The following is a 72,089-nucleotide window of genomic DNA, read 5'->3' as shown; positions in this document are numbered from 1 at the left end:
GTCTACCTTTGTGATCCATAACTTTTGTTTCTCCATTCTTTTCAGCTTCATTATTTTCATTATTTCCCATAATTATATCTTTTATGTCACTAATTCATTCCTCTGCTTTGTGCATCCTTGCTGTCACAGCATCCATTCAGGTTTGCATCTTAGTTATAGCCTTTTTAATTTTGGTCTGGCTATATTTTATCTCTTTTATCTCTGCAGTAAGGGGTTATTTAGAATCTTTTATGCTTTTTTCAAGTCCAGCTAGAATCCTTATAATTGTTGTTTTAAATTCTAGTTCAGATATCTCACTTATATCTGTATTGATTAAATCCCTGGCCATCATTTCTTCCTGTTCTTTGTTTTGTGGTAAATTTCTCTGTCTTGTCATTTTGGAGGAAAAAAATAATAAAATTAAATTCAAAGTATAAAAAATTTTAAAATAATGAAGGAAGCTAGATCGTAGGTGTGTTTTGTTCTGCCTGTCAAGAGAAACTTGATAGAAAAAAGAAAATACAAAAAATTAAAAATTAAAAATTAAAAAAATAAAATTAAAAAATAAATGAAATAAAAAATGTTGATCTTTTTGTATCCAAGCAAAGCAAAACAAAACAAACAAACAAACAAACAAACCCAAAGGAAACTAGATCCTGTGTCTCTTAGAGCTAGAGCTTTGCAGAAATCTATGATCAGTAGACTTAGTGTGTGGAAAGGGTTTGTGCTGGTCTTCTGGGGGAGGGGCCTGCTGCTCTGATTCTCAGGCTGACTTGCCCTAGTGGAGATGGAGGGTGCAGGGGGCAGGGCTTGGTGTAACAGGCTCTGTTCTCCATTTGGTGGTGCAACTTACTGAGGTCAAGTCCACCAACTACATTTTAAATGCATTAATTACATTTGTGGTTACACGACTGCATATATTTGGCAAAAGTCTTTGAATTGTATATTTAAATATTATTGAAGTTTATTCTGTGTAAATTATACAATAATAAAAATGATTTTGAAACTTAAATAAGGGTTTATTCCATATATGCATTTGTATGTGTATGTATATGTGTACTTAAGTTGAAGGCAACTGATTAGAAGCAGGGTAGAGAATGGGGAGACTGGAGTGAGGAGGTGATGGTAGGAAGGAGGATGATACCTGTCTCCTGGCCATGTCTGAGGTACAGAGTTAGACATGTGAAGGTAACCAAAGGGGGAAGGAGCAATGTTCACAATTAATGCTGCTTCAGGGCCTTGATTAAAAGGGAAAGAAAAGAATCAGTGGAGATTACAAATGTATAAAGTATGAAAAAATTTCCCTTCTGACCCTTGACCCTGTCCTCTGTCCACTAAAGCCCCTGCAGCCACCAACAGAGGCAGAGGAGAAGAGAACAGTTGTAACAAAAATGGGATATGATATCAGCCTACACCAAGGTAGTGATCAGATTCAATTTTATTGTTCTAATTCTGGCAACAGAATGCAATAATACAAGTTGTGGAGAAACAAGGAGTTTGCACTTTGAGATTCCCAGGACAGTCACAGATAGGGGGAAGAAAGGCAGAAAATGAATTTTAGAGAGATGTTTTGGGCTTCTGGACACCAGGGTAGAGGGATCCTCTGGCTAGAGCCTAAGCTTTTGCTCAGATCTCTCCACCATTCAGGAAGGTCAGGGGAAGAGGGTATCAAGGTCCACTTCAACAGCAGCCTCCAGATGACTGATTGTTGCCCCCTCCGCAACACCCAGAGCTCCCAGATGGCTGGCCACAGCATCCGGAGCCCCCTGAGGGCTGGCTGCAGCAGTCACAGCTCTGTCTGTGGCGATGGGACCTTCGTCGCCTGTGGTGGCTCAGACAGCAGCCACCACCCCCAGAGCTACAGCAGCCCCCGCCCCCAGAGCTGGAGCCACAGCAGCCCCCAGAGCTGACACTGCAGCAGGAAGAGACTGGGGGGCATTTTGGGGGACACTTGGGAGGACATTTGGGAGGTGGCTGGCACTGCTGCTGGTTCTGCTGGCAGGACATCTTAGCAGGGAGGGTCAGGAGCTGAAGAAGAGTCACACAGTGAGTCAGACTGGGACACAGAACCCCCTGCCCGTCTCACCCTCTTAACATATCATAGAATCATAGAAATATCACTTAGAAACATCTCATATAATCCAGAAGCTGCACAACATTCCTGTACTCTGGCATCATCTCTTTGGAACCTCAGGTGAGCCTTATAAGTCAGGCACACACTTTCCTCTAGTATACAAGGTAGTAAACTAAAACCAAACCATATTACCAAACACATCCAAGAGTCTAAAGTCTTGTAGGTGAAGATGGTACTGGTTTCAACCACACCTTTCAAATCTGAAGTTGTTCAATTAATAGGCCATTTGAGGGGATACTATTTCTTAAAGGAAACCTACAGTAATTGTTGCCTCTTGTCATAACTTCCAAGATGATTTTATTCTGTGAGGTCAGCATTGCAAAGGACCTTGGAGATGCCCCACTTCAGTAAGATCACATTATTAAAGAGACTGATAAACCTCTCAGCCAGTCCAAGCTAAGACTTGAAACCGGACCCCTGATCTCAGTCCAGAACGCAGGTCTCCTCTCTTTACCACTTCAAGCTGGCAGGTTGGCAAGGTGATTCTCAGGCTTGTGTTATCCTCATCAACACAGGAAGTGTACAAGAACATTCCAAGACCCACGAGTAGGCAGGTTTAACAAGTCCAAAAGAGCCTAAGGTCCCTGCCTACCACCCTCCTTTGCAAGGAGGAACAGGGTTGTATTTTCAAAAGTGAACTGTCTCCTGAAACTTGTCAGAGCGGAGCCCAGTGTCTGTGCTTCAGTGTCCCCATCCTGAGGGGCACACCGAAATGCAGATCCATTTGCTTTCTCCAGATCTCAAGGCATAGACATCTGGTTTTCCACATGTTCTCAGCTGGTGCTAGAACACTTCCTGCACTCCTTCCTCAAACCCTCCTCCTATGCCACAAAGGGGCCTTTTCTCCCAAATCCCTATTCTATCTGCCTCCTTGCTCTGGTCTGAGCTCCTTCTGTGAAAGGCACTGGTCCTGGTCCCAGGGGACACTTACCGGTGCACAGGCAATACTGGGTCTGTCAGCACCTCAGGAGAGGAATGCATGACGGGGCTCTGTCCCCAAAGCCCTTTTATCCTGGCCTTGGGCTCTGCCCCCAGCCTGTGAGACAGGACCTGGGCATGAGGGGACTGCCTCCTGCCACCCACATGCTACTGTGACAGGTGGTGACTGGCAGCTCCTTCCTGCCTCCTTCCATGGGGCCCAAAATGCAAGGGCTAGGGCTTCTTAGAAACAAGGAGTGACATGGTTGTGGACAATTTAATTTGATCTTTTGACTCATTCTCCTTGGCAAGTGCCACCTGGAAGGTCACACAGCTCTTGTTTTGGACCTTGGGCCAGAGTCCCTTTCTTTCCTTCTTCCTGACACATAAAATCAGTGGCTCTTGGAAGCCTGTTCTGGATTATAATTTAGAGATACCTTCACATTTCTCTACTTATGCCCAAGTCTAAGCCACCCTGCCAGGCTCCCAGAGGTCAGCAAACTGGTCTAGAGTCCAAATCTGCCCCTCTGCCTATTTTGTGTAGCTGCAAGCTAAGAATGGTTTTACGTGTTTAATGTTTGGAAATAAAAATCAAAGAAGTGTACTTCATGACACATGGGGATTCTATTAAATTCAAATTTCAGTGTTTTTAACGTTTTACTTGGAACCCATTCATTAACAATGGCTATTTTCACAGCACAATGACAGAGTTGAGTAGCTGAGTCAAAGACCCTATGGCTTCCATAGCCTAAAATATTTAGTCTTTAGGCCTTTATCAAAAAATTAGCTGATCTCTAGTGTATCCCACTGCTTTAAAATTTTTTTTTACTGTTTTTATTTATTTTTGAGGCAGAGAGAGACAGAGCATGAGCGGGGGAGGGGCAGAGACAGAGGGAGACACAGAATCTGAAGCAGGCTCCAGGCTCTGAGCTGTCAGCACAGAGCCCGACGTGGGGCTCGAACTCACGGAGTGTGAGATCATGACCTGAGCTGAAGTCAGACGCTCAACCGAGTAAGCCACCCAGGCACCCCATCCCACTGCTTTTAAGAGCCTGGAGTCAGACCCTAGAATGCAATTCTGGTTCTGTCACGTGGTATCTGTGCATCCTGTGGAAGTTACATACAGTGACTCCTTTTTAGTTTTGTTTCCTCTACTATAAAGTATGAATAATGATAAAAATATCTCACAGGGATATTGCTTTAGACAGACCATGTAAAGAACGAGCCTAACAGAGGGAATGTAACATAGTGTGCCCTCAAATAATAAGATACCCATGTATTCATAAATAAGGGAAAAATATGTATCCTTTGTTGGTCATATTTTACTTCAATGGAAGAAAAGTCAGGACTTTTGAGGATTTTTTCCAAATTATTTACTTTTTTTTCTCTTAAGTCTCCTTTGTTTTGCTAAATATGTTTGACTATGAAACACCTCCAGGAAAAGAATTCATGGTGAGGAGTAGGGAGCTCCTCACTGCCATAATTAGAGCGACCAATCAGGGCCGGGTGGCAGGAAAGCACAGTCTAAGCGTGGGAAATCCGGAGGCCAAGGCCTGGGCAACGCCCAGTAGGCAATGGGAGCAGCGACTTGTAGGGGCTTTTGAAGTCCCTTGCTGCTCCTTGGCCCTAGGTTTTTATTATTGTTTTCTCTACTCAGAAAGTTTTTCTACTTTAAATACATGAAGGGCAAGGACAGGAGTTCACATCTGTTTCAAGTTGGTGCACAACACCATGGTGAGATTATCCAAGTTAATTAATTAATTAATTAATTAGAAGAAGCCACACTAAAGCCATAAGAAGCCAGTAAAGGAAAACTCTCTTTCTGGCTAGTGGCAGAAACACTGGGGGAGAATCTGAAATTCTCCAGAACCTGAAGCAACATAATGAATAAGTCATAAGGAAAGGGTGAAGCCAGTTAACATGTAGTTGCAAGATATAAATATGTGTTTATGTCTATGCATATGGGTATACAAATAATATACAGAAGCTAAATGTGTGATTGTTTGTATAAACATATATATGTGTATATATATATATATATATTTTATAGTAATGCTGTGTGTATTTTGTTGGCCGTTTTTGCCTCTCACTTCCTGGTTTTTTCCCTCTGTCTCTTCTTCATTAGAGATCTTTTAAGAAATAATTGTCTATGACCACTTAATAGGGTTACCATACACCCTTGTTTTCCAGGGACAGTTTTGGGATATGCCTTCTGTCACAGCATAAATTATGAACTTTTTTTCAATCTCAAGTGTGCCCCAGTTTAGATGATGAATTATATAGTCACACTACCAGTAAATGAAGTCTTCTCAAGGGACTTCACTGATTCAGGATAAAACCTAAACTCCTTTTCTTGAATTCAAATATCTTGGCTGTCTGAAGTTATTCTGTTTCTATGGTTTTCTTTTTTGCTCCCTTAATAGAAGAAATCTTTATCTGAAGTTGAATTGGACTATGAACTCTCCTTTGGACAAGATACTTTGTGTTTTATCTTCATTTTATTTGATGCCACATATCTCTGATATGAGATTGAACTCTTCTTGAGAGCAGGGTCTGGATCTGATGTTTGCATCCCTCAACAGCATCTACAGAGAAGCATGCATGTATAATCATTTTACCAGCATTCACAGCACCTAAGAATTTGCAAACAGCTTTTCCCTGTTATGTAAGACAATCGGATATGACATGCACAGTGATGAGTGCTGGCTGTGTCATCCTACAGAGATCTGCCTTTATGTTACTCATGGATGATTTTGGCCCCAGGTTGTCCCAAAATGCTCAGTTATGGAAGGAGAGGTCAGGATACTGATTCCTTGGCTCACACAGGTAGTACTACTCAGAAGCCCAGCTCATGGATTCCTAGAATGATGGGCCTCAGATGCCACTGGATCATGCCCCTACTTCCAGGCAGGGAGGGCAGCACCCAACTATCAATTAATCCGACTTGGGCACAGGTGATAAACCAGCAACATGCTTGTAATATGCAGACTCATTTCCAAGCTGTGACTATTCTATTTCAATAGACTTATATTGATTTGTTACCCTTTCTATAGGAAAAATGTTTAGTGACAAGGGATTGGTTTTCTGAAGTCATCTACTCATCTGTCTCCTATGTCCTTATAACCATAAGGGATAGGAGGAAACACTGCTGAGATCCGTGGGAAGTAATTAAAAGTGTGAATTTTGCTCTGTTCCCTATACCTTGCAGCCCTTTGCAGAGACAGAAACGTGTACATTATCTTATTGACTTCTAGTGTGTTTTCCCTTTCAAAAATTGATGAATGTGTCTAATTTCAAAGTTAAAATTCTATATAAAAAAATAGCACCATAAGTAAGACAGAAAGAAAAGTGATCCATCGGGGAAAATTACAACAAGTTTGCTAGGAATATAGAAAAATAGTTCTTAAAAATCAATAAAATATATGCAAGCACATATAGAAAAATAGTTCTTAAAAATCAATAAAATATATGCAAGCACACCAGTAAAAGAAAAGGGACAAGAACAGACCATACACACACCAAAAAAGAAACACAAATGGCCAAAAAGTGACTGGAAATATGTTCAATGTTTCTAATCATCAAAGAATTTTTAAAAATCCTATCTTTTTATTGTATAGAGTATCTGTTAAGTTTATTAATTCATATCAGATTGGCAAAGATTGAGTGCCTAACAATTACTCAGTATTGGAGAGGATGCATGGAATTGGACACTCACGCTTCACTGATGTGAAATAAATGAGTATAGTGGTTATGCATGACAATATGATGATTCATTGATTCAATACATACTTTATGGTATGTAAATGAATTAGAATGTAAAATGAGCACACTCTTTTACAATGTTTGAATATCTAAGAATTTAGCCTTAGGAGATAATGTAACTAAACTCAAAGGGTTTGCAGCTTGAAGTACATTAAACTGAACACAACCCAAGGAAGTGTTGAAAGCAAAAAACCTTTTTATTACTTGATACAAGTAAGGAGACAAGGAGATAGCTCTCAAAGCACTCTCTCCCCACCAAGTTAGTGCAAGAAGTTTTTATTCAGATTAGGAGTGGGGGCAGGGAGTTTGCACATACATTAAGGAACTTATGCATATTCTATTACTTAAGCACTTTGGTTCAACTGTGCATTGTCTAGCATGCCAACATGCTAATGCATAAATCTTATGTTCCAAAAAATGGTGGAACTCCCACCCCCTTAGGAGGAGACCTTAATACTATAATGAGCTAAAGGTAACTTCAGGACAACCCAGAGGGACTTCTGTGCAGGTACTCAATTCCCTTCTGGCTCTAAGTGGTTCATAAGGGGCTGTCAGGGGAAACACCTAGTTGAGCTTCCTGCTGGCTTTTTCCCTTGCCCCTCCTCCCTTCTGCTGATGGCTTTCAGCCATCTGGTCAGAGTAACTCCCTGTTGCATCCTAGCTAACAACAAAGGAATGATAAGAAAAGAATATATGCATAAGAATATTCCTTGTAGAGAATTACAAAAAACAAGAGTATAGCAAGCTGTCAAATCAACATTCTTATGCTTCTTTAAAAATAACAGAAGATAAAAAGATTTAAAGATGCTGTTTTAAAAAAAACAGCAAAATACACAAGCTATATAATAATGAATATTTTTAAATGACTAAGATATTTATGTGTAAAATGTTAAAATTTTATTGAAAGAAAAAAATAATAAAACTTTATTGAAAGACACTAAAGAAGATCTAAGTAAATAAGAAAGCTATACATATGTTCATGGTGTAATGGAAAGAAAAAATAAATATAATTAAAATAAAAATTGCCCTAGTGGTATTATATGTATTTAATACAATACCAGTCAAAATTCCAACATCACATTTTGCTTTGCTTTGTTTTGTCTCAGCTTTGTGGAATTGACAAACCCATTCTAAAAATTGTATGGAGAAGCAAACAATGGTAGATATCATGATTGATCCATTTCCAGACGTCTCCCTTCTCTGGAGGATGCAGGGTGGGGGTGAAAATTCCAATCTACTAATCATGGCTTGGTCTTTCTGGGAACCAAAACCTATCCAGAAGCCATCCAGGAGCCCACCTAGAATTGTCTCAGTGAAAAAAGGAAATTACAAGGGCTTCAGGAGCTCCATGACAGGAACTAGGGGCAGAGAACAATATATATATTTTCTATTTTCTCACAGGCATAAAAAAAATTATAAAGCAAAAATTTCACAAACATGACTATATTAAAATTATATAATTTTATTCATGAAAAGAAAACATTAAACATGTAAAAAACCAATATTGGGGAAAATATTTGCAAAATCTTTCTACAGAACAAAAGATGGAACATGTAAAAAACACCTTCAAACCAGTAACAAAACAAGCAAGTGAATAAAAATATTCCTAAGGTAAAAAAGAGCAATTTACAAAAGAAGAAAACATTGTTGAACAAATATATGAATAGATCCTCAAGACCACTTGCAATCAGGGAAATGGATAACACATAATGATATATACACAATGAAATACAGGATGAGTTATTTCACACTAACTGAACAATTATATGAACATCTGGTATCACAAAGTGTTGCCAGAATGTAAAGCAACAGGAACTCTTTTACACTAACAGAGGGATTATAACCTGGAAACACATGTGACAATATATCAAAAATGAGCATATCTAGGGGTGCCTGGGTGGCTCAGTTGGTTGAGCGTCCGACTTCAGCTCAGGTCATGATCTCACAGCTAGTGAGTTCCAGCCCCGCCATCAGGCTCTGTGCTGACAGCTCAGAGCCTGGAACCTACTTCAGATTCTGTACCTCCCTCTCTCTTTGCCCCAACCCACTCGCATTCTGTCTCTGTCTCTCTCAAAAATAAATAAACATTAAAAATGAGCATATCGGGGTGCCTGGGTGGCTCAGTCGGTTGAGCGTCAGACTTCGCTCAGGTCACGATCTCACGGTCCGTGAGTTCGAGCTCTGCATCAGGCTCTGTGCTGACAGCTCAGAGCCTGGAGCCTGCTTCACATCCTGTTTGTCCCTCTCTCTCTGGCCCTCCCCCTGTTCATGCTCTGTCTCTCTCTGTCTCAAAAAATAAATAAATGTTAAAAAAAATTTAAAAATAAAAAAAATAAAAATGAGCATATCTATGTATATTCTGACCATGCAATTCCTAGATAAATGATAAATGATAGGTAGATAGATAGATAATAGATACAGATAGATCCTAGAGAGACTGTCTACAAATAGACAATATGTAGAGATTTTTAAATAATGAAATTGCTTAGAATTGCAAAATAATTAAAAGCAACATGAATATTCTTTAACAAGAAATTGCTTAAATGGTGTGGTTGTAGAGGACAATACAGCATAAAAAATAAACTGACACTGTAACATGAACATCTCACAAATAATTCTGTGATAAAAAAGCAAGTGTGCACAAGTGTATCAAATATGTAATGTTTAAGTTGAAAATATATAAACAATCCCACATATTTTAAGGAAATGATAATGAAATAGAAATATAAAGAAGTACATAGGAATACTTATGTATACCTCAAACTCAGGATATTCATTAGATCTGGAGGGAAAGAAGAAGACAGGCACCAAATGTATAACATGTTTTTATCTCAGTGTGGATAATGGGCAAGAAATTACTCATTAAATAGATACACTCTTTAAATATCAATTTTTCGGGGCGCCTGGGTGGCTCAGTCGACCGACTTCGGCTCAGGTCACGATCTCACGGTTCAAGCCCGTCGTCGGGCTCTGTGCTGCCAGCTCAGAGCCTGGAGCCTGCTTCTGATTCTGTGTTTCCCTCTCTCTCTGACCCTCCCCCACTCATGCTCTGTCTCTCTCTGCCTCAGAAATAAATAAACATTAAAAAAAATTTTTTAATAAATAAATAAATATCAATTTTTCACAATAAATTTAAAATATTTTAATTTAAAATTGTTTAAATTTTATAGGGCGCCTGGGTGGCGCAGTCAGTTAAGCGTCCGACTTCAGCCAGGTCACGATCTCGCGGTTCGTGAGTTCGAGCCCCGCGTCGGGCTCTGGGCTGATGGCTCAGAGCCTGGAGCCTGTTTCCGATTCTGTGTCTCCCTCTCTCTCTGCCCCTCCCCCGTTCATGCTCTGTCTCTCTCTGTCCCCAAAATAAATAAACGTTGAAAAAAAAATTTTTTTTTAAATTGTTTAAATTTTAAAAAATAAAAATAAAATGATTTAAATTAAGTTTAAAATATTTAAATTCAAAATTGAAACTTAAAATTCTTTATAATTATATTTTATTATATAACAATTATATATCATATAATATTTATTATATATAAATTATATGATGTATTAAAATATATACATATATTATATAATAAAACATAATATTTTATAGGATATTAAATTTATTATATATAACATTAAACATATAATAAGTGCACTGAATATAAGTTGTATAATATTATTATATATAAATATATATATTTTATAAAATTATATAATTGTTATAATCAACAATTACATTATTTATTTATTTTAATATAATTTATTGTCAAATTGGTTTCCATACAACACCCAGTGCTCATCCCAACAAGTGCCCTCCTCCCTGCCCATCACCCACTTTCCCCTCTCCCCCACCCCTCATCTACCCTTAGTTTGTTCTCAGTCCTTAAGAGTCTCTTAGAGTTTGCCTTCCTCCCTCTCTGTAACTTTTTCCCCCCACTTCCCCTCCCCCATGGTCTTCTGTTAAGTTTCTCAAGATCCACATATGAGTGAAAACATATGGTATCTGTGTTTCTTTGCCTGGCTTATTTCACTTAGCATAATACCCTCCAGTTCCATCCAGGTTGCTGCAAATAGCAAGATTTCATTCTTTCTCATTGGCAAGTACTATTCCATTGTATATTTAAACCACATCTTCTTTATCCATTTGTCAATTGATAGACATTTAGGCTTTTTCCATAATTTGGCTATTGTTGAAAGTGCTGCTAGGGGTGCCTGGGTGGCGCAGTCGGTTAAGCGTCTGACTTCAGCCAGGTCACAATCTCGCGGTCCGTGAGTTCGAGCCCCGCGTCAGGCTCTGGGCTGATGGCTCAGAGCCTGGAGCCTGTTTCGGATTCTGTGTCTCCCTCTCTCTGCCCCTCCCCCGTTCATGCTCTGTCTCTCTCTGTCCCAAAAAATAAATAAACGTTGAAAGTGCTGCTATAAACATTGGGGTACAAGTGCCCCTATACGTCAGCACTCCTGTATCCTTTGGGTATATTCCTAGCAGTGCTATTGCTGGGTCCTAGGGTAGTTCTATTTTTAATTTTTTGAGGAACCCCCACACTGTTTTCCAGAGTGGTTGGACCAGTTTGCATTCCTACCAACAGTGCAAGAGTGTTCCCGTTTCTCCACATCGTCTCCAGCATCTATAGTCTCCTGATTTGTTCATTGATTTGTCCATTGTTAATGGCCATCTAGATGCCTTCTTTAAAAAAGTGTCTATTCGGGGTGCCTGGGTGGCTCAGTCGATTGAGTGTCCGACTTCAGCTCAGGTCATGATCTCACCGCTTGTGAGTTCAAGCCCGCGTCAGGCTCTGTGCTGACAGCTCGGAGCCTGGAGCCTGCTTCAGATTCTGTGCCTTCATCTCTCTCTGCCCCAACCCACTCGCATTCTGTCTCTGTCTCTCTCAAAAATAATGTTTATACATTAAAAAAATTTTTAGAAAAGTGTCTATTCTTGTCTTCTACCCATTTCTTCACTGGATTATTTGTTTTTCAGGTGTGGAGTTTGGTGAGTTCTTTATAGATTTTGGATACTAGTCCTTTATCCAATATGTCATTTGCAAATATCTTTTCCCATTCCAACAGTTCCCTTTTAGTTTGGTTGATTATTTCCTTTGTAGTGCAGAAGCTTTGTATCTTGATGAGATCCCAATAGTTCATTTTTGCTTTTAATTCCCTTGACTTTGGAGATGTGTCAAGTAAGAAATTGCTATGGCTGAGGTCAAAGAGGTTTTTTTCCTGCTTTCTTCTCTAGGGTTTTGAAGGTTTTCTATCTCACATTCAGGTCCTTCATCCATTTTGAGTTTATTTTTTTGTATGGTGTATGGTCTAGTTTCATTTTTATGCATGTTGCTGTCCAGTTCTCCCAGCACCATTTATTAAAGAGACTGTCTTTTTTCTCATTGGATATTCTTTCCTGCTTTGTCAAAGATTAGTTGGCCATACATTTGTGGGTCCAATTGTGGGTTCTCGATTCTATTCCATTATTCTATGTGTCTCTTTTTGTGCCAATACCATACTGCCATGATGATTATAGCTTTGTAATAGAGGCTAAAGTCTGGGATTGTGATGCTTCCCATTTTGGTTTTCTTCTTCAATATTACTTTGGCTATTCGGGGTCTTTTGTGGTTCCATACAAATTTTAGGATTGTTTTTTTCTAGCTTGGAGAAGAATGCTGGTGCAATTTGATTGGTATTACATTAAAATACGAATTTGGGTAGTATTGACATTTTAAAAACATTTATTCTTCCAATCCATGACCTGGAATGTTTTTCCATTTCTCTGTATCTTCTTCAGTTTCCTTCATAAGCTTCCTATAGTTTTCAGCATACAGATTTTTTTTACATCTTTGGTTCCTAGGTATTTTATGTTTGTTGGTGCAATTGTGAATGGGGTCATTTTCTCTATTCTCTTTCTGTTGCTTCATTATTGGTGTATAAAAATGCAACCGATTTCTGTACATTAATTTTGTACCCTGCGACTTTGCTGAATTCAGTCTTATTTGTTTGGAGATTTTTGATGACTGATTCAATTTATTCACCAGCTAAGTGTCTGTTCAAATTTTCTATTTCTTCCCATTTGAGTTTTGGTAGTGTGTGGGTATTTAGGAATTTGTCCATTTCTTCCCGGTTGTCCAGTTTTTGGCATATAATTGTATTCCCTGATAATTTCTTGTATTTCTGAGAGATTGGTTGTAATAAATCCATTTTGATTTGTGGTTTTGTCTATTTGGGTCCTCTCTCTTTTCTTTTTGAGAAGCCTGGCTACAGGTTTATCAATTTTGTTTGTTTTTTTCAAAAAAACAACTCTTGGTTTCATTGACCTGTTCTACTGTTTTTTGGATTCTATATTGCTTATTTCTGCTCTGATCTTTATTATTTCTCTTCTTCTGCTGGGTTCTGGGTGTCTTTGCTGTTCTGCATCTAGCTCCTTTAGCTGTGCTGTTAGATTTTGTATTTGGGATTTTTCTTGTTTCTTGAGATAGGCCTGCATTGCAATGTATTTTCCTCTTAGAACTGCCTTTTCTGCAACCCAAATGGTTTGGATTGTTGTATTTTCATTTTCATTTGTTTCCATATATCTTTTCATTTTTTCTCTAATTGCCTGCTTGACCCATCCGTTCTTTAGTAAGATGTTCTTTAACCTCCATGTTTTTGGAGGTTTTCTAGACTTTTTCCTATGATTGATTTCAAGTTTCATAGCATTGCGATCTGAAAGTGTGCATGGCATGATCTCAATTCTTTTATATTTATTGAGAGTTGTTTTGTGACCCAGTATGTGACCTATCTTGGAGAATGTTCCATGTGCACTCAAGAAGAAAGTATATTTAGCTGTTTTGAGATGTAGAGTTCTAAATATATCTGCCAATTCCATCTGGCCCAATGTATCATTCAGGGCCATTGTTTCTTTACTGATTCTGTGTCTAGATGATCTGTCCATTGTTGTAAGTGGAGTATTAAAGCCTCCTGCAATTACCACATTCTTTCAATAAGGTTGCTTATGTTTGAGATTGTTTTAAATAATTTAAAATATAATTTTATTTAAAAGGTAATGTATGATCTCAATTGTTTTGTATTTATGAGGCCTGATTTGTGACCCAGGATGTGATTTATTTTGGAGAATCTCATGTGCACTTGAAAAGAATGTATATTCTGCTGCTTTAGGATGAGACATTCTGAATATATCTGTGAAGTCCATCTGGTCCCTTGCGTCATTCAACAAGTGTTTCTAGTTGATTTTCTGTTTAGATGATCTGTCCGTTAACGTAAGTGAGGTGTTAAAGTCCCCTACTTTTATTGTATTATTGTAAATGAGTTCCTTTATGTTTGTTATTAATTGTTTTATATATTTGGGTCACTCTAAGTTGGAGGCATAAACATTAACAATTGTTAGATCTTCTTATTGGGTAGATCCCTTTATTATGATATAGTACCTTTCTTCATCACTTTTTATACTCCTTGGTTTAAAATATAGTTTGTCCAAAACCATAAGATACCTAGGAATAATCCTAACCAAAGAGATAAAAGACCTGTACTCTGAAAACTAAAAAACACTGATGAAAGAAACTGAAAATGACAAAAAGAAATGGAAAAACATCCCATGCTCATGAATTAGAACAACAGATATTGTTAAAATGTCTATATTACCAAAGCAATCTACACATTTAATGCAATCCTTATCAAAATACCAGCATTTTCCACAGAGCTAAAACAAACAATCCTAAAATTTGGATGGAACCACAAAAGACCCTGAATAGTCAAAGAAATCCTGAAAAAGAAAAGTAAAACTGGAGGTATCACAATTCTGGACTTTACACTATATTACAAAGCTGTAGTCCTCAAGACAGTATGGTACTAGCACAAAATCAGACACAGAGATGAATGAAACAGAATGGAAAGCCCAGAAATTGACCCACAACTATAAAGTCAACTAATCTTTGACAAAGGTTGAAAGAATATCCATTGGAAAAAAGACAGTCTCTTCAACAAATGGTGTTGGGAAAACTGGACAGCAATATGCAGAAGAATGGAACTGGACCACTTTTTTACACCATACACAAAAACAAATTAACAAATTCAAAATGGATAAAACACCTAAACGTGAGACAGGAAACCATCAAAATCCTAGAGAACAAAGACAGAAACCTCTTTGACAACAGCCACAGCAAGTTCTTACTAGATATATCCCCTGAGGCAAGGGAGACAAAAGAAAAAATAAATTATTGGGACCTCATCAAGATAAAAAGCTTCTGCACAGCAAAGAAAACAATCAACAAAAACTAAATGGCAGCCTACAGAACAAGAGAAGATATTTGCAAATGAAATATCTGATAAGGGGTTAGTTCCAAAATCTATAAAGAACTTACCAAATTTAACATCCAAAAAACAAATAATCCAGTCAAAAAATGGGCAGAAGACATGAATAGACATTTTTCCAAAGAAGACATCCAGATGGCTAACAGACACATGAAAAGATGCTCAACATCACTCATCATCAGGAAAGTGCAAAACAAAACTACAATATTACCTCACATCTCTCAGAATGGCTAAAATTAACAACACAGGAAACAAAAAAATGTTAATGAGGATGTGGAGAAAGGGGAACCCTCTTACACTGTTGGTGGGAATGCAAACTGGTGCAGCCACTCTGGAAAACAGTACGGAGGTTCCACAAAAAGTTAAAAATAGGACTACTACTCTAGGATCCAACAATTGCACTCCTAGGTATTTACCCAAGGATACAAAAATAGAGATTCAAAGGGGTTCATGCACCCTGATGTTTATAGCAGCATTATCACCAATAGCCAAACTATGGAAAGAGCCCAAGTGCCCACAGACTGATGAATGGATAAAGAAGACATGGTATATATACACAACAGACTATTACTTAGCCATCCAAAAGTATAATATCTTGGCATTTGCAATGACATGGAGGGAGCTGGAATATATTATGCTAAGTGAAATAAGTCAGTCAGAGAAGGAAAAATATCATATGATTTCACTCATATGTGGAATTTAAGGAACAAAATAGATGAATGTATGGGGGAAGAATAAGAGATGGAGGCAAACCATAAAACAGATACTTAACTATAGAGAGCAAACTGAGGGTTACCAACGTGGAGGTGGGAGGGGGTGTTAAATAGGTGGTGGGTATGAACTTTTGATGAGCACAGGGTGCTGTATGTAAGTGAATTTTACCCCTAAAACTAATACTACACTGTATATTGACTAACTTGAATTTAAATAAAAACTTGAAAGAAAGAAAAAAAAAGTGTAATGAAAATTTATGAATAAAAATTTTAATATCAGAGTTTTATAATACATAATGAATGTATATTTTATTACATGAAACTTCTGAAATAGTAGTCATTAAAAATCTTTCAATAAAAATAAACCTGTGAGTGCAGGGATCTTTTTTCTGTTTGTTCACTAATGTATCTCAACTGCCTAAATATGTGCCTGAATGTATTAGCTACTTAATAAATATTTATTGAATATTTTACATAAGGTATGTTGGCTTCCTCTTTTGTTTTGTTTGCATGATTTTGTATCGCTAAAATTTTATTTTGATGGATTCAGTTTTATTAAAATTTCCCTTTGACATTTAAATGTTCTGTTTCTTTTATATGTAAACCATTTCTCCATTATGAGTTGTACTTAGTGATTAGATTTAAAAATTTACTCTTTAATCTACCTGAAACTCATTTTATTAAAGAACGCAATGTGGTTTTTCCCAATTCTATTTATTGAACAAGCCATCCTTTCTCTACTGACCTATGTGCCTCGTTTAAACATATTTAAATTTTTTAATGCTTATTTATTTTTGAGAGGGACAGAGACAGAGTGTGGGCAAGGGAGGGGCAGAGAGAGAGACACACACAGAATCTGAAGCAGGCTCCAGGCTCTAAGCTGTCAGCCTAGAGCCTGATGCAGGGCTCAAATTCACAAACCATGAGATCATGACCTGAGCCAAAGTCAGAGGCTTAACTGACTGAGCCACCCAGGTACCCCTAAACATATTTTAAATTCTTTCACACAAAAGGGTCTCTGTGCTATTTATTTGTCTCATTGGTTATGTTTGTCCCAGTCTCTTCTTTGAACTAGAGGTTTTATTATGCAAAAAAATAAGGTTTTTTAAACAATCACTTTTAGCAGGCTGGAACCAGTGAAGATGAAGAATTAGTCCTGAATGTGGAGAGCCAAGGGAGGGACAGGGAATTCTCAGAGGACTGGGCAGCTATCCAGTCAGGACCTTGTGTTTGTCTTTCCAGGCAAGAGTCAGCCACAACATACACCAGCAACCCCAGAATCCCACCCCACACCCCACAATTTCATCCCTGGGCCTCTGTGTACATGTAATACAACTTTGGTTTTCTCTCCTGTTAATCTGTCTCAGGTAAGTTTAATTTTTAGTCCATCTGGAAGACCTTAAAAGATATAAAAGGTTTTTCCTTCCTTCAGTTGGCATGGTCAGCAGGACACTTTAATTTGCTGGACACTGCTTGCTCTGGCTGCCAAAGCTGAGAGATTCTGGGATATCTGACCTATAGCTAGCAGAAGGTAAGATTTCTTACCATGTTGCCTTCCCAAATCTCCATCTGCATAGTCCAGTGGAGCGAGAGTGGTGACTCTTTCTCTCTAAATTCAGATCAGCAGAACATGTTGTGCAACTGGTTCCTTGCGCTTAGTAATCCTTGGTAAAAAATTAGTAGAGTGATCTTTGGTTGCTGATCCATTTCCTCCGAGAGATAGTCTTTTTTTTTCTTTGTGTCTTTTATGTTGTTTGTCATAAAAAGGAATTATCACAGGGCAGAGCACAGGTGTAGACCCTTTGAGCCTGCTATTCAAGCTGGTCCCACAGATTGATAAGTTTGCGGTTCTCATCAGACCAGTGTCCATTCGGACAAACTTTTATGTGTATTAATGTGCACATGAGGCAAAGGCAGTTGCTAAGGAACACTTTGGAAGCCAAAACCACAAAATTGGTGGGCAAGAGTCTAGCACTTAAAAGCTGTTAGAGTGCTCGCTACCTAACCCAAAAATTCCTGGGTCAGAATAAGTTGATCAAGGAATGGATTAGATTGACACTAGGTCACCTGCCAAAACAAACTTCATGCATTGAGGTACACAAAAAAACCCACAAAATCCCCAACTCTGTGACATATCCCTCTCAGGTATCACCGTGACTCCAAGACACCTAAAGCTTGGCCAACACTATTAATGTGCATATAAGAAAAAGCAGATGAGGTTTTCCCTTTCATCTTGCTCTATGTCCTAAGATGTTGGCTTTGTGACCAGTCAGAATAATGTCTCTGGTCTCTGCCATCTGGAGGGTGCACTTACCACTTATCGAGGTACACCCCAGTGGCCCTTGGAATAGACTGGGGATCCAAGACACGTCTTTACAAGCAACACTCTCTCTGTTGGCCATGTGAACTCTAGGGGTTTGTCATAATGGATGCCAGCCCATAAGGGCCTTTGTTGTCCCAGACTTCATTGCTTGACAGTGCAGGAAAAATCCCATTCCAGTAACACCTGACCACTGTCAGAGATTTGCAGATCTGTGACTGGAGATGTCTCCCATTTGTGGGACATCAGAGACATAGTAGACACCACATAATTCTTAACCATCTGTGCAATGGAAGTCTTTGCATTCTTAAACTTTTCTTGGAGTAAAACTTAGGTCATGGGGGCTACATCATCTATGCCCTCTTTGGACACCTCTTGCATCCATGGTAAAGCCTGAAAAGTTGCCTCTGGGTCTTTCCACAGAGAGGCTTATTGGATTGTATAGGAACAATTGTGTTGCTACTGGAAAAACAATATACTAATGCTGATCCCACTTGGCAGTGGCCAGATGGTGGATCTTTTGAATAGGAAAAACTTCCATATTTGGAAAATTTTTTAGGCAGTTCTCATTCTAAGCAGCTTCTTTATTGGTATTTATGGGAGGATCAGTTTGTAAATCGCTTGGATTCTTAACTTCTGCAAGTACAAGTACTCCTGTTGCTAATGGGCATGTAATTGCTGCCCTGTTCCACTCCTTTCTAAAGTTGCCGGTGCTCACTGTTCAGCCCATACAGATGAAACTGACATTGTATCTTTAGGAAATGGTAGGGCTGACAGCTGCCCAATACACAGTCCCACATGAACCCCCTTATCCTTTCTCCACCCAGTTTCTAACCCGACCTATATTCCTCACTGATATTAACTATCAGGCAAATGCCCAAATCTGAAAAGGACACTTGGACACAAGAGTGCCAAACAATTATTAGATGGATTATGTGTTAGGCCAAATGAGCTTCCTCTATCCCCTTTTCTTTTAACCTTTTGGCTTGCACTTATCTCCCACCAAATGGGACATAGGTGCAAACAGAATAATGAAAGAAATAAGACAATTGGTTTTGCCCTGACATCCACAAATTATTTCCAAGTGCACTACTTATAAACCTCACCAACTCTCTGGAAGAAATCGGTGTGCCCCGGGAAGATCTCCTAGACCCATGCTGGATTTTATAGATTTGCCCCCAGATTTGGTCTGTTCTCACTGGTTGATCATTGTCTGCATGTTTAGTAGATGGAGAGTGGTATCCAACTGGACATGCTGATGCCACAACAGTTGTAAAGAAATTAATAACTGAGATTATTCCTTATTTTGGCATTCCTTCAGTGACTGAGTTAGACCAAGGAACTCACTTTACAGCAGAGATAAACCACAGAGTTGCAAAAACTCTGGGCACTCATTAAATCACATACCTCATATCATCCTCAATCAGAGCAAGTGGAACTTAAAAATATTTACATAAAAAAGACCTTAGAGAAGATTAGTCAAAAATTGGACTTAAATGGCCAGAAGCATCGCCCTTTGCCCTTATTAATACTCCGAAAGGAGGCATGGATTGACCCCTTTTGAAATAGTGTTTGGTGGTCCAATATCTACTTGCACCTCTGAACTTTTCATTCAGGGATGAAGTGAGAAATTTTATGATATGACTAACTATATAAGGATTAACTTGTTTACTTGAAGCATACCATCAACAGGTAAAAGAGGCATTGCCTCCACCAACTGATGGGTACTTTCAACAAGGGAAGTGTCTACAACAAGGTCTTTAGAATAAAAGACATGCTGGTACCTTGTTGGGAAAGGCTCTGTGAGGTGTTAATGACAACCTACATGCCATCAGAATATAAGAGAAATCCTGCTGGATTCATGCAAACTGTACCAAACAGACCCAAATCAACACCTGCAAGGCAACTGGGAGACCATGTCCTACAGGTGACCTGAAAATAGGGCCAAGTCCCAGGTCCCAGAAGCAACATCACCATGATGTAGACAGTTTTTCCTAAAAGCACTGATAAAGAAACTACTCTTTTACCTACCTCCTCCTTTTTTTAAACTCCTGGACTTATATATTTTTTAATACTAAAAAAGTATATGTATATACTTTTTAATCCTTTCTCCTATTTTAAAGATTATTTGTTGGGAGGCTGACTGAGGAGTGCTTGTCTATCCTACTTCCTCTCTTTAAGTCTCCACTATAGGGTCCTTTCCAATCTGTGTCTTGCTCTTACTAACCCTCTGTTTTTCAATAGGTCAGGCACGGACCAAACACTTCCTTATGCCAGTTGACCAAACCCTGCCACATTAACAAATCAGTCTGACTGTTGGCTATGTCAACATCTAGCTAATGGAAAAGAACCTGAGCTAGTCTTTACTCCTGCAGATGTGAACCCCTGGTTGCCTGAGCATGGAAGATGGACAGATGACAAGGTATGGTATTCACAACCAGAAGAACATCATTCTGCTTCTTTCCCTGGTGAGCTACTTGGGCTCCAGAAAATCTCTACAGAATCTCAAGGACTATCCCTTGTCAGAGTAAAGGCAATAGTTGAAAAATTTCCCCTTTGCATTGAAAACAGACTTGTCACTGGACTTTTCCTGGGAGATACACCAAAACTTTATTGCAACCAAATCCTGTGGTTTGATACTAAAAATAGCATTTTTAAACTTAGCAAGGAAATTAAAAATAACTCTAGCATAGACATTTGCCAAATCACCAAATGTTTTATACATCAACCCTGTACAATACAGGATACCTCAGCTACCCCCTTGTTAGACTACCCAATTCCACAAACTATATTTGAGTCCATCAAAACTCTGGATGCACTTGGCTAGGTGACAAAACTAAATTTATCGCTGCCAGAACTAAACTACAGGCCTCCTACATCACCTTTTTAGCAACTGTTCTGCTCTCATAGATTGACAGGATGTGAAAAATGGAGATGTGTGGATATTCACATTATCAAAGGTCACAGAACACTCCACACTTTGAAAGTTACAGGTTCAGATCTAACTTTGTCATAAACCACACTGGTCTCTTTATGTTATGTGGCAATAAGGTCTACAAAGTTTTCCCACCTAAATGGTCAGGATGATGTGGACTTGGGTACCTGGATATTTTTGTCACTAAGTACTCCACCCTAAATGCCAGGCAAATTATAAACTTGGGCTTCTTTGTTCATAAAATTGTGCTACATAAACATGCCCATTGTAGAAAATCCACTGTTATATCATTATTCCAAGTTCTTTTCAGCATTGAGGGTCTTATTCCCAAATTTTGGAGATTATAAATTAGAAAAAGCAATCCTAGAACTCTCTATAACAAGAGTTCAGTATCACTATGCAAACTTTGAAAATACTCCAATCAGAACTTAGCAGCGTAGCCTCTGTGGTACTCCAAAGTCATCGTGCTCTGGGCCCATGGACTGCCCTGCACAGAGGAACCTGGGCGACATCAGTGGACAGTGTTGCTTCTCTATAAACCCAACAGGACAGATTAATCTCACCTGAATCTGCTAAAAGAAAGGATTCATGTTCTTCATTAGACAGATGAAGCACAGACTTTCTGCTGGACCCATCTATTTCCAGGTTGAGGGTATGCTTCCATTTGTTCTTCTCTGTTCATTAATCTTCATTCTAAACTGTGGTCTGTCTGCTGTTTGTAGATCTCTTACCTCATTTATTGCCCTGCTTTCTCCCTCCCCAGTCACCAGCTTGGCTTTAATTTGTGAAACTTGCAGGGAAGTGTCAGAGGATGGGACTGTGGAGGCCCAGGGTGTGGAGGGACTGTGGAGGGCCCCGACATGTGCCACAATGGCATAATGATTACTTCCAATTAAAGCTACTTCAGAGACAGCCTGTGCAAGAAGGACACTCAGACCTTCCTCCGCCCCTCTGAGAGAAGGAATACATCTCCCATGTCAAAGGTACCCTCCCTGTAGCAGGAGAGAAGGAGACACCCTTATCACCAGAGGTGAGAAATTTCTCACCAGAGGTGGGAAATTTAGGGCAGAGGAGGCCGTATGATAACCCTTGTTACTTTTTACTAATTTACCACCCCGGACCAAAATCTGTTTAGAATCCCTTACGAATTGAAGCTCCCAACATTAAGCTTTCTTTGTCCTGTCAATGCCTCACAGATTTATTATCTCTGTGTCTGAAAAGTATAAAACTGCCTGCCTTGGTCACTTCCTTGAGCCTCAATTTCATTATTGGGCCTCTGTGCACGCTTAATAAAACTTGGGCTTTTTCTCTTGTTAATCTGTCTCGTGTTGATTGAATTATTAGTCCAACTGGAAGAACTTGAAAGTAGAGAATTTTTGCATCCCTTCAAAAACAAGCAATGCTGCTTCAGGGCCCAGATGACAAGAGGAGACAGAGCTGAGATCAGACATGCTCATCTCTCCCAGCACAGTTATAAGCAAGAGAAAAGCAAGCTAGAACAAGATGATGAGTAGATTATTTTATTGTTTTGCTTCAGGTAGGGGACTACCAAAGAAATCATCTGTGGAATGGCATAGGAATCATTATCTGGGGTTCCCAGGGCAGGCAGGCTGCAGACATGGGATCAGAGTTCAGAAAATGAGTGTTTAAGAAGGCACAGATTTCTGGATTCCAGGTAAGAAGATTCTTGAGAACATGGTTTGAAGTCTTCACTGAAATGTCTCAGCAGTGCAGGCAGACCCAAGAAAGATGACCTTGCTCCTTTCTGCCTCTATTTCTGCTCTTCTTGGCTCAGAATCCACTTCAGCAGCAGCCTCCAGATGACTGACTGCTCCCTCCACAGCAGCTGGAGCCCCCCAAGGGCTGGCTGCAGCAGTCAGAGCTCTGGTGCCTGTGGCGGTGGGATCTGCGTCGCCTGTGGTGGCTCAGACAGCAGCCACCACCCCCAGAGCTACAACAGCCCCCGCCCCCAGAGCTACAGCAGCCTCCACCCCCAGAGCTGGAGCCACAGCAGGAAGAGACTGGAGGGCACTTTGGGGGACACTTGGGGGGGCACTTGGGGGCAGGACACTTGGGGGGGCATTTGGGAGGGGGCTGGCACTGCTGCTGGTTCTGCTGGCAGGACATCTCTGCAGGCAGGGTCAGGAGCTGAGGGAGAGTCACACAGTCAGACCCAGGACACAGAGCCCAGAACCCCCCACCCCACCCCTTCCTGTTTTCAGTATCATTTCTAGCGCCTTATTTTGAAAGTCTTGAGATCAGACATAAAATCATCTCTGACATTTTTATCACTCTTACTGGTGTACCACATGTCTTCTTTCACACAGTCACATTTCAAACCCCATTTGTCAACAATGTCACCTCCAAATATATAAAGAAAGTTGAGGGGCGCCTGGGTGGCGCAGTCGGTTAAGCGTCCGGCTTCAGCCAGGTCACGATCTCGCGGTCTGTGAGTTCGAGCCCCGCGTCAGGCTCTGGGCTGATGGCTCAGAGCCTGGAGCCTGTTTCCGATTCTATGTCTCCCTCTCTCTCTACCCCTCCCCCATTCATGCTCTGTCTCTCTCTGTCCCAAAAATAAATAAACGTTGAAAAAAAAATTAAAAAAAAAAAAAAAAAAAAAAAGAAAGTTGATGCTCATTACCACTTCCTTGGTGTCAGAGAAAAAGACATGAAATAAATTGACCCCAGGCCAGCATTCATTTTCCCGTGTCACCAAGAATCTTGCAAACATCCAGTTTAGGGACCATTTTAGCACAGAAAGCCTCTTCAAGGAAAAAGCAAAAACATTCTCTCTTGGAAGGATTTCTGATGTTTTTGGTTTTGCAGAATATAGAAAATCACAATTGCAAAGGGCCTTGGAATTAATTTGTCCCAACCGACTCAATTTATAAATGAAGAAACTGAAAGGAAAAGAGGCAAATCCACTATCCCAGTGCTATTCACTAGCTTGTCACAGTTCCATTCTCAGACTCCTCGACTCCCAACCCAGTGCTCTAATCCATGTAGTCCCCCTCCCACGGCCTGTTTTCCGGAACATCCCAGGGCTTCTCAGCTCCAGTGTGCCCTCAATTCCGAAGAATTCTTGTTGGAGTCTAAACAGATCCACAGGTGTCTCTGATTCTCTCTTAAGTACCAACATCCTCAACACACTGTTCCTGCACTTGGGCCCAGCTGTATTTCCAAAACTATATTCCCACTATGTAACCCACTCTAGCATAATCTAGCCATCAATGTTTTTATTTCCTAACACCAGAGAAACACACCCAGCTACTGCTGTCTCTAAAACTCTAGCGTATAGCACACAAATCTTCCTAGTTGCTTTCGGTCTTTCTCACCCATCCCACCCTGGCCCTCCTGATTCAGATTTTCTGGGTCCTCATCCTTGTCCTTCAAACCAGAGCCCAAGCCTCTGTCCCCTGCTCTGTCTGAGCTCCCTCTGTAGAAGGCTCTGCTCTCTTTCCCAGGGGCACTTACCGGTGCACAGGCAGCACTGGGTCTGTCAGTACCTCAGGAGAAGAATGCATGGAGGGGCTCTGTTCCCAAGTCCCTTTTATCCTGGCCTTGGGCTCTGCCCCAGCCTGTGAGACAGGACCTGGAGATGACAGGACCGCCTCCTGCCACCCACATGGTCCTGTGACAGGTGATGAGTGGCAGCTCCTCCCTGCCTCCCTCTAGGGACTCAGGGTAGCTCCTCCCAGCTAGGAAAGTACCTGTTTCCATTGGGGACTGTGGTAGGTAGAAATGGACATACTCATTTCTGGAGTCCTCTGCTGCCTTTTTTCTATGGAAAGATTTTCTATTCATGCTTAAGGACCTGGTCACACAGCCTCTCCTTTCTTTCCACCTTAGATAGTAATTTTCTATCCAGACCTTTGTGGTTGGGTTTTTTAATGTTTTTATTATAATTTCAGTTAATTAACAGTGTTATATTAGTTTGAGGTGTACAATATAGTGACTTAACACTTCCATACAACACCCACTGCTCCTTACAGCAAGTGCACTCCTTAAATCCCATCACCTATTTCACCCATTCCTCCCTTCGCCAACCATCAGTTTGCTCTCAATAGTTGAGTCTGTTTCTTGGTTTGTTTGTCTCTCTTCTTTTTTTTTCTTCCCCTTTGCTTGTTTGTTTTGTTTCTTAAATTCCACATATGAGTGAAATCATATGGTTCCATTTGGACCTTTGGATCTACATGGCTTTTGTGAAAATCTACAGGTCTAAGTTGGCAGGCGGGGGGGGGGGGGTGTGTTTACTGTATAGCATAATGGTTGAGAAAAGAGGCTTTAGGGACCTCACCAAAGTATTCAACTTCTTTGAACCTCACAGCTGGTGGGGAGGGGGTTGTGTTTGATACTGTCATCTACTGGGTAGAAGCCAGAGGTGCTAGTTAACACCCTACAATGTGCTCCCATGACAGAGAATTATTCCAACCAAAATGTCACTAGTGGTAAGGGCAGGAAACCCTGCTTTACTGCAGGAGATTCAGACTCTACTCACTGGAAACACCTCCAGGATTTCTGACTGAACAAAACAAACCTCTGAAGAATGTGATGAGATGCTGTGGAAATAAATGATTAGTTAACTGATTGCCCAATCCAGCTTTCTTATCCAGGCTGGCTCCAGTCACAAGGCCTTTCTGTGACGAAGGGCCTAACCTCGACTCAATCCTTAAAAGTATTTCTGATTAATTGAGAGCCTCCCCTCCCTGGCACTTCCTCTTCTCCTGGCTGACCCAAGGAACCATGCTGCTGGCAAACTGGCGGGGTGGCATCAACACAGTGATGACCATTTGTGATAGTGCCTCATCTCACTACCCTGGAAGCCAACATTGGCCCTGACATCTGAGCAAACTGTCCCCAAATCCCTTCCTCCTAGAGTGTCCCACCTGAGCCTTTCCCACCACCCATCACTCCAACCTGCTCCCATCTGCCCTCCAGCATCCCTTCAGTCCTCAATCCTGCTCCTCTGTGCCTCCCCTGGCTTGCCCCAGCTGACCACTTCCCCACTTTCATTCATGTTTGTGCTCTCCCTCTGCCTGTCCACCCAACCAGCCTTTGCTTGGACCTGGACTTAGCCTGGCTTTGCAACCAACCTCATCTGATAGGCCGATTGTCATCTCTTCCCTGTACTTCTCTCCTTAGGGGTGACATCTCACTGCTAAAGGCAATGTATTTGTAGTGCTTTGTAGTATACAAGGTATATATAACTTAAATGATGTATTTAATCCTCCGAGTGACACAAGCGTATTTTTCTTTTAGCCACATTTTATAAATGAAGGAACCTTGTGTCAGGGAAACTGCCAAAGCTAAGACCTCTCTACTAGTAAGTGGTGGAGCTGGGGTCCAAATCCTGTCTCAGAATGCCTCTCCTATGCCCTTTCTATTCCTGTGTACTGGCTCACAGTTGCACACCTCCTGGGGCCTTTTTTTCCACATATTGAGCTCAGTTCCCCTCCCTTTCTTACACTGTCTGGGATGCCCACCAAAACATCTCCATTGCTGAATTTGTTCTTATCTCCAGAGCTGTTTGTATATTTTAATATGTTGTATATATTTTTAAAACATGTCCATTTTTATTGTGTTTTCATCTGCTAGAATATCAGTTCCTTGAGAATAAGCATTTTTATTTCATTCACCAATGTGTCCCAAGCACCCAGAATAATGCCTGGCACACAGTAAAAACTCAGTATTTGAATAAATGTTTATTGAATATGAGAGTAACAGTGTGTTCCATTTCTACACAGTTGTGACAATCAAATTATCCTCTTTATTTCTAGCCAGAAATGGTTTCCATCCATTGGATTTAAGCTCTTGAGTTCTACTGTTCCTGAAATAAAGCCTTATAAATAAAAGAAAGCAACATGCTACTCCTTTTAAGGGGTGCCTGGGTGGCTCAGTCAGTTGAGTGGCTAACTTTAGCTCAGGTCATGATCTCATGATTTATGAGTTTGAGCCCCACATGGGGCTCTGTTCTGGCAATGCAGAAACTGCTCCCCCCTCCCCCGCCGCCCCGTCCCTCTCCTACTTGCTCGCTTGCACATGAACTCTCCTCTCTCAAAATAAATAAACTTTAACAAACAAACAAACAAACAAACAAACATTATTCTTCTTTCCACAGTAAGGGAGACCAAGTTTTGGAGCAAGATAAGCCTGGGCTTGGATTCTAGCATTATTAGATCTTAGATGTGTGACCACATTAGTTAACCTCACTAGATTTGTGTGTGTGTGTGTGTGTGTGTGTGTGTGAGTGTGTGAGTGTGTGTATGTGTGTGTGTGACACTGTTTATAAATTGGAGGGAATAATAATATCTTTTCAAGTTGTGAGTATAAGGAAGGATGTAAGTTTCCTGTCTCCAGTGGTGTCTGACACATAGTGGAATGACACATCATCCTCCAGCCTCACTCCCATTTGTGCACTGTCTGCACCACTGTCTGGACCAAGCACAGCAACACTATCATGACTAATAATGAAGAACAAGAGCTCAATCACCATGTGCCGCACTCGCCCCGTGCTAAGATTTTAATCAACCAAACTTCTCTGTATGTGTGGTTCTCCATGCATCCACTCATCTACAAGTAGAGGAGATCCTTAACTTAAACTCAGAACTTCACATTTATCTTAATTACATTTTATCTTGTCAGATTAGGTCCATTATTCTAACCCATGTTAAATAGGACTCTGTTCTTCAATCCTCCCTCATAACTTGAAGTCACTTGAAATTTAGGTCAGCTTCCTCTCAAGTTTTTTTTCTAAAATATTGATAAGAAGTTTATTAGAGCAGGGTAAGGATGGAGTCCTGGCACCATACCTGGTTAGGAACCAGGAAAGATGCTCAAGTAAGGAGGAAATACTCCTCTCTGGGTTATCTGTCATGATGTCAGTTTAATGACAGTATACCTGTTGTTATCTCTTCCTGGAACACTCTCCTCCTTACTCCATTCATCAGATAACTCCCACTGAGGGAGTAGGTACCTCCTCTAAGGACTTGAGTCACTTAACTGCCTCTTCTATAGGTTTCCATGGTGCCCTGTGCCTCACATGTTGAAGCTCTCATAAGCTCTATTGCCTCTCAAACTCCTTGTGGGCAAGACAGTGTCTGCCTTGCTCACCATTGTATTTCCAAAACCCAGCACAGTTCCTGACAGATAGCTAGGTCTCAATTAATGTTTGTCAGATGAATGGATATGTTGATACAAGTTGGTAAGTGGTTTTCTTTCTGACAGATATAACATTTGAGAATAGAGGAAAGGTATTAACACAACTCAGGGTTCCTATGACAAGATGTGAGGATAATGATGGGTGGGTTTAGCATAGCTTGGGTAATTCCTAGGTTTCTAGATACTTCTAGATTTGCCTTCCAGGTCAGGAAGCTTCATATTTTGGAGGAATGAGTTTGATGGTCCCTGGTGGTGGGGAAGCACATTGATCACAGGCATCACCCTCTCTTCCTAACTAGTTTCAAGCCATGGGCATGTGGATCTTCTGGGATGTCCCATCAGGCCAGAAATCAGGAGTATGTTATAGCCAGGGACCAAGTCTTATTCACCACCTGGATATTCTTCTATATGTTATGAGCATTGCCTGTCTTCTGATTACTACTATCTACCTATCCACTCCATTATAAAGAGCTGAGCTATTCCCTTATTCATAACACTTCTATTTGTTTATTCATCCAGGACTATTCTAGTCTGCAGGACAAACTATGGAATGTGGAATTTCTCCCTCTTAATGCTTAGGTAATGCCTAGGTAAAGGAGAAATATACCAAATATACCTTCTCCTAGTATAGTATCTGTAACATATATCAGACAACCCCGCTACTTCAGCCATGCTCAAGAGCCCCATTCTGGGTATTTTAGGTGCCAGTGTTTGGGGATTTAATTGAGAGAAAATAAGAGACTGCTTGGTCTTGTAGTGCCCCTAGACTGAGGAGTAGAATATTTGACTCTCACATAGAGTAATTACATAAAACTTCTCACAAAAACCAGTTTGTATTCAGCCCCATTTTTGCCACCATGTCCACCTCCTCCTCATGCTGTGGCCAGATGTGTGCAAGTTTCAACTCTCCTTGTAGATATTGGGTAGCTCATACCCCTAGGTATTCACTATAGCAATGGTTTCTATCTCCAGCTGATCAGAATAAGTTTCAAATTGAGGTCCCAGATTCTTCCTCTATAAATTCAATTTAAGTTGGTCTGGGATGAATCCTGGGGCTCTTTAAGTGTCTTTAAGTGGGTTCCCAGGTCATTCCACATTGCCTAGTATCTGTGGCAGAGAGGAACTGTGGCTAACCCACCTTGTCTGGAAGGAACTTCTGAGAATATCTAGTGTAATCCCTCATTCTGCAAGACTAATCCCAGGGAAGGAGGCTTAGAAAAAAGGAAAGGATAGAGAATTGCAGACATATATAAGCAGGATTCCAGGGTGGGAGGCATGGTCTTTAGACCCAATCTCTCTTACATTCACTCAGACTAACTAGCCCCTCATCTCTGGAAGCTGGGCCCTGTTACTGGATGTCAAGGAGTCTGGCCGACCTCTGTCTCACTGTTTGTGACTGCCCAATGCATTGGCATTTCTGGGCAATGGTGCCAAACTGAACTGGAAACAATGCTATAGAGCATGTGCACTGCCTCAGATTAGTAGTGTGATATTAAATAAGGAGATTATTTCACAGGCCTTTGAGTACCTTTAAAGGGCTTTTATAAACAGTCTTCTTTGCTCTGAAATTCCAATCCTCAGCCCTGTAAGTTTTGTTCAAATGGTTAATAAAAAAGGAAAAGGTGGAGAACTGAGAGGTAGGTCATCCATGAAAGAGTGGAGGGTAAGGAGTGGAAGGGATGACTGGAAAGGTCATCCAAAGCCAAGATTGAAGGGCCATAGGTATATCTTAAACCACACTCCTGAGGTTGCAGTCCCCATTGCCACATACATCTTGGAAACCCCAAGCTTTAAAATAGACAGACATATAACAGCAGACCCATAGACACATGCAATGTAATACAAGCCCACAAAAGAATATGAAGACACACATACTCACAAACAGCCCTTTCCTCATAGCTGCCATAGAGAGGCTGCTAAGTTTTCACAGGTGGCCTAACTGGAAGCTCAAGCCTGGGCATCATATCAGAGGAGGTGGAGGACCCAATTTCAGACTGGTGCCCCAGGAGAGAGGAGTGTTGGGCTGTCAGCTCCTCTGGATACAGAGATGTCACTGGGGTTGGTTCATGCACCATCCTGGTCTGTGAGGGAGCCTCAGGCCCAGCCTGACTCACCCAAAGACCTCCCTATTCTACCATCATCTAATCTCTTTCCATATCCAGGCTAGGTATCCTGGGGCCCAGAGTCTATCCTCAGAGAACAGTGCATGTAATGGATCATTGCAACAAAGAGCCTCTGTGTTGACCTATACCTTGAGCCTAAGGAGGATGGGGTTTCCTAGGAAAGAATGCCCTTGTCTCCCAGCCAGGTCTGTGTTTCTTCTGTATCTTGAGGGAATGGACTTCTCCCCACTTATCCTCCAGACAAGAAGGTCCTTGTTTAGGGTGTGCTTGAGAGAACAGGGGGAGAGATCTAATAAGAATCCTTATCTGAGTCTTTCAAGCCTTTCCCCATCCCCACCCAGGGGCCTGGGTGATAGAAAAATAGGGGTGTCTTGGCCTTGCCAGGCCACTGGTGCCTGTGCCACAGAGCAGATATAGTCCTAGAGCAACCTAGATTTGAAGAGAAGAGGCAAAAGTAAAACTGGTGAAAATAACCTGTCCAATAAATGAGATCACTCCAAAAGTGTGTTGGAAAAATAACTGAGTTGATACAGGAAAGAACTCTGGAAGAAGCAGGGACTGTGACTGAGATGAAAGGTGCCATATGTAGTAGGAGACAGGAAGGTAAGCTTAGAATTGAGTCTGGCTGTGTGACTTTGGCCTGTGTGCTTATGTTTCCAGCTCTGCAAAATGGTGAGATAAAAATGTCTGTTTGATGGGCTATTATGGAAATCAAAGGATATCTATATCTATGTCTATATCTTTATCATCTATATCTATCTATCTATCTATCTATCTATCTATCTATTCTACCTGCATAAGGTATTTCACTAAACTAGTAACAACAAAACATTACTGGGCATCAGAAACATGTGGAGGGCTGGCTAAAACCCAGCTTTCCTCACCCAGAGTCTCTACTTCAGTAAGTCTGGGGTGATGCGTTTGCATTTATCACAAAGTCCTAGGTGGTGCTGATGCTGCCAGTCCAAGTTCTACACTAAGAACCTATACTCTAGGCTGTAAGCTGTCTGAGAGCAAACAAGGGTTATCTATGTCCCTTTTGCTAATGACTACCTGGCAGGTAAGCAATGAATATTTGTCAATAAAAAAATGAATGAACAAATGGACTTCACATAAAGAACCTTAGTTTTCCTTTGCCAGGTGTCTCTTAGGTCTCCACTCTGACACTGCAGGACCAGATCTTGGGGCGAGGGAAAAGTGTCCTCAGAGCCAGGCCCTAGATCTGTGGTGCCCAACTGTGGAGCTGGAGCTGAGCGTCCAGGCAAGGGTCACCCCCTGGTGTCCTCTTCAGAGGACCCCTTTTATCCTCTATAGGCCCTGGTGGCCTCAGGGCACTGTCTCCCTTTGGGGAAAGTCTTCCCTCAAAAGCATTCATTCCATAGCACCCTTCTTGTTGCAGGTTTCTCACACAGAAAGTTGTGACACTGAGGCTTTCTTTCCAGGAAGCAACTTTATTTGTCCCAGCACTGGCTCAGTTGGGTTTGTACCCGAAAACTGAGACCAAATGCCACATGGCATAGTCTTGTATGTATTTTCTACTTCTTTGTCTCCCATATATGAGTAATGTATAGACATACAGTCTGATTAGGTGGTCTCATGTTACATGGTCATGAAGGATGTCACTTAGGCACATAGCCAGGCTGCCTTCCTGTATCTTGAGGACTTTTCTCACCACATTCCTTAGGGATGGGACTCTACCAAAATCTCAGGGAGGGAGTGGGAGGAAAAGTCACCCTCTCTCTCCTGCACCTCCAAGCCTCACCCTTATGCTGTCAAGACCACCATGCCAAATGGTATTCAAGAGATGTAGAGGAATGCAGAGGCAGCCTCAGATGCTACCTTTTCTACGATGTTAAAAAAAAAAAGTAAAGAAAAGAAAAGTACAAACAGTTTAACCTGAACAAAAGAAGAGTGTATCCTGTGTGGAATATCAGAGATCCTCCAGTTCTCCTCAAGCTCCCCCCCTCCTACCAACTCCACAGACTGCTGGGTGACCTGTCTAGCCTGGACCTGAGAGCTTTAACCCAGATTGAGGAGCAAGAGTTATTTTTCTTGTTCTCTCATTCCTCCTGCCTTTTATCCATATTCTCCTACCAGACTCCAGGACACTGAGGGGAGACAGAAAACCCACAAGGAAGCCCACTGGTTAAGGAAAGCTCAGACCATGGGTACAATAAACTCAAGAAAAAGAGTAATAAAGAAGCTTATCCCAGTCTTTTTTCAATAAACCCAGCATTGATTTTGAAAGAAGACGAAGATAAAGACGAAGATGAAGACGAAGAAGAAGAAGAAGAAGAAGAAGCAGCTTATCCCAGAGAGTCAGGAAGGTGTAAAAAAAAACAGTCATTATGCAGGACTCAGGCTATGAGAGTATCGTCTTTATTGTCACATGGCCTCCTTCTGTCCTCAATCCTGGGTCTGCCTATCAGGATAAATCATGGCTCAGGCTGCCAACCCACACATTTGGCTGAGCAGCTTCCTGCCAAAGGAGGAGCACGGGACTTTAGGGATATTCTCACTCCATTTTAATGGGAGTTTACAACCTACTTGGGCAGGGAAAGGTAAATAATTCAAGAGATATTGCAGACAGTTGCCAAATGGTTGGTGTGGACAATGCAATGAGTTCTAGGAAGTCAGTGCAGGTTACTGTGAGTAGGAAAAAACAGAAAAGACTCCAAAGAAAAGGTCTTGAAAGATGGTCTGGATTTCAGAGGCTGGGCATAGCAGAGAAGTGGTCCCTGTAAGGCGGGGGGGGGGGGGGGGGGGGGGTGGGGGGGGGGTTGGTGGTGGTGTGGAGGTGAGCAGAGACTTGGAGGCAGGAACATCCTGTGGCCCTGGTGGCCAGGCTGGTCTAGCTAGAACTGAGGGTTCTTATAGGGGAAGATCCAGATGTGAGGCTGGAAAGGTGCCTGGCACCCAGGTGTGGATCCTGAGATGGCAGGCAGTGGAGTTCCAACATCACCTGTGCAGCAGGGAGCCTCCAACTGCCTTTGGAGAGAGGCACATAGGGACATGTTGGAAATCGAGGTCTGACATTTTCAGGGCAGAAAGCAGGGATGTCTCAGCCATGCTTCTTTAAAAATAAGCACCCTTTGTTCCAGCAGAAGGACCTCCTTTTACTCCAACATAGGGGCCTCCTTGGTCTCCACAATCACTGACACTCTGTGGCTCTGGAATCGTATCACAGGGTCCACAGCTGTCACCACTTCCTTGCCACTGGTTATAAGCAGCTGGGTCGCAGCTTGGAGCCTCGGTGTCCAGGCGGCATGGGCTGGACTCATGACAGCCCAGGTCCCCCGGACATGGGATTGGATTGGGGCCTGAGCACGGGCTGGGATCGCACGGGGGCTCCACACAGGGCTCCGGGCTCGGGCACGGCGCTGGAAGGGGAATTGGCTCCGGGAGTGAATGAGGTTCTGGATGCTCATAGGGCTGTAGACACGGACGCCATTCGGGAAATTCACGCTGCGCTGGGAAACGACGTGGGGCTGGACGTGGCTCTGGACACAGACAGGGTTCAGAGAGTCGCCGCGGTGGAGGACACAGACGAGGCCCTGACCTCGAGCTTGGCTCTGGGCGAGGATACAGCCCAGGACGTGGGCATGGACAGGGGGCAGGGGGTGGGCATCGATGCAGCGGCGGCTCTGGACTTTGGTCCCGACGCCGCGATGGACAGAAGCTTGGGAGTGGACGTGACTCTGCACGTGGCCTCAGCTCCGGGCAGAAGGCACCCCAGGAGGGTCGTGGGGCACAACTCTCAGAGCAGCGTCTGATGGGAGGAATCTGAACAGGACACTTTTGCGGGGGGACCTGCTTGGGGCAGCAGGGGGAAGAAATCTCTATCCGGCACTTGGGACCACATCTCTGAGAGCAGCCTGAAGTGCGAGCCGGAGGACAGCCACTGCTATAGATGGGCTCCGAGCGGCGCGGAGGGGTGCAGTAGTTATAGGAGCCCGAAGAGCACGCTGATGACAGGCAGCCGCTGTAGTAGGGCTCAGACCGTCGTGGTGGGGAGCAGCTGCGGTAGGAAGGCTGCAGCTGGCGAGCAGGGAGGCATCTGGTGGAGCTCCGCGAGCGACGCTGTGCGGTGAAGCTCCGGTAAGAACCAGTGGCCTGGCACTGGGGTGCGCAAGTGCTAAATGCAGCCCGGGACTGGCGCTGGGGGGCGCAGTCGCCGTAGTAAGCCCCAGATCGGAACTGCGGGGCACAGGTGCTGTAGGAAGCCTGGGACTGACGCTGCGGGGAGCATCTGTTGGAGGAGCCCTGATACTGGCACTGAGTGGAGAATCTTCCCTGAGTCTGGGAAACTGGGGGAGAAGCCACGTAAGTCTGGACAGGCTGAGGAGCTGGACAGGGTATGTAGGTCTGGACTGGGCATTCCACATAACAAGTTTCTGTGTAATAAACTGGAGCACATTCCATATAGCAGGTCTGAAAAGGGCATGGGGCTTCACAATGCACATAGGAAACCTGAGGCTGGCATGGAGCCTGGCATTGAACACAGGAAATTTGAGACTGGCTTGAAGCCTGGCTCTTCACTTGGGTGGTCTGGGACTGGCTTGAAGCCTGGCCCTTCACTTGGGTGGTCTTAGACTGGCATGGAGCCTGACACTTCACCTGTGTGGTCTGGGACTGGCATGGAGCCTGGCATTTTACCTGGGAAACTTGAAATGGGCATGGTGCGGGGCACTCCACAATTTGCATCTCACAAGGTGCTTGGACCACAACCTGGCTCCTGGCACTGGGATTCTGGGAGGAATAGAAGGAGGAGCCCTTCACACAGCACTGGGGGAGTGACATGCAACACTGAATCTGCTGCTGGTCACACATGGTTCTGATGCAGGCAGGTGATGGGACCTGAGGGTAGAAAGACCAGTGTTAGGAGCATGAGCTGTTGAGAAAAAGGAGACAAAACCAAGGGGAGGACACCCTGCTTCTTCCCTGTCCTTTCCTCTCCAACTCTCAACCTTTACCCAAGAACACTTCTGAGTTAGATGGACTCAATATTAGTTACCGCTGCCCATGAGACCTGCCTTGGATCTACCAAAGGACCTGAGGTCCTGATCTGAAGGAGCTTCAAAGGCACATCAGGGGTTGCAGATGTCCAGGGTCTCCCCTGGAGGATGGACATACCAGTGTTCAACACAAGAGGGCGTTGAAGACAGCATGATTTCTTGGCCTAAGTGGCAGGAGAGCCACTTATAGGAGGTAGAAGTAACACTGCTTCCAAAGTAGAGGCCATGCACCCACAGAAGCTTGACTATCCTCACATACATGCACTGGGAACACATACATGTGAAAACATGTAAAAAATGAGTGTATTGGAGCAAGCACTCAGGTACCATCTGCACTCAAAGCATCCACTAGAAAGTCAAGGATCCAGCTCAAACCCAACATAAAATGCTTGTTTCTCTACACTCAATCTTTTTAGGTGAATGTGTTTAAATGACCCTCATGGACATATGTGCGCACACACACACACACACACACAACATACAAGCCTTGGAAAGGCTCAGAACCAACATGGCAACTTGCCCAGGCTGGTTGCTGTTGTAAATCACCCGAAGTGGGACAGTCTGCTGGCCTCAGAAATGGGTTCTCCCCATTCCCTCTTAAAAGCAGGGAGCAACTGCCTAAGATGGGGTAACCCAGAAAGGGCAAGATTCCTAAATCACAAGACTGACATTCAGCCACACATAAACCCCTCCACAGCAGAAGCATAACAACCATGACTTGGAGGATGCAGGCATACTCTCTAACACCACACGTAGCCAGGGAGAAACAGAAGATAGTCTCCATTCCTCTGTCCTCCCAAATTCACCCGTTCGTGTACAGGCAACCCAGTGACCAGCACAACAGGGTGGCTGATTTAACAATTAACCCATTCAACAAAACACTTTTCAATAAGCTTCAGAAATACTGAAAATGCTTCTAATGAAAGGTAAAGCCTTCCCCTCTCCACTTATAGACAATATCTAAATACACATTCCCTTCACATCAGGCTCTGTGCTGATGGCTCGGAGCCTGGAGCCTGCTTTGGATTCTGTGTCTCCCTCTTTCTGCCCCTCCCCTACTTGTGCTCTGTCTCTCTCTCTCAAAAACAAATAAACATTAAAAAATTGTAAACACACATGCCTGTGGGGAAGGTAACCCTCCTACACACAACTCTGCTCACAAGGTGTAAATTACTAAAGCATCTTTTCCAGGGAGAGAGCTCCTGATGCAGGAAAATGGTACCTGAGGAGGAGGCCAGTGTTATCAAAGGCTTTAGACCCTCAGTTCTTCTCACAAACTCCACAGATATTCTTCTTATGTCCCCTAAAAGACTCTTCAGGTTTATGTACCACTGTTTTTCTGCTCACAACTTCCCCCCACCCCGCCTCACTATGCCTCACCCCTGTGAATCTGGGCATCCCCTTAGAAGCATCCCTATCCCAATCCCAGGACCCAACCTCTGGACTCACCCTCCTCACAGCAATCAGACATTCAGGCTGAGCATCTGGACAGAGGGCTGTCTTTATATAAAGGGTTCTGGGTCTGGCTTTACACCATGAGACAGCTGATTGGCATCTGCCTGGCTCATCACCCAGGTTGACATTCCAGCAGCCAGTTCCCTCCCTGTATGCTTGTCCTTGATAGTCACCTACAGAATGTGGGAGTGTCTCACTGCAGTGTCAAAGCTTCTGGACTATGAAGGAGCAGATTCTTGTTTTCTTCCTCTGTCTTCATCCTATCAATTTTTTCTCCATCTCTAGAAGACCTTGTGTCAGGGATGATGAAAGGTGACAAAGGTATCTTCTGTCCTGAGAGAGGAGTCCAGGCCCCTGACTTCCTCCTTATCTCAGATTCTCATCAGATACATATAAAAGCAGAAAAATTCCCTATCTTGAAACAATTAAAGTCACTTCAAAGACAGAGGCAACTCTACAGGATGAAAACAATGTGGTCAGAGCTGAGGCTAACATCCCAGGTTGGCTACTTACAACTGGGTGACCTTTATAACAAACTTGAGTATTAAGTTGCTCAACTAAAAAATGGAGATAATTAAATCTTCTTTCCAGAGGTTTTGTGAGATTAAGGCAATTATTTTATACAAAAATATCCAGCCAAAAATGATACTCAAAATACCCAGCACCCATTCAGAGTAAATGCTGATCATAAGCAACAAGGCACAGCTAGATGGATGGCTGCCTGCTACATCCTTGTCCTGAGCTGAGCAGCCTGATGGCTTTACAACAGGTGCTCAGCTAATGCTATGGAGCAGTCCTTGAAGACAGCATAGTGCAGGACAGAAATACTAAGCTAGCACCTGTGAGCCAGATATAGTCAAGATGGGATATCTTTTTATCTTTTGCCTACATAATTTTTTGCTTATATATTTTAGTAACTAATCATTAATATTTAGAAATAAAGAAATTATACTTAAGATTCTAGACATCCAGTTTTTCTTCTAAAATCAAAAGACCTGGCATAGATGAGCCTAATTTCCATCAACCCAATGATTAATAGCTGCCCCTCTTAGATAGGGCATATACTTTTATGTTATACACCTACTTACATGTTCTACAATTCTCCATCATTCTATACTATATCCGTGATGCAATGCAAAGTATAAGTTTCTTTTTATTATTTTACTTGTGCTTTTGTTCTTCTTTGGTGAGATTAAAGGAAAGTGAAATAATGCTTCTGCCTGGATCATTTCACTTGTTCACATAACCCTCCAGCCTCTATGGGCACTTAAGATTCTGACCAAGCCATGAGCACAAACTTCAGATTTACACAGACTTGAGGTTGAATCTGAGCTCTAGTACTTGCTAATGGGTGAAAGCTACTTAACATCCATGAGCCTCAGAAGAATAAAAATGAGGAGGAAGGTGGAGAAGAGAAGAAAGAAGAAATAAGAGAAATAAGATGAAAAGAATTAGAAAAGCCATATGATTATCATGTGAATTAAATGAGAGGGCTGATCAAAAGTACTTAGTACTCAGTTACCCATTTAGCTCTCTGGGCTTTAGTTTCCTCATATGAAAATGGGAGTGAAAGTATTTCACCAGGTTCTCATGAAGATAAAAATCAGATAATGGGTACAAAAATGCTTTGTGACCTACAGTGCACATACCAGTCATGTCTGTGAAATCCCTCCCATGGAGAAGTCTCTGCCCAGGTCCACCTGACTTCAGAGTCTGAGTTTTGGGTTCCATCACTCATTCCAAAGGGGGTCTCCAGATTCCACTCCAAACTTGAGTAGGATCATAGACTTTCAGAAGGTCAAGACAACAAGGGTGCCCAGGAATTTTCCAGTCCCACCCTATCATTCTATGGATGAGGACTCTGAAGCTCAGAGAGATGAATCTGTCTGGGAACTAAAGGTAATGGTTGCCTTGGAGAGTCAAGACTCCAAGTATCTCTAGTTGCAGATCAGACTCTTTCCACTATAACAGAGAAAGTAGTTCTCTGATCACACATTTGGCCAAGGCACTCTGAAGGTGTATAGTTCTGGGCTTGATATTGGCCTAGAAGGTAACCAGGAAATCAGGGAAGAAGGAAAACTGAAAACAGACAAGCTGTCCCCCACCAAAATGTGAATTTTTGAATCCTAATATCTCCCTCACTCATCTCTTGATAAGATGTGCACTTCCTAAAGGAAGAACCTCTATTTTTTTTCATCTTTGTATCTCTAGATTCCTGAATTACTATCAGTCTGTTGATGGATGGAGAGTCGAGTGAGAGACTGGCATGAAATTGGGCTTGGTTCACACATCTTAACCCACTGGGGTGGGATGCCTGGATGGCTCAGTCAGTTGAGCATCCAACTCTTGATTTAGGGTCAGGTCATGACCTCATAGTCTGTGAGATTAAGCCAGGCACCAGGCTCTGTGCTAACAGCAAGGACCTTGTTTGGGATTCTCTGTCTCCTTCTGTCTCTGCCCTCCCCTGCTCTATCGCTCTCCCTCTCTCTCTCACTGTCTCTCTCAAAAATAAATAAACATTAAAAAACCCACCGGAAAACAAGTTGACATTGTCCGATCCAGAAACCAAAGAGCTCTGTGCCCCTTGTTACTTCCAGCTTCCTGCTTTTTTACAGAGGTGGGGTCATGGAAGAGGGCCCTCAGGGCAAGCCTTGCAAATGACCAAGAGATGAGGTGTTAGTTTTCTGCAATATGTGTAGATAGATAGGATATTTAGAAATATACATGGGTGCCTGGGTGGCTTAGTCAGTTAAGCATCCGACTCTTGATTTTGGCTCAGGTCATGATCTCACAGTCGTGGGATGGAGCTGACAGTATGAAGTCTGCTTGGGAGGGATTCTCTCTCCCTATCTCTGTCCCTACCAACCCCCCACTCGTATGCTGTCTCTCTCTCTCTCTCTCAAAATAAATAAATAAACTTTTTTTAAAGAAATATACATGGCTAGACATATAACTGTATAAACCTAGGAATAGGTGATAGCAACGCAATGATTTATCAAATTAATATAAAGGTATCAAAAGAGAGTGAGTTTGTAGACATCTGCAAAAATGACAAAAATAGAGGTAGATAAATGAAATATAGAGCAAAAGATAGAGATGAAGTTAGAGATTAAAACAATACGGAAGTATAAGGGTACAAGCTGGGAGTGGAATAGGTCATGTGAAAGAGACACAGGCATTGGGACAGCAGCATATATGGATGCATTAATTTAAAAAGATGTAGGCAACTCAAAAAGCATGGATAAACCCAGAGATAATTCACTGAACATTTGCCATATAACTGTCACTTTGCTAAGAATTTGACATATATTAACTTTTTTCATCTTTAAAATAGCTCTGTGGGGTACAGATTATTATCATTTCATAGCTGAGAAAATCAAAGTTCAAAGAAGTCACAATTTGTTTGTGGTCACAAGTTTGGAAATGGCAGAATCAAGTTAATAGCCAAGTGATCTAAAGATAGAGGCCTTGGGAAGTAGATATACAATGACATGAGTTACAGATACATAAGAGACACTCTATGTTTTATTTTACTATGAGAACCTTTTCAGGAGTTATGGCCTTTTGGGACCCAGGCTTATTGAACCTTACTTAACAGAATTTGCTGGTATGTTAGGATGCCTTGATCCTAAGAGCTAGGACATAAATACTTGTTTTCTTTTTGCAAAGGTGTATGTTTTTGAACCAATTCAATAAAACTTCTCCTTTGTATCATTCACATTCTTCTTTTCATTTGAGTTCCCTCCCACCACTATAAGAGCCAGAAGCCATTTCATCCCAAAATGGAGGCAATATTTGTCTCTCAGGTATCTTCAAGTCTTTCCATATGAATTCTTAGTATCTTGTGTCCTCTACCCTCAAGAACTGAAGTAATCAGAGTTTTACCCTACCACAAGGGTGCCAGTTTCAGTGGGTCAGATGCATATTTAAACCACATAGTACTTATATATCAACTAGGTAAAGGCAAAAAATGCTATCACAGATTGTCACCAAATGGCTGCTTAATAGGTAAAGAAACAAGTACACCTCCCTGCATCAGGGAGAACCAAAAAAAAAAAAAAAAAAAAGCTAATACTAAACAGAGCAGAAGAGCTCCCCAGTTCTGTTTGCAACCACCCTCAACAGAGGCATTAAAGATAAGAGAGGAAGCAAGCACAAGAAGGGTGGTGATTGGGAACATCAAATGGACACACAAGGAGATATGGAGATGTAGAAGGACACAGAGAGAGGCTGGAGTTGGAAATGCATGAATGGAGAATATGTAGAAGCCAGGGGGTAGGTATGAGACCCAAAGTAGAGTTATATACGGACTTTAACTTTTTAACATTTTGCAAATTTGATAATGTTGACTCAATTAAGTTAATAGTAATGTATGTATGTTTCCTAGGCAGGATAAAAAATAAGATAGACAAGTCAGACTCCTGCTTATAAGAGAATTTTGGGCCTCTGAAAGGGCTACTATCTTGTAACACTCATACAATCAAACAGTAATACACTGAGTCTAGTGCAGAACTAAACCAACTACTCTTTTAATCATAGAAAACTCAGACAGTTGTCACCATGGTGAGTGGACAGTCCTGCTTCATCAGATGCTCAGCCTTATAGAATGTAATCAGTGTAGCATCACTAGGTTATCAATATCCAGTGATTAAAAGAAGTATAAAATGGGCTTGCTGGCAAAGATATATCAAACACCAATCTGTCTTTGGTTACAGAGAAGCCTTTTGCCATATCTTACTCCTCAGTTATGTGCTCCCAATGCAGGCTGGTGCTTCATGTCAAATGCCTTTTCTCAGAATTCTTTACTCTGCTCAGAACACTGTCTCTTGCCCCTCTCTCCCCACCCACCCCTATACCCATGTGTGCCAGATATCCACTAGGATTTGCATCACATTTAGCCCAGCTCCAAGGTCTCCTTCAGCCTTACCTAGCTCTACTACAGCCATCACCTCAGGTAAAATGATCCACTCTGGGGCCCCAAAATTCTTCTTTTATGGAATCTACAAATACTGCACTTCTTTACTGATGTGTCTGGTTTCTTCACTAGATGATGAGCATCTTGGTGGCAGAAGATTGTGTCTATCAGAAAGCCACATTCCTAGAAAGTGCCTATTAAATGTTTGTTGAATGACGTTATGAAAATCTGTCTAGTAATAAGTCTCAGGGGCCAATTAAAAGAGTTGGTTGCCTGATAGGACACAAAGAAAGACTTCAGTAGATATAAATCAGCTATAAAGAAGATGAGATTTCGCTTATTAAATTGAATATAAAGATATAGATTCACTTTTTATGTTTGCATTATTTGTTTGCTGTGGGTTTCAAAGATAAACTACCTTCCAGTTTAGATACTTGATACCTTATTTTATATATATTTTTGTCTAAATTTAATCTTGAGGTTAACTTATTACTATAAAAATTTTTTATTCATTATAAATCTCTTTTATTAATGCAAAGAAGACATGAAAAGCTGTGTGATTTTGCCTCCAGCAAAATCACTTGAATTCTCTGGGTTTCAGTTGGACTAGATAAATTTTGGTTACTTTTGGTCTTAATATTAGATTCAAATTGTAAATATAGAAATAGAGTTAGAGAGAGAGAAAGAGAAAGAGATAAAATTATGGACTGAGGCAGAACAATGAAAGAGAGATAAATAAATATAAAGCTGTGATAATAGTGTCAACATTAGATATGTATACAGAAAGATGAGATAAATTTGTATAATAGGGTCATATATATTGTTCACAGGAGTATACAGGTGAAATTAAGATTAAAATATATTATTCTTCATACTGTACATAAAAATTAATTCAAAATAGATTAAGACCTAAAGGCTAAAAGTGTAAAATTCTCAGTGGAAAACAGAAGTAAATTAGCCAATATTTTCTTAGATACAACACCATAAGCAGAAACAAGAAAAGAAAAAATAGTCAAATTTGGCTTCGTAAAAATTAAAATCTTTTTGCTGCAAATGATATCATTAAGAAAGCGAAAAGAGGGGCGCCTGGGTGGCGCAGTCGGTTAAGCGTCCAACTTCAGCCAGGTCACGATCTCGCGGTCCGTGAGTTCGAGCCCCGCGTCGGGCTCTGGGCTGATGGCTCAGAGCCTGGAGCCTGTTTCCGATTCTGTGTCTCCCTCTCTCTCTGCCCCTCCCCCGTTCATGCTCTGTCTCTCTCTGTCCCAAAAATAAATAAACGTTGAAAAAAAAAATTAAAAAAAAAAAAAAAGAAAGCGAAAAGATGCCTATAGGAAATGAAAACATTAATTTGAAAAGATATATTCATCCCTATGTTTATTTCAGCATTATTGACAATAGCCAAGATATGGGAACAACCTAAGTGTCAACAGATAGAAGAATGGATAAAGATTACATATGTGTGTGTGCACATGTGTGTGTGCATGTGAAGGAATGTATGTATGCAATAGAATATTACACAGCCATAAAAAAGATGAGATCTTGCCATTTGTGACACGTTGGATGGACATAGAGGGTATTATGCTAAATTAAATAAGTCAAACTGAGAAAGACAAATACCATATAATTTCACTCATATGTGGAATCTAAAAAACAAAACAAATAAACAAACAAAAAGCAGAATCAGACATATAAATACAGAGAACAAATGAATGGCTGTCAGAAAGAAGGAAATAGGGGGTGAACAAAATAGGAGAAAGGAAGTGGGAAGTACAGGCTTCCAGTTATGGAATGAATAAGTCACAGGGATGATTGGTACAACATTGAGAATATAGAGAATGGTACTGTAACAGTGTTGTATGGTGACAGATGGTAGCTAGCATAATGGTGGTGAGCATAGCATAATGTATAGAAATGATATTGAACCATTATATTGGATACCTGAAACTAATATAACACTGTGTGTCAACTATACTCAAATTTAAAAAAAAATGTTTTTAAACCTCAAAAAGAGTGAAAAGATAACCCACAGAATAAGAGAAAATATTTCCAAATCAACTTAAAATGGACTTGTGCCTAAAATATATAAAGAACACTTACAATTAAATAATAAAAAGATATTACAATTTAAAAATGGACAATGGAAGGGGACCTGGGTGGCTCAGGCAATTAAGCATCAGACTTCAGCTCAGATCATGATCTTGCAGTTTGTGGGTTCAAGCCCCACATCGGACTCTGTGTTGACAGCTCAGAGCCTGGAGCCTGCTTCGGATTCTGTGTCTCCCTCTCTCTGCCTCTCCTCAACTTGTGCTCTGCTTCTATCTCAAAAATAAATAAACATTTAAAAATCTTTTTTAATTAAAAAAATTTTTAAAAAAGAAAAATGGACAATGAATCTGAATAGATTTTTCTCCAAAGAAGATACACATATTGCCAAAAAGTGCATGGAAATGTGTTCAAAGTCACAGGTCATCAAGGAAATGCATATTAAACACTCAATGGCATACCGCTTTATACTAGCATGACTATAATAAAAAAAATAGGCAATAAGTTTTGGAGAGGAGATGGAGAAATTGAAACCCTCAATACCTTGCAAGTGGGAATGTACATGGTACCTACCTCCACTATGGAAAACAGTTTAGCAATTCCTCAAGTGAAACAGACTAACTATGTAATCCACCAAACCCACTTCTATCAAAATGAAAATATCACATATTCATCCACTCAAAAATTTGTATGTGAATATGTTGTAGCTGACTTATTCACAATAGCCACACCATAGCAACAACCCAAGGGTCAATCAACTGATTAATGGGTAAACACAATGTGATATACTGACACAATGGAATATTTATTTACCATTAAAAAATAAAGTTCTGACACATGCTACAACGTGGAAAAACCTTGTAAACTTTAGACTAAGTGAAAGAAGCCAGTAACAAAAGACCACATACTATATGTTTCCATTTCTATAAAATTTTCAGAATAAATAAATCTGTGGAAACAGAAAGTAGGGCTTGGGGGAATGGGGTGTGACTGCTAATGGTTTCATGATTTCACAGGATTTAATTTTGTGATGATGAAATATTCTAAAATTAGATCATAGGGATAGTTATACAACTCTGTGAATGTACTAAAAACATTAAATTGTACACTTTAAGTGGATGAACTATATGGTATGTGAATTGTATCTCAATAAAGATTATACTTATATATGTACATGTATATATGTGTATGCATATACATATACATACATATTATATAAACACACACACACACACATGTGCATGTGCATGCACACAGAGATATATCCCTAAATCTTGGTAAAATCTAAATCACATTCATGAAGCACAGAATCACAGACTTTGACATCCAGTCTCCCTGTTGCATATGGTACCTCCTAAAATACCCCCAGGGGTCAATCTCTGCTTGAATCTCAGTCAGGCATTTTCCCCAAACATCTTGGGAACACTGCAGACTGACTAGAAGTTGGCCTGTAATCCAAAGAAATAGTGTATGTATTCTTCTTGGTGCCGACTGCTCTTTTATATTTTCCCTATTAATAGTCATTATCTCAAATACTCTATGCTAAAAGGATGTGATCTTAGTTCATGAAGTGGAGCTTGTTAACTATGGTTCACTCAACAAGTATTTATATATCACCTATTGGATTCCTAGACTTGGATTAAGAATAATCATCATCAATTCACTCAGCAAACACTCTCTGAGCAGCTACTCACAGCCTCTGCCCTTGAGGATCTTACAGTCTAATACAGAAAACACATAAAGACATTTGCAATGCCGGGTGATGAGTAAGGACTTTGATCGATGTAAGCACAGGGTAGGGGCCTAGAAAGGAGGCACTTAAAGAAAAGAGAACCAAGAGCCACGGCTTTCCAAAGACTTCACCTTTTCTCTCTGGAGAAAAAGCCACACATACTCACCAGTGGGAGAATGGGACTGTGACCCTCCAAACATGAAACTGAGTGAGCCACACAGCACAATAAGGCAATGTCTGTGGTAGAGTTACCATATTTAGCAAATAAAAATACAGGATGCCCAGTTGAATTTCAATTTCTGATAGACTACAAATTAAAAAAGATATTTCAAAACTAATACAGATTGAAGAGATGATGGTGTTAAAGATGGTGATGATGATTCATTCATTCTCCCATGCATGCACTTATTCATTCAGCTAGTTGGTATTCACTATGTACAAAGCATTGTACTACCCACTGGCAATACAGTGGTAAGGTAAACAAACAAAGGAACATAGCCCCTGTTCTTAGAGAGCTCTTAGTCAAATAGAGAGACAAATATTAATCAAAGGGCCACACAGATAAATGATCAATGGCATTTCTGATCAGCATTTGACAGGAGAGGTTCACAGAGCATGAGAGCTTTTGGGAGGTCAGGAAAGCCTTTCCTGAGTAAGGGAACATGGGGCTGAGATATAAAGATAAGGAAGGAGCACTGGAGCATGAAGAACATGCTAGAATGAGAAAACAGGATGTGGGAAGAGACAACAAGGAGGACAAGACAGGATGGATGGTGGCACATTCATAGAACCGAAAGCTGCCAGTGAGTGTGGGCAGGAGGAAGGGGCCACTAGGTGTACATCCTCAGATGGCAAGCCACAGTTCTAAGCAGAAGTGTGGCAAGATCAGATTTTGGGTGCTCTGCAAGGGGTGGTGTGGAGGTTGCTGGAGCAGAAGCAGGGACACAGGTGTAGGAATTATTTGTCTTAACCCAGGAAATGGATTGCTGATTCTATGCTAGTGTTAGGCACCCTCTGACACAATCCACACTTTATGTTGTTGGATCTCAAGAAGTAAAACCGGTCAGGAGACTGAGCACCCCAGGAAAATGGCAAGGTCTCTAGGAACAGACATGCTTGGGCTTATCCTGTGGCTGTCCCTCCAAGCATCTGTGTGGAGCAGCAGGTCACTGACTCTCTCAGCCTTGGTTAATATCATCATGTATAAAATGTAAACAGTCTGCCTCATAGCTGTTGTAAACTCTCATAAAGGTACGTGATGAATCAAGCCATGAATAGGTCCTCAATAAACACAATTATCATTATTATCACCATTATATTATTATTGCATAACATTACAGCCATTTTTATTACATCATACTGCTCACCTAATGGAAAAATAATCATTTCTGAAACAATTTGCAATGAGCCAAAATTATTTGCAGTATAAAATCATGTAGGCCTGGTCACGTGACTTCAGAAATAATTAAGAGTAAGAACTGGGGCTTTACACCATAGTCTCAGTCCTCGCATGTCCCCTCCTGTGGCTTCCCTGAATTTCTGGATTTTCATATCTTGATGCTGTTGGTTGTGTTTCTCTTGCTGATTTATCAAAGAATGTTATAGAAATAAAATGTGATACATATTATGAACATTCTTTAAATTAATATAAATCACAAGAAACATAAGAGCTACTACCCTGCACATGTGTTGGCTGCTGGTCTCCAACGCTGAGACTGACAGAAGGGAAGAAGTTCTCTTTTCCAGATTAAGGGACGAAGTCATTATATTGGTCTGGATCTTTGTCCTAGAGGCTTATCTGGATAATGCAGTGCTCTGGTTGGGATGTTCAGAACCTGAACTGGGAAGCTTTGCCTGGAGAAACTCTGATCACACTGGTGGGGCTGGGGTGCAGGGAGGTGGTGCCAAGGGATTGCCAGGACAAGGAGCAGGGGTGCTGGAAGGAGAAACTTTATTTTCTCCCATGTGGAATGCTGGTTCCACAGAAAGGTGCCTGGGATGGAGAGTTTTGGGGAGCACAGGAATAAAAGAAGACCTCATTGTAACATCTCAAACTCCAGAACAGAAGAAAAGGGGAAGGGAGGGAAAGTTCCGAGGGGAGGTCTATGTTACCTGCCCTCTCACGGCTGCTCCTCTGGACAAGACTCCAGAGCTGTGGCAGTAGCTGAGAACTCACTTCCATACCTGGGATGAAGTGATGTTGCTCATACTCCCAGCCCAGGGGTTCCAGGATGTCTGCACAGGACCATGAGGAATCCCAGAAGCCAGAGGCTTCCAGACCTGTCACCCAGTCTGCTGCAGGCCGGCCATTCCACCTTATGCATTCACTGCTTCATTAAGTCAACAAATAGTATTGTCTGTTTTGAGGCCAGATTATAAGATGCTGTCATCACAAAGATCAGCCAGCTTCCTTAAGGATGTACCTGGACACAATGCACTGTAAGGCCATTTACTATGTGCTCTAAGAGGGAGGGCCCTTTAACCTAGTGTGCTCCCTAACAGCTCTTACCCCAGAAGAGTGCCACATCCATTGGCATGTCTCTCTGCTTTTCCAGATGGAGAGCCCACTTGGGACGGAATCTGTACTGGTCTTTACTCTTTTCCATCCTCCCAGGAGTCCCACTGAGTGATCACAAAAGGGGTAGATGTAAGGAAGAAATGAGTTAATGTCACTGACTCAGAGAATTAAGGAGAATCTTGGGTGTGAGGATTCCTTTCTGTGGGCTGGAGAAGTCCAAAAAGAGAAAGGAGGGAGGGCACACACTGAGTCAAATGTGACTGACCATGGATCTATCAGTGCCTCAGAAATAGTACTTTTATTATTAGACCTAGAGCACAGGTCAACCCAGAATAAAAATCAGTGGGATGTGCACGTATGTGAGCAGGCCAGTCAAGGGAATGAAGCTCAGGTCACTGACCAGAAAAGGGAGCTCGAGGGACAGCCAATCAGTGGCCAGGAGACAGCATAAAGGATTGTGGGATCATGGTAGCAACAGTGATGTGAGTCCATAGGAGATTGGAAGGGGAGGTGATAGGTAAGTGACAACTCTGTCACTTGGCCATAGGGGATTCCCCTGGGCTTCATTTCAAGGCCACATATGAGGGTAGGGAATACTCAGATGTGAAAATTCATGCTTTGCCTATTAATGCATCTGAAATTACAGACAGACCTAACCAGGCAGAGATATATGTTGTACATTGGAGGGAGCACTCTAGTAAGTGCTCAAAATACAAGAATAATTGTTCTGGCCTTGGAGACCATCACAAGCCAGTGTGGAAGACAGATGAGGGCGCACATGACCTTTCTGTTAGAAGCCCTGGATGCTCTTAGAGCTTAGGGGAGGGTGTGTAATGTGACTGGAAAGGGACATGGTATCTGGTTGATGATATGGCAAGAATGAGGTCATCATGTTTTGGGGATCAAAGAGAACCAGAGAGTCCAAGACTTCATTGATGGACAGCCAGCAAGAAAAAAGAATGGATAGCATAAGAATGGTCAGTACTAGCCTAAGAAAGGGTGGGGGGAAAGATTGCATTACTCAAAGAAAGAGTCCTAAAAAGAAGGTGATCATCATTGCAAAATGCCCCAGGGAGTCCATTCCATTTGGCTGTTAGGACATCAATAGTGATCTCAGAGAGACTGATTTCAAAGGAAACGTGTGAGTAGAAATCATTACTTATTCTTTCTGTCAATGAATTGGTCATATAAAGTTGTAAATAATAATAATTATTGAAGGTAAGTAATTAAGAAGTGAAAAACAACTTTGTAAGGAAGAAGAAAGGCCAGACATGAAATAATCACCATTTCTTGAAGTTTTTGTTGATACATTAGGACAGTATCCAACTGAGGGTGAAATGTGAAGAATTATTGATTGCAAAAAAGACAGAAAAGGAACTCAGGAAAGAAACGAATAATGTGGGCTGAGTTACTTATGGAGGTTGGTTTGAAGGACCAAGGTCATTGATGGGAGTGACCATATCATGATGATGATTCTAACATTAATGATGAAGGTAAGTTTGATCATGATGGTGGTTGGAGAAGAACTGTAATCTGTAAAATAAATGTGTTCCTGAGGGTTTTGTGTCACACAAGAGCAAATAGTTATTGTCCTGTACTAAGCCATTTAATTGAACATAGTAACTCATTTAATCCTTACAACAACCCTATGATTTATGTGATTATGTTAGCCGTTTCTGGCAGAAGACTACACTGAACACAGAGAGAGAAGTTAGTGACTTACTTCAACATCATACAATCAGAATTGCATTGAAATATTACATAGGTCTTTAATTCATATGTATTACTAATGAAAGGCTATTTTCAATAATGTAATAAAGCACTTAAAATGACCACCTGATATGGAATTAATCATTATATCATAAGAAGCATTCTTACACATTTTCCAGAGTGTCATTTGATTTAGTGAAACTTCCACCTGTTATTGGCCAATGAATACCCAAGAAGCGGGAGGGACACAAAAGGGACAACAATTCAGGATGTCTTCAGGTTTTAAACTGGGCAGATGATGATGCTATTCTCTGAGTTGAAATCAACAGAGAGGAGGTTTGATCAATGGAGGACTATGGAATGATTTTTATACTGTAAATTTTTAATTTGAAATGAGAATAGTGCCCTTGATTGGTAGAATTGGCAAGGCACCCAAATGAATCAGTCTGAAGCTCAGGAAAATGTATGGACCTTGTACATTGACCTAGGAGCAATGTAGACAAAAAACATGTTTCATACATCCATTCTAGATTCTGGAGAGATGGCACTGGGCAGGATAACAAGGTTCACACTGTCACGAAGTTCATATTGAAGTTGGAAGAGGAGGGCACAAAAAGTAAATACATAAGAAGCCAGTTGTTGGTGATATGTGAAATGAAGACAAAGGAGCTATTTTAGATTCAGGGGTCAATGAAGGGCTCTCTGAGAAGGGCATCTTAGCCATCAGAGTGACAGTGTTAACTGAAGCCACAGAGGAAGATAAGACTGCCCAGGAGAAGTGACGAGAAAAAGAAGAGAACAGGAGTGAAAGGCTCAGACACTGCCGAGGAGCTGGCTTTGTTCTTACTGTGTGACTGTGGATAAATTATTTAACTTTTCTGGACCTCAGTTTCCTAATTTATAAAATTGTTGGGGAATCAAGAATCAAATTAGAACATTATGTAAGTTAATGAATGTGACACACGTTCGGGCAACACAAGACTTTAGATGTATAGAAATGGAGAAATCAGACACACTGCCCTCCTCTTCATTATTTAGTTTGCTGACCTGTCCATCTGTTTGTTTCTTCGTTTGTTTGTTCATTCATTCACTCATTCATTCATTCATTCATTTAATAATATAAAAAGACTAGGGAACTGACCCAAATTAAAGGTAGGATTTAACAATAACTTAGTTCCTATAACCACATGTTCCTGTCCCACATACCCCACTGTGCTGCTCCCCACCAAAATATTTATTTCAAAAAAAAGGTTTTATCTATACTTCATTTTCCATTTTCTATAGTTTATTTCCAACCATATATACAACAGACAAAAATTATATATTTTGCTTTTTTAAAACTTAGAGTATCATGCTGCATGTAATCTTTTTGGAATTGCTATTTTCACTTATTTGTGTGTTGTGTGCTGCTTTAGTTGATTCATTTGAGACAATGAATCACTGTCTCATGTAACATTGTCTATGTAACAATGACTCATCCACCTTCTATCTGATCTGCATTTAGCTTGCTTGCTTCCAGGCTTTTGCTGTTGCTATAGTACTAGCACTATTTAATTGATCACTTAATATGAAGAGTTAGAAACATTATCATTATTATTATTCATTAAAAATATAGTGGAGAAATAGGTATAAAACTGGAGAAAATGTAAATGTACCCTCCATTGGCAACTGGAAGCCTAAACTTGTCCTCTCTGTGGCAGGAAAGGTCAACAGAGGTCTTTCCAGGGACCTCCTGTGAATAGAGACTGACCAGGTGACCCACACTCCTGAGCAGGCTTCAGTCCCCAGGTAGAGCAGGGCTGGGTCCTGCCAAGTTGCTAACATTGACCTGTGGAGTACTGCTGGCAAAAAAATAAAAATAAAAATAAATTAATTGAGATGCCAGATAGGCTCAATGGGTTTATTATTTTGTGACTCAGATGGGAAGAAACTAGAAAATATTTAGGGAAAAATATAGAAGTTTCCATTGGAAGATTTCGGCAGCTCAGTCTGCAGGGCACAGAGGACAGGAAAGCAGGAAGGAGCAACAGGCTGGGGGCAGTTCCTCTGATTCTGATTGTTGGAAGTCCTCATGGTACGGCCAGCGGCAGCCAGAACCACAGACCTGTGACAGCAGCTGGGTTTCCAGACTATTGGCCGTTGCCACTGCCACAGCAACCAGAGTTCTGGTGTCTGTGGTAGTGGGACCTGCAGCATATATGGTGGCTCAGGCAACAGCCACCACCCTCAAAGCTGGGGCCACAACAAGGAGAGACTGGAGGGAGACATGGGGCTGGGCACTGGGGTAGGCAATTGAGGGACACTTGTGAGGAGCCTGGAACTGCTGCTGGCTTGGCTGGCAAGACATTTTGGGAGGAAGTCAGTAACCTAGGGAGAAATGCATCCAACCATCAGCATACAGGTGACAAGCAGATGTGTCCTTTATCCTGGCGTTCACTGAGTCCTCACCCAAGACAAGCTACTTTATGAGCAAGATCTATAAGCAGAATCTGGAAATGGATGGGAAGTGAAACTAACTACAATTAAAGCTCTCTCTCTTCTTTTCTGTTCTTTCCCAGAGATACCAACCATCTTCCTACCTGGGCCCTACAATCACCCCTGAATAAGGTCTCAGAACCACTTGAAAACATTGCTGGCCATAATTCAGAATCCTTACTGTGAAGGATTAGTCATCCTTAACATTTTGGGTGGATTCTTGTCATCTACAACAACACCTCTTGTTAGAGGACAAGAGAGAAGTCCACTTAGTCAACATTGTTTCCACTGCTCTGTCTTCCTTCTCCTCTTCCTCTACTCTACAGCCCATGGTGTCATCTTCTTGTTGCCCTTCTCTCCCTAACCTAGAATATTCCCAACCTGTAGCCTGTTTTTCACCATGTACTCACCTGACCAGGAGAAGTCAGGGCAGGATGTGACAAGAGATCTGCAAGTTGCAGAAACCCTCACATGATTTCTGTTGCCATCACAGTGCCCTTGCTGTCAACCATTACTCCTTCCTCACCCCCTGCCTCCTGCAGTCCTGCTCCTGGAAACTCCCTCTGCCAAACACTCAACTTTCACACCTGGGATGAGGTGCTGCTCATGTTCCTGGTCCTGGGGCTCCTGGATCTCTATGCATGCAGGGTTGAGAGGAATTCCAGAAGCCAGAGGCTGCAGGCTATCTGCCCCCAGTCTGCTGCAGACCAGCCATTCAACCTTCACACATTACTCCTTCAGTAAGTCAATAAATATACATTTCTTTCTTGGGCCCAGAATTTTACAAGATACCAGTGACAGGAAGGTGACAAATGGCCTTCAGGTGCATGTAGTCTTTAAGGATGACTCTGAAGCAGTGACTGTGAGTCATGTTCAAGAGGTTTTCATCTGTATTCAGGTTCCTGTATCTCTTATCTAAGGGAAGTTACCCAGTTTTTCCAGATGTTTGCTTAAACTTGAACCCCACTGAAAGCAGGGACATGTTTTAAGACTCCTCTGTGTTCCGTGTGTGTGGTATAGTATCTGACACAATACTAAACACCAGGGGAGAGGAAGGCAGGTGTTTATAAGGCACTGAGGCTGATTCAGAATCCCTTGTAGCAAGACAGATGGCCAGGGAAGTGTAGAACTACTTCCACTGTGAAAGAAGATTCCAGAATGAAGCAATCATTGCTAAGAGTCATTCAAAATAGGGTGGGAAGGATATTGAGGAAGTAGGACCTATGCTTGGCCTTCTCAGAAGACCATGAACTTTGGGCTTTGTCAGTTGCAACTGGACCCCCTCCTAGAACACATCCTTCTATGGCCGACTGAAATGGAGATAATGTAACATCTGTTAGCTAAATAGTCAATCTGGTAATAGATGGTCAGTTTAACTCTGCCAGCGCCAATCATAGTTCTTTCAAAACAACTTACATAATCTTGTGGTTTTGCCTTTATAAACTTGCACTCCTGCTGGCAATTAGCAATTCAGAGTACTTTCAATTTTGGTCATCTCTGTGTCTCCCATATTGCACTACCTAGATCCCCAAATAAACGCTCATTTTTTTCTTGATAGACACCACTAATACTGGGTACTAGTTCCTGAGAAATGCATTATTTGAAAACATAGCTCTGTGAGATCATATGGGCAAAGTGTGAACCAGGAGGAGTCTGCAGAGGCCATGAAAGAAAAGTTCTTGGAGGGGTCTGATCGCTGCTGAGGAGCAGTGGGCACACAGAGAGGACACGCTGCCATCTGAGGCTGTAAGATGCATAGGACATCTCATTATCTGAGAAAAACACTGTTTTGAGCTTGGAAGTTCTAGCAGACTTCTTGCTTGAAAGGTGAAGATGAGAGCTTGGGAATTACAGTCACTGTATTGTTGAGCTATTGCATTCGGTAGGTAGACATATAGAATTGAGAAATGAAATAAGACATAAGTGGATTTCTTTAATTTGACATTGTTTGAACATCTACTAATCAGCAAACACAGGGTTTAACTGCTGTGAATAAGGAACTATCACTAATTTTAATGAGCTCACATCAAAGTCAGGGTATTTTTTTGGAGAACAGAGAAGTCTTCTAATAGAGTCTTGCTGGGGTTTAATAGGCATATACAGAAGACACCACCTTACAGACTGGATTGGTTTCTTGGTAATTAAATACCATCTGAGGGTGTGCAGGTGTATAGGGTTGCTTTAGGACAGCACCCTTGCTGAGAAAAAAAAAGAGGATACAATTTATTGTGGGGGCCAAGAGTAGGCCACCCTGAAATGAGCCCTTTGGCATATAGATTATTTTAAACAAAAGTTACCTAAGAAACAGCCAATACAAGGATCCAGACCCTCCTCTGTGCCCCTCAAAGCAGGCAATAAAAGTCCCATATGAAAGGTACCCTTCCTGTACTAAGAAGTAAAAAGACATCCCTCTCACCAGGAATAACGACCTTAAAGCCAAGAAAGCTGTGGAAACAAACCTTGTTGGTTTTTTTTTTTTTTTAATCTACTATCTCAGCCTGGATTCTATTTAGAATTCCTTAAAAGTTAAAACTCCCAAACATGTGTTTCTTTTTCTTGTCAATTCCTCGCAGATTTATTGTCTCTTTGTTTAAAAATTATTTAAAAATGCCTTCCTTCGTCATTTCTTTGGGTCTCAATTTCATTATTGGGCCTCCATGTTCATGTAATACACTTTTTTTCCTCCTGTGAATCTTTAGGTCTTAGGCTAGAAAACCTTCAAGGGTAGAGAATTTTTCCTCCCCTACAAAAGATAGAAATAGACACAGAGACTTGCGCATATTTCAACTCGTAATGGGTAAATAATGGAGTTGTAAAGTGTAGGAGTCCAAGAGAGAAAATTGAGATACCTAAGGTGGAAGAATTGAGAGAAAATCATGGCATTTTGGAAAAAATGGAAAGAAAACTTTCAAAAAAAGGGAGGTTATTCACATCATAAAATGCTATAGAGATGAAATCCAGTAGATTTGACAATATTAAGGGCACTGGTGACTTTGGAAATAGCAGTTTCAATGGTGAGAGCTGAAATGGCTTTATAATAATTTTGGAAAGGAGTAAGGATAGAAGAAGTGGAGATCACTATTTCATGAAGTTTAAGAGATTGATAAGTGATGAAGTAGGAAAAAAACAGAATGAAGAAACCACTTTTGAATGTTATACAGAGTACTCAAATATAGATGCCATAATGTCACAATGGCTGAGATGTGGTGTTGATTCAAAGAACTATAGCATTTCAAAGAGGGGAGACCTTGATTTTGCACCATGATTTTGAAGAAAGAGTTGTTCAAAAGCCAATGATAATCAATGGAAGTATAATGTACTGACCTTAAGCATACCCCCAGCCAAGAGAGTCTGGAGCTGACATTAGAAGGGCAGAGGATTGACAGCAAAGAAGGCATTCTAAATAGAAGGTATTATTAAGGACAGTCTTGGATTCAAAAATACTGAAGTTATCATGCCTACTTCTCCATTGGCAATCTATGCTGTCTTCAGCAAGTTACTTATATCTTCTAAACTAGTTTCATGGTCTGCAGAATAGTGATCATTGTCCTGCTCATCTGTAAGCATCACATGAGATATTGCCTATGAAGCACTGAACACAACATATGCCGCTGAACCTAAAAAGTGGCAGCTACTTCTCTAACCACTCTTACTACTATTCTAATTGATATCATTTCCTATGTTTTGGTATTTTAACAGTCATCATTCTGCCTGGCAAGATTTCCTGATTACAGAGAATTGATATAGAAGTCTTGTTGTTCTGTTTTCTTTGTTGGACTCACCTGAGGCTATAGGTGGATACTTCTGAAGATAAAGATGGCAGAAGAATGAGGGTTAGGTGTGTCTCATCCCCTTTCATTTATGAAATCCATTCTGCATGCAAAGTATTGTATCAAGTAACAGGGTGGATTCAGAGAGATTCGGAAACCACCCTTATCTTCACAGATGGTCTTATAAAATTACTATCTAGAAGGTCCAACAGACAAGTGCTCCACCAGCTTCAACACGAGGCAGACAGAGACTATTCCAGATGAGGCTATTATCTGAGAAACAAAAGTATGAATGTCTGGAAGTCGAGTCTGAGCAACACAAATGAGCCAAGAAGGAGATGGGAACAGTGGTTGTAAAAGAGCAGAGATCTATCTATATCCATAACTGCAGCATGTAACAGTGAGGCATAAAGATGGGCAAAGTAAGAGGGATCTGGGAATGAAAAGCTTCTACAGGACTAGAGGGATGATAATATGAAAACAATGCAAAAGGGGTGTTGAGATGAGATGAGATGAGATGAGATGAGATGAGTTAAGAGGTCCACAACTCTTTGCTTTTAACATATAATTAGAGGACCACATAGTACTCTCTGATTGAATTAATGATTTTAATGTGAGAATTTAGAGAAGGACATGATTCTTATGAACTGGAAAAATTAAACTTGCTTTTATGAGAGTTATAACTAATAAAAATTACAGTGGGATTGATATTAGTGGTGGTTTCATGTCCATGATTCAGTGGGTGCAAGCAGGGAAAGGATGGTATAAAATGAACTTATGTTAATCTGAATATTTCCCATTATTTCTTATAGTATTAAGGATTTGTTTCCTCCTCAAATATATTTGCCAAACTTCCAATTAAAAGTACAATACTTCTTTAAAAAGAGTGATTTTAAAATACAATTCTGATGAAACTTTATAGTTATAATAAGTGAATTTGGTTTCTCCGACATAAGGAGGCCTAACTTAGCCTTCTTAAGATATATCAGTAATGTTTTAAAGGAAGGTTCAGGGTTTCTCTCCTTACCCCACTCTGAACCATGAAGAAGCCATGATTCTTTTTCAGACACCTGCAAGAATGTGAATTTCTATCAAGGCATGGGCATGACAATGGAGGAGATTGAGGTATGGGCACAGGGCAACATTTTTACCTTCTCCCTATTCCAGAAATGGGAGCTGTCCTCATTGAGAAGGCATGGTCAGGTAGCTCTACACAGAAACAAAGAACACAGATTTCTTTCCAAAAGACATCTTCATTCATGGGCAGAAATTCGCCAAGAAATAGGAAATAAGTGGAGGGAAACAACAACAAAAAATTCTTTCTGACCTGCTAGTGTGGGCAGTAAGTCTAAGAAGTGACTTAATTATTCACAATAGCCAGGATACAGAAACAACCCATTTCTCTGTCAATGGATGAACGGGTAAAAAAAAAAAATGTGGCATATATACACAATGGAATATTATTCAGTCTTAAAAAGAAGGAAGTCCTGCCATTTACAACAACATAGGTGACTTGCAGGATATTATGCTGAGTGAAATAAGCCAAATGTAGAAAAACAAACAACATGTAATTTGACTTCTCCAATTTTTTTAAACATTTATTCACCTACTGAGAGACAGAGAGAGAGAGTATGAGTAGGGGAAGGACAGAGAGAGAGGGAGACACAGAATCCAAAGCAGGCTCCAGGCTCTGAGATGTCAGCACAGAGCCCAATGTGGGGCTCAAACCCACAAATAGAGAGATCATGACCTGAGCCGAAGGAGGACGCTTAAGCAACTGAGCCACCCAGGCACCCTACATGCGATTTCACTTGTATGTGGAACCTAAAAAAGTTGGACTCATAAAAACAGAATAGAATGATGATTACCAGGGGCTGTGGGGATGTGAGAAATGGGAGATGTTGGATAAGGGTACAAACTTTCAATCATAAGATGAGTAAGATCTGGGACTATAATGTACAGCATGGTGACTACAGTTAATAATACTGTATTGTGTACTTGAAATTTATTGAAGGAGTAGATCTTACATGTGCCTACCCAGAAACACACACACACACACACACACACACACGTAAGTGTGTGATGTCATGGATATGTTAATTAGATTGATTGTGGTAAACATTTCATAATATATATGTATATCAAAGTTGTGTAGTACACCTTAAATATATACAATATTTGTCAATGATACTTCAATAAAGATGGGGGAAAAAACTTTCCATTCAGGATACCACACAGAATTCTGTAGCCCTTTTTAAACTCTGTAAAGAGATTTTAAGTTCTTAAGATCTGATAAAGTTTGAAAATAAAGACTTCTTAGGGAATGAGAAAGAATGAAATCTGGCCATTTGCAGCAACGTGGATGGAACTGGAGGGTACTATGCTAAGTGAAATAAGTCAGTCAGAGAAAGACAGATACCATATGTTTTCACTCATATGTGGATCTTGAGAAACTTAACAGAAGACCATGGGGGAGGGGAAGGGGAAAAAAAGTTACAGAGAGGGAGGGAGGCAAACCATAAAAGACTCTTAAATACAGAGAACAAACTGAGGGGAAAGTGGGTGATTGCCGTTGAGGAGGACACTTGTAGGGTGAGCACTGAGTGTTGTATGGAAGCCAAGTTGACTATATATATATATGTGTATATATATATATATATATATATATATATATATATATATATAAAACTTCTTAGGGAAAGTGTGCACCAACCCACAGCTGTGTGATAGATTCATTGTGGATTCTTCTATTTGGGGCTGTATCTTCAGTCCTTTGAGGAGGTTGGAAGAGCAATCTAGTAGGAAGGCAAAACAATAAACAAATATGTGATGTAGAGTTAGTAGTAAAGTGATCTAGGAGCAGGGTAGGGTGAAGAGCTGAGGTAGCGCAGTCTGAGCCTCGTGACCAGAGGTGAGATATATGGAGTGTTTAACACTGAAACAGGTTCAATGAACAGTTGATAGTATTTAGCTTGACTTTTTTCTGTCTGAGAAATACATGGAAACTATGCCTCTGAGTCTTCTCTACTGTTCCTTGGGGATAATCAGACTGGATTAAAAAATATAGGAAGTTCCCATAGGATAGACACATAAATGAGGAATATTCATTTCTTTATTTGATAAGAAAATATTGAGTACCACCCTGTGCTAGACTCTGGGGACATCAAACAGATAGGACCTAGTTCTCATCTCCTGTACAGCTTCTGTCTAGTCGCAGCAGAACGTGCATGTGGATCAGACACGAGGGCTGACCACAAGGATCTCTGAGAATATTAGTTACTGTCTACTTTTCTCAGCCCTTTGGAGCCACACATACTATTCCACCCCCTCCCCTCACTGTGGCCCAGTCTGCTGCATCACCCACCTGTTCCACACAGCTAACTTGCTAATCGTGCCATCAGCAACCATCAACAGGGTGGAGATGCTTACACCAGTGACAAGGAATGACATATTGTGACATTTTCCCTAGCTAACTTCTGTCTGAAGAGTTGGCCTAGATTCTCCCTTGTTGTCGAGCATCAAGTCCCAGGGGAGGAGCTGTTATCTGGGTGCCCCACTCCTTATGCCCCTTTAAGGGATGCTGCCAGTTAGCTATCAAACCTCTACCCCATTTCCATTTTCTTGGAAAGTTACTTTGAACTTTGAGGAAGAGTCAAAGAATTGGAAGTACAGACGGTCAGGGCTAGAAACAGCCATTGGTGATTGTGTCACCCAACTTCTTCGTTTTATAGAGGAGGACACTGAGGCCCAAAGGGTGAAGGGGCTTATTCAATGTTAGAGAAAGAACTGTTTCAGATCTGGCATGAGAACAGAGGTGGAAGAAGCTGGTAGACAATAGTCATTTGAATCATCAGATTACACCTTTTCATAATCAGATCCATAAATAAAACATTCTCTCATTGCATTTTACTTTAGAACTATTAAATTTCAAACCATAAGAATCTCTTAATAGTCTTCATCTGATATGATTGCCACTCTCTTACTCTCTAAGTAGCCTTTCAGGTCTACAGACAGAGCCCCTCCAACCAGAGACAGGACAAAAGCTTCATGGACTGTGGACCTAGCATGTACTGGGCACTATTTCAGGTAGTTTTATGAGACACCATCCCTCTGAGTGGAGAGATCCTACAACTTGTCTGATCACATAGGCCCCTCTGACTCAAAAGTCCCAATCTTAGGACAACACTGGCTGTTGTTCCCCCTACACCTGCCATGCAGTTTAGATCAGTCATCTCCTTGCTCAAATAAGAGAGGCATCTCATGTAAAGCGACCAGCACAGTACCCAGCACATAGTAAACCCTCAATAAATAAAAGACAATTCCCTCTGTCCTTCCCTGCAGACATCAAAAATCATATTAGCTATACATACATATACAATATATGTATAAGGTATTTTAAGGTAAAAAACTTAGATGTATATGACTATATGTTTATTTCTTAATTTTTAGAAATGTTATGAGGTCTATCTGTATGTATTAGCCTTACTTACTCGTGGATAATTTTGGAGGAGGCATTTTCCTGAGAGAGGAAACATCATTAAAAAACATCCTACACAGGGAAGTGGGGTTAGAATTTGACTCAGAGGACTTTTCTTTTCCAAAAAAAAATTGTAGGAAAGCAGACTCATGGTAGAGCCCAAGAGAGTGGCGCCTCAGCCTATCTGAAGAGACTGTTCCCAGTGCTCCAGGGTAGAGCCCAAGGGAACAGCACCTCAGCCCATCCAAAGACACTGTCCCCAGTCTTCCAGGGATTGCTTCCATGCTCTGGACTTGCCATTCTCTTTAAATCATTCCCAATGAGTCCTTTATAGATAGTGTAGAAAGACCAGTAGTCAGGAAATCTGGATTCTTTTACATGAGAAATGGCACATTGAGATTTTTTTTTAACTTTAAAAAAAACCAGTAGAACTTTTGATTAGTCTTAAAATGTCCTGAAACTGAATATTCTGTGCTTTTCTAACTCATCAGTTTTAGAGATGAGAACTCCAGCATCATGCAATGTGAAGGTACTTGTGCTGTAGGCAAAGACCACCTGATGCTGGCACTTGAAGGCTCCCTTACTCACAGAGCAGCCTGAGCTTTCATATGACAGCTGTACAAGCTAAGCCCAGAGCCAGGTGTATGAGCTACACAGGACAGGGTAGGAGAAAACCAGGTCAATTAATATTACTGGGCAGTTGTTTTAGATGATCCTTTAGATGCTCTAAAAATATGAATTTCTTTTTGCAGAGAAAAATCAATTTTAATAGGCACAAATAATATGGTATCTGTCACCTGCCCCCTTGAAATCTCTCAAGTGTTCCCTTTGACCTGGTGGATATCTCCAGTGACACCATCGATCCTCACCTTCAGCAGCTCCCATCAGGCCCTCCTGCCCTTCTGTCTCACTGCACACTCTCTCCCTTCAGCTCCTCCCTCCTGCCAGGCCCCCTCCTCCCACAGAGTCCCTGGCTGTGCTCTTGCCTCTGCCTGGAGAAGCCTTCCCTTGCGTCTCTGTGATTAACTCCTACTCAACCTTGAGATGGAGCTGCACTTTCTCAGAAAAGTCCTTTCTGATCTCCCTGGCCAGGGAAAACTGGCATATTACAAGAAGTCAGGACACCCAGTATCCTTTATAGCTGTGCACCTTTATATTTATTTACTGGATTTTTTTAATCATTTATTCTCCCTCTCTGCTGTAAAACAACCCAGTAAAGATGGTGCCTGGAACAAAATAGGTGTTCAATAACTATTTATTATGTAAATGAATGAAAATCAGACACAGAAGTTACTTCTAGACCTTCCAGACTTTCCAGGCTCAGAGGGAATTCTCAAGTCCTGGCATCTGGCTACTCAGTCCCCTGAGGTCTGTGTAAGGGGAGAGGAGTCTCCAGCACCAGGTGTTGGGGTTCACTGGGAGGTGCTCCTGGAGGCACACTCTGGGTGTCTTGAAAGCCTAGATTCCATTGGCTGCTTCTCCATATATGCTCTTTCCTACATGACACACAGCAGGGCTCTCCCAAAGCTTCTGGAGCTATAGAAGAATATTTCTGTTCTACCCCACCTTATGCTTCCAAACTTAATCCCCTGCTCCACGGGGATCAAGAACTTTGATTTATTTGCTTTCAACATGATGTTAACTTTCTGGGGTCTAGGTGGTAGTTACATAGATGTGTTCATTAAGTGATGAACTTAAAATTTGTGTACTTTTCTGTGTGTTATATTTCAATATAAAACCTCAAAAATATTTACAAAGACCTTAGCAGCAACTCATAATAATGATAGAGACACAAACAGAGAGAGACCAAAAGTAGGAGAAGGAAATAAAAAAAGAAAGAGAAATGAAAATATACAGTAAAACCTTGGCTCGCAAACATAATTCATTCCGGAAACATGCTTGTAGTCCAAAACATTGTATATCAAAGTGAATTTCCCCATAAGAAATAATGGAAGCTCAGATGATTTGTTCCACAATCCAAAAAATTCATTTAAAAGTGATTACAATATGGTAATAAAATACAAAATAATAAGTAAAAATAAACAAATTAACCTAAACTTACCTTTGAAAATCTTTGTGACTGGTGTGAGGGAGACAAGAGAGAGGAAGGTTATCATGTAGGACAACTTTCAGTATCACTAATGGATGTTGACTACAGTACGGTATTAATACACTCTTATCATATACTGTATTTAATGTAACTAGCAATAAGGCAGCAGAAGAAAGGATCTATGTCTGCAGGCAGCCTGACCTAGAATGAAGCAAAGCATTCCTAAGCTTACTCATGTATGGAAAAGCAAAGGACTATCCATAGGTGCTTTGAAGTAACAAAAAATATACTAGTGCCAGTTGTAGGCACCTTCCAATGATCTGAAAAAATCACTGATTTCTTCTAAACACCACTGCCTGAGACCAAGCATCTGAGCATGGGAGACGGCCACCCACAATCCCACAACAAAAGAAAGAGAGAGAGAGAAGAACCCTTGGCTCAGTTGTGATCATGTGATGCTCAGTGTCACTCATATTGCAAGACATCACTCGTTTATCAAGTTAAAATTTATTAGAAATGTTTGCTCGTCTTGCGGAACACTCAACAATCCAAGGCTTTGCTGTGTATCATAAAGGACAACAAGGGGATGGTTAAATAAATCACTGACTAGCCACACATCAGAAATGTCAGAAAACAAGCCACAAGAAGTAAAAGATACAATTATATGCACTAACAAAAACTGATGATGAATATTCACTATTAAATGAAAACAGATGATCACAGAGCAATCACATACTGTGATTCTACATTACAAAAAGGGGAGATCTTCAGGATATGTATTGGGTTGAGATTTATTAATGCATGTGTTTATTTTCATCTACATTTCTTCTACTCACTCTCCCTACCAAGAGAATTTTGTGTTTGCCTTTTACGCATTATAGTCTCTTCCCTTTTCCCTGTATAAAAACAATAGAAAGCGCTGGGGGGCAAGGGAGAGGTTTTTGTTCCTGGGTCAGTTCCTCTGGAAAGGAGAATCCCAGGATTTGGTAAAGAATAGAGAAAAGTAACAAAGCAGCCAGAGAGACTCAGGCTGTACCACCAGGATAAAACATGATTCGGGGGTGGGGAAGGGGGTGGCAAGGGAGAAAGAGACAAAAGAAACCACACTGTCTGGATGTTAGAGAGTATTTGGGGGTGTTCAGTGAGGGAATCTTGAGCATCTGTGCTCAGGATATGGGATAACTCAAGAGGAGAGAAAGTAGGAGTTTTAGAAATATGAGTTATGAAATGGATTCCCTACAATAAGTGTTGGGCTAGGCTTTTAGGATGCCACCCATTGTCTGCATACATTGGACCACTGGGCGCTAGACAAAGACTTAATCCAAACTCAGTGTAGGCATCCTTAGAAAAGAGTGTGGAATTAGAAGTTAAAAAGTAACTTAATTTTTATCTATAAATGTCGTGTAGCTGACCCGTGAACAACATGGGTTTGAACTTCATAGGTCCCATTATATGTGGATTTTTTTCAATAAATACAATATAATAAATGTATTTTCTCTATCTTATGATGTTCTTAATAACACTTTCTTTTCTCTAGCTGACTTTATTATGAGAATACAAGATAGAATACACATAATATACAAAATATGTGTTAATTGACTGTTTATGTTATCGGTAAGGCTTCTGGTCAACAGAAGGCTACTAGTAGTTACCTTTCTGGGGAGTCAAAAGTGTGGAATTTTGATGGTGTGGGGGATCAAGGCCCCTAACCCCTCCATGGTTCAGGCATCAAATGTACAATTCAAATGTATACATAAGCTCATTCTACTTACCTTATTGTTAATAAATACAAAGCATTGCATTCCCACGTTCATTGCTGAAGGAGCAGCTCAGGGACTTCCAACACTGCAGGAGCCACTCAGTGCTGTAAGAGGAGACCACTGGGCTCAGTGACTGGGCTGCAGTGGGTTTGGCTGAGGGATGGGTTATGATTTGGGAGACCATGGGTGACTTAGATGTTCAAAGGCAGCACAGTTGTCCAGATGACTTTATGCCAGTGGTCCAGAGCAACCCAACAGAGGTTGCTTAGAAACAAACCCAAGGTCCCCAGCTCTTGTTGGAATGTTCATTTACATACTCACCAAACATGCTGCCTCTTCTGCTCATGCACCAGGACTTGTGAAGCTGCTTTGAACAGCACTAACCCCCTACCTATTTTTTAATGTGTGGGTTTACGATCTCTAGTTATAAAAGTTTACTCCAACCCCCCAGAGTCAACAAAGTAATGGAAGAAGTGCTCATGAGGAAGGGTGTCTGGACCGAGACCCAGATGCTTATGCCAAAAGGCTCTCCTTCCTCTTGACAACGTCTCCCTCACTACCAGGGGTGTTTCCCAGGCCAACATGGCTTCAGGGGAGTCCTCACCCTTTCCCTCAGATCTTGACCCTGTGGCTGCAGGAGAGCAAGCACATCAGATAAGAAAATGGAATCCATAGAGCCACTCGCACAGAAGCAGGGGCATCATCATGAGGCTCCTGAGCAGATCTGATTTCACAGGCTTTCAACATCCAGAAAACTGAACCCTGAGTTTACATATAGCAATCATGCTGCCATAAGGGCCTCAGCATGGCCAGATCCTCTCCTCAACAGAGGGCAGGAAAGAGGCACCCCCCAACCCCCAAATCTCCAGCTAACTTGCACAGGGAAGTTTATTAGCAGAATTCTAGAATACTCAGGATCCCAGGCTGGGATTGCAGCAGCTTGGTAGGCTTGTTCATATCTGTACAGACCTTTCCCTTTGTTGAGAAGCAAGAGGAAGACTTTCTGATAGAAAAGCATAAATATGGACCAAATACACAGGATGTCACTGTGAATTGCATTCAGAGCTTTATTCTTGCCAAAGTTTGGGGGTGCGCTAACTCTGGCAGGCTGCCTTGATAGAGAAGCACAGTGCACGGTGAAGCAGTGAGATTCTACATCACCAGGAATACAGGGAGGGGGCCAGAGGCTGGTGAAGGTTCCAGAAGGTAGAGCAGGGCCATTCTGTATTTAACAGCAGCAGTCATCCTCATGATCACAGCATGCAGGACCTCGGGACCTCATAGGGATAATTCCCAAACAGCAGCACCCAGAACCATAGCACCCGGAGCTACAGCACCCGGAGCCACAGCACCCGGAGCTACAGCACCCAGAATCTTCACAGCAGCCAGATGATCCTGAGTTGCAGTCCTGGGGCCGTTGGATCCAGCGTCTCAGGGGACTCACCCCGAAGGTCCGGGGAGCCAGACAGCAGTAGCTGGTGGAACTGGGAGCAGAGGATGGGTCAGGGGTGCAGCACGACATGGCCAAGCCACTTGTGGGAGCCTGAACGTAGTAGGTCTGGCCAGAAGAAGGGCCCTGTACATAGCACATCTGGGTCTGACAGGGGGCTGGGCACTTCACATAGGTTGTCTGGCACGGAGCTGGGCACTTCACATACGTCTGGCACAGAGCTGGGCACTTCACATAGGTTGTCTGACACGGAGTTGGGCACTTCACATATGTCTGGCAAGGAGCTGCATATTTCACATAAGTTTGAGTCTGGCATGGCACTTGGTATTTCACATAGGTTTGGGTTGGGCAAGGAGTTACACGTTTCACATAGGTTTGAGTCTGGCATGGAGCTGGGCATTTCATGCAGGTTTGAGTCTGGGATGGAGCTGGGCCTTTCACAGAGGTACCTTTAGTACTCTGCACAGCTCCTAATCCTGAGCCTTTCACGCAAGATGGGGGGAACTGTGGCTGCTTCTGCTGGTCACACATCTTCCTGTGGCTTTGCAAAATCTGAAAAGAAAGGTCTCATCAGAACTAGGAAGGTTCCCAGGGAAATCCACAGCATCCCCTTTGAATAGAAGCGTCTGTAAGTGGAAGCCAAAAAGGCTTCTCAAAAAGAGAAGGTCTGGGGCGCCTGGGTGGCGCAGTCGGTTAAGCGTCCGACTTCAGCCAGGTCACGATCTCGCGGTCCGTGAGTTCGAGCCCCGCGTCAGGCTCTGGGCTGATGGCTCGGAGCCTGGAGCCTGTTTCCGATTCTGTGTCTCCCTCTCTCTCTGCCCCTCCCCCGTTCATGCTCTGTCTCTCTCTGTCCCAAAAATAAATTAAAAAAAAAAAAAAAAAAAGTCACAAGAACCCAGACCTAACACACGCTGGACTGAGAGCCAAGCATGTTGTTTAGTTTTTGCCTGTGCCTGGCTGTGTGCCTCAGTTGCCACAGTGGAAAATGAAGAGGTGGGAGGAGTGATGTATGTTTCTACCCAATTCTCCAAGCCCCCTCTCTTACTTTGGTGACTGCATTATAGATTCTCCTTGGGTAATTCTTGCCCGGGTGATTTTCCCTTACCACCAGTTCTCTCAAGACTGGCTTCCCTATTCCCTCCTGCCAGGCCAGGCAGCCCCAGGAAAGGCAAGTTCTTATCAGTGGCCCCTGAGCCAGTGTGAGTCTCAAGCTGAGCCCCGCAGAGCCTGATGAGGCCGGAGTTTGAGCGAGTTTCCACCATTTGCTCTTCGAGTGAGCCGGACTACCACTTCACCCCATAAAAGGACCCAGGAGAAAAACACATGACTGCACACAGAGGGAGAGAGGACGGCATTTCTCTGGAGAATACCTTTCACGCAGGACCCACCACTCAGCTTAGCTGCCTCTCCCCATCACACTCCAGCCTCCAGCTCCCACCAGCTCTGCCCCAGCTCCTTCAGCGGCCGCCCTCATGACAAGTCCTGACCACCCTCATCCTACCCCAGAGCCATCTCTCCTTCCTGCTGTGTCCCTAATCCCAGGCACAGACTTACCCTCTTCGCTGACAGGAGCAAGACAGGAAGAAGCCAGGGATCTAAGGAGTTGGCTGTTGGAGAGGCCTTTTATAGGGTGGCAATGAGGCAAGTTAATGGCATCTAAATGAAGCAGGAGAGATCACGAGGACCAGGACTGGCACGGCATTAGTGAGATTCTTCCCCAGTATGCCTAGCTCTTCACTCAGAGGCAGGGCATGTCTCTGCTTGACACTGAATTTTCCAGAACATGAGATAAATGATTCCTGTAGCCTTCTTCATGAAACAAGTCAGTCTTCTTTTCCTAGAAGTTATGAGAGATGAGATACCTGTGAGATCTGTACCTACGAAGCCATTTCTAGGTCATTTGAGTCTTTAAGGACTCGTCCAAGATGCTGTCAGCTTCTCAGTGTTTCATACACTGTGCCCAAAGCTACACTGCTTCTTCCCAGCCAAAACAGTGTGTTCTTTCCAAGGGCCTCCATGGTGAATCCTGCTGGTTTGGGTTGCTGAGCCTGGTGGTCTTTGCCTCCATATGGCAGCAGCCCCCTCCCCCCCCCCACCTCCCCACCCAAGAACTCCAGGTTAATTCCATGGACTGGCAGGTTATTCTAAGTTTATTTGGGAAACTGGGTAGGAATTTAATGATCTCAGACCTCAGGTTCTATATCTGGGATGTCTCTCCTCAGCTTCTCATGCCCTTATGACCCCCAATCCTCAGCTTGTGCCTCACAGCCTCCCCATCCTCACCTTCCTGGACCTCACTACCAAGCCTAGATCCCCAAGAACCCAGTACAGTGGGAATTCTAGCCAAATGAACACTGTGTGATAACAATAATAGAGGAATCTAACATTTAACTGAATGTTCCTTATGTGCCAAACAGTTCCTGAAAGATTAAGGAAGTTATCCATTGTCACAAATCAATTAGGTAAGAAGCTCAAATTCACACGCAGGCAGTTTGCTTTCATAGGCCATGGTCTTTATCACTATAACATGTTGCTTTTTATTTCTGGATGTAGCACTGTCCCTGAATATCTTCCTCCTTCCCTTTCTTCAATGTAGTAAATACAGCAAGAGACATGGGAATAATATGCATTAAGCGCATCCTGTGAGGTAGGCTATGTTAGCCATATTTTGACAATGAAACTGAGACCCAGAGGCCTATTTCACCAAGGTTGTCCCATTGATAGGCAATGGAGTATCATTTAAACCCAAGTCTGTCTAGTTTCAGAGCCCATGCTCTTCCCACTGAACCATGTCAGGTTGCCCAATGCAGAAAGGTATCTTGATCCTGAGCCAAGTCCTGGTTGCAAACTGCCACTCCCTCATATCAGCCAATGTAGGCCCCACCATGGTCCCGCTGCCTCTAAGGGAACAGCTGCCTCTGCATTTTTCCATAATGGATCTCAATTTACCCAGGACCCATAAGCCTTAAGGCTCCCCAGTTTCCTAAACAAAGAAAACAAACCCCCATTAGTCCACAGACACTTCCTTGATGCAAGCCAAATCTTGCAGGGTCTGCCCCTGAACAATTTGGAGGAAGCAAGGGGGAGATTCAGCCCCAGGCTTGGAAAGTTTCCTGCTTCCCCACATTGGGTGGGCCTGTAGCACTCCATAGATTTGTGTGTGAAGCCCACCAGTCCCTGTCCTGAAGGGGATCAGGGAAGAGGGGAGGGAAGTGGTTTAAGGCTGCTCCATTGCCTGTCCTCCTCTGTCCCACCTCAGCTGACACCCAGGCCTGATGTTTTATGATGGAAATGGGACAAGGATTATCTTTTATTGAAGCTGTACATGTCACAGAGGGTAGCTCATCACATTTAGTCTCCATAAGACTGTGTTAAATAAATAAAGAGCCAAACTTGCCCAAGCTCACATAGCAATAAGTGGTAGATCCATAATTTTGAACCCAGGTTTATTCCACTTTTTTTTCTGCCACATGTTGTTTTTAGCATTTAAATACATGAAGTTTTAGGAACCATACCTTTTAGCCAACAGACATGGTTATTAAGAAGCCCTCTATATCAGATGTAGGATGGGACAGCCCCTCTCTACAGGGAAGAAAATGCCCTAGGCCAACCACTTTAGGGCATGTCAACAAAACAGAAACTGTTCAAGGCACAAATTACTCAGCCCTAGTTCTGATTCTGCCATTGACACACAGTGTGGCTCCACTGTGCCTTGCTATCTCTAGGCAGTTAATGTTAATGAAGTTATAGTTAATAAAGCCCCTCTTAGCTATGATATTCTATGATTATAGGAGCTTGTTCTACAAAGGAAATGTGTTCATATCCTAACTGCCTCTGCAGTTATTCCCACTAGACTATAATTTCTGTGCATTGGTAACTGTGGATGCACTCATTGTATATCACCTGGCTCTAGCACAGTACCTGGGAACACTAACTGGACCAATGGATGAATGACTGAGTGAATGAGGATGCTTTACAGTACAGCCTAAACCAACCTCCTTCCTCCATGCAGCGAATGCCCATCCTGCTATTAGTTACTCTGTGCACGTCATGATATCTCTCAGCTCTGATTGGCTCACTTCCTCTCCATGGGGTCAGGCTGTCAGTAATGGGTTTGACATCTTCAGTCAGCACGAACATCTCTGATGAGGATACTGTTTCCATGTGACACCAAAACAGTTGTGTGGGTTGTGCCCCACGCATTTTATAGGCTGGAAAGGCAAGGTGTGGAGAAGTCAGATGACAGGTACAAGTGCCAGGATGAGTCACAGGGTTATCCTCAGAAGGCACCACTTATCTCTTTGGACATAAGCCCATAGAAGCAGAGACCTGTGGATTCATGCAATAATAGTCTGGTAGACTCACAGGGTAATAGGTAGAGAGAATCATGAATTCACAGAATAACAGGATCACAAATTCAGAATCATGGCATCTCTGAGGTGGAGGGGACTAAAACATGTCATGGAGTCTGGCTCCTGCCATGACACAAGGCAATATCTGAGTCTTAATATCTGAGGCTTAATGGGCTGCTCTCCTTAAGAAAACCTTCGGTCTTTAAAAGCTCTCTGCAGTCCACTGGTTAGTTCATTTCCAGACTTACTATCTGGATAGTCAGAAACTGTATACTAGATGATCTTAAGGTCCTTTATAGCACCAGCATCAAGGAATCCTGACATGAATTACATGTTTGAAGTTGTACCCATAAGTGCATGAACCAAATCAAGATTTCAACTCAGTGGTAACCCAACACTGACCAGTAAATTGGAGGGACAAGTACCCAATTTGACATGTTGCTCCTTGAAGACAGGCCATGGGCCTCCTCACATCCTGGGTGTTTTCCTTGATCAGGGACTGCAGGAACTCAAGGGCAAAATCTGGGCCCCTCTTTTTTTGTGTGGAAGAGAAGTAAGAGGAAGTGAGAAGCCACAGAAATAGGAGATGGAGGGCACAAGAATTGTGCAAGAGAAATCTCACTTCTGTGTCTGAGAAGACAATACAGAGGTCCCCTCCCTTAGATCCCATGTCCCTGTACCTCTCTGCTCCAGGCTCAACTCTGAGACTTTTGCCAGAGATCCCCTGAACCATTATTCCAGTGACAATATGAGATTCCTCCTATATTATCAGGAGATTGTATCATAGAACCACAGAATGGAGGACTGGCAAGGGTAGGGCCATTACAGGCATAGAAACTGGCCCCTATATTGGGACTGAAGCCCACAGAGAAGGGAAGAAATTTGATCAAGGCTACACATCCAAGTAGGAGCAGACTTTAGACAGCAATTTCTGAATTCCATCCAGGACACATTCCCTTACAACACATGGCCACTGAGTAGGCTTTTTAGGGAACACCCTCACCTGACCTCATCCTTGCCTCCTTCCCTATCCCCCAACCCCACCAAAACTACCACAAGAGGATCCAGTGAAAGTCCTCAAAGGAACATCCTTTATGGAGCAGAGACTGTTTTCATGTATGTAGAGGAGGGTCACACAGGATTCCCACTGTGTGCACATGTGGGTCATTGAAATTTGAGAACCGAGCTCCACCTGGATCAAAGCCTGGGTTATGTCTGGGTCAGAAACACAGGGTAAGACAGCACCAGAACCCTCTTGATTACAGAGGCCAGGGAACACTGGTGCCCGTATATCCCTCTTTCTCCTAGAATGACCCACTGGGGTTGGTTTCCTTGAACTTCTGTCAGCCTTTCCCTTATTTTATTCTCTTATAACACACAAAAGGTAACCAGTCTCTTGGGTTTATCTACCACTTTGTAGAGCTGTTTAAGTTCAGAGTTTAAGGACCATCCCTTGAAATTTTTAGTAGAAATGGCCTCATCTTTGCATTTTAGGATACAAGGAAGTTCTCTGCTTCCTTAATACATTACTGCAAATATAATCCACTGAATCATATTCCCTATTGGAGCCCCCCCTACCTCAACCACTCCATCCATCCTTCTAGTGAAAATAGCATGTTTTGTCCTTTATCCCAATCCCCCACCCCCACCCCAAGACCAACACACAAAGGACCAACTTCATTCCTACAAACTTATGCCAGAGAGTACATGGTTCTCCTCACAGCCTGGTTACATAATCTTAGGCAATCTACTGAACTTTTCTGGATCTCAGCTTCTTCATCTGTAAAACAGAGATACTAATAGTCAGATCGTGCAACTCTTCTGCTAAATGCATTCTAATGACTTCTCACTCTGTTCAAGGTCAAAGCCTAAGTCTTTACAATCACTGTCAAAGGGATACACAGACTGGACCCATGACCCCCCACCCTTACTTTCTAACTTCATGTCCCACACTGTCCCCTACTCAATCCCTTGATACAATGGTCTCCTTGCAGTTCATCTGATGTTACAGGCACCTCCTGCTTCAGGGAACTTTGTTCTTTTTT

At 41.9% G+C, this 72,089-nt stretch overlaps 4 protein-coding genes and 1 pseudogene across 5 annotated transcripts; all 5 read right to left on the bottom strand.

The window, feature by feature from the left end:
• Positions 1–1,399: 1,399 nt before the first annotated feature.
• LOC147578369 (late cornified envelope protein 1E-like) lies at positions 1,400–3,094 on the bottom strand. The gene is made up of 2 exons (XM_086718265.1): positions 3,045–3,094; positions 1,400–2,007 (listed from the first exon to the last, which is right to left on the bottom strand). Exon 2 carries the CDS (start codon positions 1,984–1,986, stop codon positions 1,660–1,662), a length of 327 nt encoding a protein of 108 aa, XP_086574391.1. The 5' UTR covers positions 1,987–2,007; positions 3,045–3,094; the 3' UTR covers positions 1,400–1,659.
• A 19,503-nt stretch (positions 3,095–22,597) lies between these two features.
• On the bottom strand, positions 22,598–24,647 carry LOC147578368 (uncharacterized). Its single transcript, XM_086718264.1, has 2 exons — positions 24,516–24,647; positions 22,598–23,189 (listed from the first exon to the last, which is right to left on the bottom strand). Exon 2 carries the CDS (start codon positions 23,166–23,168, stop codon positions 22,845–22,847), a length of 324 nt encoding a protein of 107 aa, XP_086574390.1. The 5' UTR covers positions 23,169–23,189; positions 24,516–24,647; the 3' UTR covers positions 22,598–22,844.
• Positions 24,648–32,679: 8,032 nt separating this feature from the next.
• On the bottom strand, positions 32,680–36,811 carry KPRP (keratinocyte proline rich protein). 2 transcript variants are annotated; one of them, XM_086718263.1, is made up of 2 exons: positions 36,787–36,811; positions 32,680–35,179 (listed from the first exon to the last, which is right to left on the bottom strand). In XM_086718263.1, exon 2 carries the CDS (start codon positions 35,150–35,152, stop codon positions 33,398–33,400), a length of 1,755 nt encoding a protein of 584 aa, XP_086574389.1. In that variant the 5' UTR covers positions 35,153–35,179; positions 36,787–36,811; the 3' UTR covers positions 32,680–33,397. The 2 variants fall into 2 exon arrangements, with proteins under 2 accessions (XP_086574389.1, XP_025768510.1); XM_025912725.2 differs by lacking the exon at positions 36,787–36,811 and adding an exon at positions 36,454–36,570.
• A 15,028-nt stretch (positions 36,812–51,839) lies between these two features.
• LOC147578367 (late cornified envelope protein 3B-like) lies at positions 51,840–52,057 on the bottom strand (annotated as a pseudogene).
• Positions 52,058–65,285: 13,228 nt separating this feature from the next.
• On the bottom strand, positions 65,286–67,360 carry KPLCE (KPRP N-terminal and LCE C-terminal like protein). The gene is made up of 2 exons (XM_025912694.2): positions 67,247–67,360; positions 65,286–66,244 (listed from the first exon to the last, which is right to left on the bottom strand). Exon 2 carries the CDS (start codon positions 66,221–66,223, stop codon positions 65,471–65,473), a length of 753 nt encoding a protein of 250 aa, XP_025768479.1. The 5' UTR covers positions 66,224–66,244; positions 67,247–67,360; the 3' UTR covers positions 65,286–65,470.
• Between the last annotated feature and the right edge of the window lie 4,729 nt (positions 67,361–72,089).

Source organism: Puma concolor, chromosome C1, assembly GCF_028749965.1.
Source record: "Puma concolor isolate L17-30 chromosome C1, mPumCon1.1.hap2, whole genome shotgun sequence".
NCBI lineage: Eukaryota > Metazoa > Chordata > Mammalia > Carnivora > Felidae > Puma > Puma concolor.
This window is presented reverse-complemented; position numbering and strand designations above follow the sequence as displayed.

Coding starts and splice junctions, on each gene's coding strand:
- LOC147578369 (XM_086718265.1), bottom strand. CDS start 1,986: ATGTCCTGCCAGCAGAACCAGCAGCAGTGCCAGCCACCTCCCAAATGT.
- LOC147578368 (XM_086718264.1), bottom strand. CDS start 23,168: ATGTCCTGCCAGCAGAACCAGCAGCAGTGCCAGCCCCCTCCCAAATGC.
- KPRP (XM_086718263.1), bottom strand. CDS start 35,152: ATGTGTGACCAGCAGCAGATTCAGTGTTGCATGTCACTCCCCCAGTGC.
- KPLCE (XM_025912694.2), bottom strand. CDS start 66,223: ATGTGTGACCAGCAGAAGCAGCCACAGTTCCCCCCATCTTGCGTGAAA.